The 72,089-nt window shown below is 42.4% G+C and overlaps 1 protein-coding gene across 1 annotated transcript; it reads left to right on the forward strand.

The window, feature by feature from the left end:
* Positions 1–4,935: 4,935 nt before the first annotated feature.
* Positions 4,936–50,518, forward strand: LOC308299101 (SH3 domain-binding protein 2-like; the record flags this gene model as incomplete). Its single annotated transcript, XM_080742825.1, has 15 exons — positions 4,936–5,045; positions 20,028–20,167; positions 22,415–22,517; positions 23,535–23,652; positions 24,492–24,559; positions 27,736–27,821; positions 38,551–38,643; positions 39,300–39,584; positions 40,211–40,411; positions 41,408–41,792; positions 45,234–45,342; positions 46,605–46,660; positions 47,716–47,788; positions 48,306–48,365; positions 50,369–50,518. 15 exons carry the CDS (start codon positions 4,936–4,938, stop codon positions 50,516–50,518), a joined length of 2,037 nt encoding a protein of 678 aa, XP_080598951.1.
* Positions 50,519–72,089: the final 21,571 nt, after the last annotated feature.

Here is a 72,089-nt window from a genome sequence, read left to right on the forward strand (position 1 = left end):
AATTCGCCCTCTATGTGTACGGACCTTTAGGCCTAATCATTCCATGAGAATCCTTTTGTTCAATGAGGTTTGGCCTTATATAAGTAAATGTGTCTGTTTTCTGTGTTTCCCCTTAATTTTTAGACTACCCATGTACAGTACGTTAGAAAATCAATAAATAGGAGTCATTTTTATGTTGCGGCCCTTGGACATTTTGTATTTTGCTGAGTGACCCCTGAGCCATCTTAAGTTGAGTAGCCCTGTGTTAAAGTCTCCGCTTGTGCTCTCCCAGAGTTTAAAGTACCTCAGGATTTCGCTGTATAATCATGATGGAGGCTTGCAGAGGAATGCCCGTGGGAATGTGAACGACTGTCTAGAGTCTAGACGCGGGCTGCATCATGATGTGGTTATTGTGGCATAAACTCACTCCTTCAGTGGAAAATCCCCCCCTTCCACTTCACCACCAGAGCTGGAGATGATGTGCCTCCCAGGTGGTGGATTCAGTATGTATATCGTTGTGGTCGGGTGGAAAGCTTGTATGTCCAAAACCGTTCGTTTTTTTGTATTTATCATTTTAAAGGACAGCTATGTTTTTTTACAACATGGGTTCATATTTTAGATTGTAATTAGAGAAAATAAAAGATGAGTGTTAAAATATTTTAATTTACTGTTTTCTATCGTTTTAGCGATTTTAATGATGTTGATTTCAGTAGTAGGGGCATGCGGCTAAATCAGGGATTGACACTAAGGTCTCAGAGGCACTTGCCCATCGGGCAAGTACAGGTCGTGTTCCACTTGCCCAAAGGTCATACCCACTTGCCCGAAAAGTAAATAGTCCATTATAAAACGATAGGTAAGATTATAATTACCGCTCAATTTAACACTTATTTCTTTTCTCTCTGGGGCTGTGTGATAAAATAATTCATACCTCAATGCCTCCAAATACCAAATACCTACATAGCTATGATTGAATATGTCTATGGTTTCACACTTGTTATTTTATATGTTTAAGTGTAGCAATAGTAAAAACAGCACATTATACGTAAACAGTGCTCTTATTTTACATTCCATAGACCAAAACCTTGCCACGTTCAGGTGTTTAGACAGATATCTCGTGTTTTGTTTATAGACACTTTGTGTCCCGTCTCAAATGAGCACTTGCCTGGTCGGGCAACCTGAAAGCAAACTCCACCTGCCCTAAAGTTTTATTTACCTGCCGGTGGCTGGTGGTCAAGCCTTAGTGTCAATACATGTAAATATGTATTTTTAGACACAATAAGCCCTTCTCAAGATGCACCACAATCTTTCATGGGCAGATGTGACTTATGAGGCATAGTAGTGTTACTATAATAGTATTAGATAAATTGTGTCTAAAAATACATATTTAGTCACTTGTACGCATGCCCCCCATTCTACTGAAATCAAAATCTCTAAAATGGCTAAAACGAAAGAAAGCAGTGAATGAAATCATTTTAAAACTCTTCGTTTCTTTAATTACAATCTAAAATATGAACCCTTGTTGTAAAAAAAAGTTGTCCTTTATGATTTAATCTAGTGAGCTAGCAGTGCGAGGCGTTGTGTGCTTGTAGATCGGCTATTTTCACTACTTTTGGGCCGACGGCCTTGTATGTTAAAGCAGGGCTTTACTTTGCGAAAAAACGCTGAGAGAGAGAGAGGCAGAACAAGTACCAGACATAACACTATAATACAGGAACTTTTTCAGACAGCGAAAGACTAAAATTAAATGGGCCGCCGTGCATGAAATGCAGGTACACCGTGGTGAGTGTTTATTCTGGAGGTGTAAAAATGGAACTGTGACACACTCAGCAGGTTCACGAGACCATTTTGGTTAGGTTTGGATAATGTCAGAGAGTTCAACGTTCGCGTGGCGACCGTGCGCAGACCTTTTCACATCGTTGTTGTCGGGTGGAAACCTTGTATGTCCAAAACCGTTTGTTTTTTATTTATCATTTAAAAAAAATGATTTAAAATAGTGAAAATAGCCGACCTACAAGCACACAACGCCTCGCGGTGCGATGCGTTGTGTGCTTGTAGATCGGCTATTTTCACTGGTTTTGTGCGACAGTCTTGTATGATGAAGCAGGGCTGCTTTACGAAACTTGGAGATACAAGGAATCTGCCCGACAGTGACGACATACTAGATTTATTAGTTTTCTGGTGTTTAAAAAAAAAATTGTCCATTCATTTTTATTTATATAATCTTCTCTATTTAAGTCTATAATCAAGCCAGGATCCTGGTAAATGATAACCATAGAACCTTTGATTCTGTTATGATAGACGGTAGTATATCATGGATAGTTGGATACTGAAATAGCGGAACCAGTGGGCCGCATTACAACAATGGCAAGGGGCCAGTTGATATAATGGCCATATTAATGATACTTGATAACTTCTGTCTCATACTGTCTATCTTATCAACAGACCCAGTTTTCTGGCAAATTAAACATGGTGGTATTGAATTGGCATGAGATGGTAAAGCATCCGTCCAGTTTGGGTTAAAGTTCCACAGTTTTGCCTTCCGGGATGATTATTCATGTAATAGTAATGTAATTAAAGATAAGAAATACAAATCTTTTATTTATTTAGATTGATTGGCTCAAATGCTTTGTGTTCACAATGCACAATTTAAAGTGAACCACACCTCAGACTAGTTAAGTTAAGTGAACTGAACTCAGACCAACTTGGTTCACATCAAAGGGGTTTGAGTTTGTTTGGAGTGTCCCCGAGAGTTTGACAGCAAAATCATCTGTGTATTTGGGGTCCATCTAAATTTGTATCCAGATATTTAACCACTTGAAACGTCAATACTTGATAAACTTGAACTTTCACTCTGTACTTAGTCTGCTCTTTTTCCCCTCTACACCAAAACTCTTTGCCGAAAAATAGCTTCTATTCATATTTTTCTAGCTTCTATCACCCCCTATGGAGAACACCCTATAGTAACTCTGAGGAACCCCTAGGTGTCCCGGACCCCCTGTTGAAGACCCTTGATCTAGATCTACTATCTGTTGTTTTCGACCACTGACCCCCATCTGATACGAATACGATCTGTAATGTTTTGCACGTCACCATTGTGCGACGAAGTATAAACAGGACTAAAGTGCTTGATATTATGTTGTGACCAACCCAGTCCACAGACCAGCCAGTAGGGGTCAGCAGTGACAAGATTATGCCAGTGTGTGAGGGATTGAGGGGATTATAATCAGGGAAAATACCAATATGACAAAATTGGTACTTTGTGGGTTGACCTGGAGAAACGGTTAACTTTTGGTGCAATAGGTGGAAGAGGTCGGGAGGTGCCTGGTGGTTCATACCATACAGTACTTATTAAGTTTGAGCAGGGGTGTCGCACCAAATACTGGGCCCTGCTTACAAGGATTCGCTACAGTTATATTGTGTTTTAACTATTGAAAAATAGCAGATATACAATGCGAGCTTGTAGATCTGCTATTTTTGAGAAATAGTGAAAACTTGCCAGTGCCAGTCTTTGAATATTTCAAATCCTTCCGAGGTCTTTTGAAAAAAAACTATGTTTCTATCCATTTCAGTGGTGCTCAAACCTTTCCATGTGAAGGACCCCCAAAATGATATGTATTTGGCCACGGAACCCCATCTCAAAATATTTAGCTCCAGGGACCCCCCCAGAAGCAAAATTTGAGTGACTTAAAAAATACATATATTCAAAGATTTGCACACATTTTCACGACTTTTCAAAAATAGCAGGTCCACAAGCTCGCAGGGCTTGTACCGTATATGTGCTTTTGCCACCCCCCCCCCAAACCAATCCCATGTCTCCTCTCCTCCATGGCATTGGTTTCCTGTCTCTCTTCAATAATCTCGGCTATCTGCAATAAAGAAGAATTACAAAATGAAATGTAAAAACAATGTCAAAAGTCCCAATCCTTGTCACAAATAGAGATGCAGGCTGGGTTTTGGCTGGGTGTGAGTGAGTGTTGATCAATTCTCCTCCAATGAGAGTGCAAATGGACGCCGCAAGGGTCCATTTTGGTTCCATGCGTCTCTCTTTGGAGTTCAATTAACACAAGATTTACTGTGTACGTACAATATTTGCAGGAAACATATGCAATTAAGGTGATATTTACATGAAGTCTTGCCTATGGTGCCTACGGTGTGTGTGTGTGTGTGTGTGTGTGTGTGTGTGTGTGTGTGTGTGTGTGTGTGTGTGTGTGTGTGTGTGTGTGTGTGTGTGTGTGTGTGTGTGTGTGTGTGTGTGTGTGTGTGTGTGTGTGTGTACGTGCACGCGTGTGTTTGTGCGCATGCATGTGTGCGTGCTTGTGTGTGTGTGTGTGTGTGTATCTTTGGGGCCTTTCCATTGTTCCACTATTGGGGTTGGTGGGGGTGGGGGGGCTGGGTGGAAAGTCCCCTGCCTTCCTCTGGTCAGGACTGTCTACGTGGACGTGCATGCATGGGTGGGTGGGTGAACGAATGTGTTTGCGTGCGTGCCTTGACTTGTAAGTGTTTTTGAAACGTGCTTGCGTGTGCGCGAGCGTGTGAACCTGAGCGTTGAGGACCAATCGCTGCCCTCCGAGGAAGCAGGAAGTAGCAGGGCCACAGTCTGTGTGAGCCAATCAGAAGGCCGCGTGCGTAGAGGAAAGAGGCCCCCCTTCAGGAAACGTGTCACACTTTCAGGGTTTGAGAGACCAAACTGACTCTGTGTCTCCATTCTATAGATTTGACTAAGTGACTATTGATTGATTCCTAATAGCCGTATTGTGGATCATCCTCTGAGGTGTCCACCGCAATCGTCTCTCCTCCCATCTATCCATAACCTCGGTTATCTACAGAATTCGCCGATTCGGGCGATTGGTCAAATCTTAGTCGTGGACGAGAGTCTTCCATCCAGCCATCCGTGGGTCAGTTAGGCGTGTCTCGTGGGGCTCAACAGCATGGTGTTAGGCGGCACGGCGGCGGGCCATGTCTGAAGCGTTGTGCGCTTCGTCCGTGAAGAAGAAGAAAAAGCTGTCGTTTGCGCTGAGCTCCCGGCCCAGCGTGAGGATGTGCGTGGGGGAGCAGCGGGACATGCTGTAAGTTCTGGACTTTCATTTCTTTTCTTTCTTGTTCTTTTGAGCGGGCGCTAAGCGCTCCTACACCTGGCTTTGTCTGTTTGTATGTGTGTACGTAATGTCCCACACTTGGCGCACTTGGCCGAGCTTCGCGGGGCACTTAATGAAATGAACTCCTTAGAGGCGCCGCTCATTTGTGATTGTGTGATTTATTATTACTTTTATTTTGAGCGGCGCTAACTGCTCCTACATCAACATCTGGCTTTGTCTTTACCAGTCTCAGGCTGGGCACTAACTCACAAACAGAGACATAAGGTGCAGGTTAAAAAAAAGATACAGCACTGGAACACTAACAGATATGGGCCACAGGCAACTCTGAGGACAAATGAATAGTCTTATGTTCTGATGGCATATAGTGCAAATCAGGTACCTCTGTCTGTTTGATTGATTGATTGAAGAATTTATTAGAAGTTTGCAATAGAAAATTGTCTGTCTGTCTGTGTTAACAGAGAGAGACCGAGATTACACACACACACACACGCATGTGGGACCCATCCGGAATCAATGGGGGTGCATTTACTATAATCAGATTTTTGTCTTAGGAATGCGGCAACTTCAAAAAAGTATTATTGAACTCTCCAAGCTGTGATAATCAATAGAAAAAGGTCATTTTGGGGTTGAACTACTCCTTTAATATATGATATTGAAGCTACAATCCATAGCTTTTCATATCAAACACTGGTCTGACCATGTGTGTGCGAGAGAGAGAGAGAGAGGATTTCTAAGAAACGGCCATAGTCGTAACTCTGGCCAAGAGGGAATCCCCACCGCTTGACCAGTTCCTGATTGCGGCTCCACCAGCTGTGAAGTGAGGAACAGCAACACATGCACTCAGCCAGTTACTCAATAACTACAATGTCACGTCTTCCCTATTACAGTCAGTAGACACCTAATGCATTACTTCATTAAATTGATTGGTTGGTTGATTGATTGATTGATTGATTGATTGATTGATTGATTGATTGAGTGATTGATTAATTGATTGATTGATTGCAGGGACGTGCAGATAATGTTAGAGAGGCAGGGGCTGTAATTTCTAAAAGGGCCCTTTGGTGAAAATATCGAAAATAGTAGACCTCCAAGCTCACTGCGTTGTGAGCTTGGAGGTCGGCTATTTTTGGTGCTTGACACCACACAGAACTAAGCATAATATGTCAAAGTCAATACGTACTGTATAACGGCATGGAGACGCAGAGAGGGCAATTCTTTCAACATGCATTCAAGTTCAGGAGAGTTTGGACAAAGCAATTCTCTATAACTGTGGAAATTACCAGCATCCCATACAAATATGGCCAACTGCAAACACATTGCAAGAGTGTATGGCTGCAGGCCTGGAGACACCTCCCTCAGCAGATCTTTCTTGTCAGATCTTTCGTCTCAGTACGGAAGTACTCAGAACGGAAGTACTAACGGCAAGTCTACAGGGTCAACAAAGGCGGAGCCGCTCGAGTGTCCACGACATTGCAAGCGGCGCGAAGGCCAGCGGACCTTGGGCCAGCGGCCGGCGGGCCAGGGCCCGCCGGCCGCGCGAGTTACGAAGCCGTGGTGAATGCAATCGTTATATTTATGCCCAGGCCGTAAGGCCTGGGCAAGCCCACGATAAACATCAGCATTGATGGCTGAATGGATAGCGTCGCCGACTTGCGTGCCAGAGATCACTAGATCGAATCTCACCGTTGCCCCACTGCACACGTCCCCGAAGCACTAGGGGGCAGTAGAGTCAAGTAATTAGGTACTTCCGTACTGAGACGAAAGATCTGACAAGAAAGATCTGCAGAGGGAGGTGTCTCCAGGCCTGCAGCCATACCCATCTCACACATTGCTTCATGTAGTTCTCAAACATTTTTGGCTCAGGTCAACCCTGTAAATAACGGTTTCATCCATGGCACCCTCTGCCCCAGTGTTCATTTTTTCAGCAAATTTTGATTTAGTCATAGTCTTAGTCTTAGTCTTAGTCCTGTGACAGGACTGTCTTAGTATTCTGAAATTGTTTTAGTCTAGTCTAGTCTTAGTCGACTAAATATCAAAAAATGTAGTCTTCGTCTTAGTCTTAAACATATTATTTTAGGCTACATATAACCACATAACTCTGAACAAGTCATTGTCTTCTACTGCCTGTTACTTGGTCAAAATAAACCATACATAAAAGATGTATTTGGCTTTAATTTCATTGCAGTTACATACCAGTGTTAATTTTTACAGCCATTAGTCTTAGACTTAGATTTAGTCTTATTAAATTATAGTCTTCTGAAATCGACAAAATATCAAAATCTTGTAGTCTTTAAGTCTTAGTCTTTAGTTGTACCACTTAAACAGCATCCCTAGTCTGGGGGGGGGGGGGGGGGGGGGGAATAAATAATAATAATAAATCGGTACAATACAAGATGGTCTAGATAGAAGGTCTAAGTTTTAGTTGACAAAATCAACACTGCTACAACAGATGTCAAGTGTGCATCTGGGTGATGTCAGGTCACCCATCAGAAGGTTTCCATTCCACACTATAACATCCTGGATTCACTTTCAATTCCCCCGCAAAGACGTCAAGTAAAACCAGGAACAGATTACGAACCAGGACCGGATCATATCGAGTTCTATTGGCTCTTTAATGGCTGTCAGTATATCAAGATACTCTGTGTGTGAGTGTGTGTGTGTGTGTGTGTGTGCTAGAGCATTCACGAATAGTAATTTTTAGTATTCGAATTATTCAACCTCAAAGTATTCGAATAGTCGAATATTCGGCAGGACTGGCCAAACTGGCAAATATTAAGTACAAGAGGTGAACATTGTGAAAATAACCGATCTACATGCTCACAACGCCTCGCAACGCGTGGCGTTGTGCTATTCTTTCTTCTGCTATTTTCACAATATTTATCTGCGGAACCGAGTCACATTAAATCTAATACCTACAGTTCCAAGTGCTTGTCGGGGTGGGGGTCCCCAGTTCAAATATGTTTATTTTGGGGGTCACAGCCTAAAAAGGTTTGAGAACCCCTGGTATAAAGCATTAAAAAGATTCGTCCACCAGGGGCATTGACAACTCATTCTTATGACTTCCTATCTAGTCAAGCTTTATAAACTATATATTTTTTAAAGAGAATACAATAATAAAAAAAGATCGAATATTCAACTTCGGTGAACAACGTCGAATAGTGACTTTGATATTTGAATATTCGAATATTCAAATATTTGGTGAATAGTGTGTGTGTGTGTGTGTGTGTGTGTGTGTGTGTGTGTGTGTGTGTGTGTGTGTGTGTGTGTGTGTGTGTGTGTGTGTGTGTGTGTGTGTGTGTGTGTGTGTGTGTGTGTGTGTGTGTGTGTGTGTGTGTGTGTGTGTGTGTGTGTCCAGAGAGGAAGTGTGTGTTGGAACGAGCCTGGTATGTGAACAGCCACTCCTATGAGCCTTTGCTGGTAAACAATAGCTCTGAGATGGGAATCTCAGCGTATGTGTGTGTGTGCATGCATGCGTGCGTGTGTGTGTGTGTGCATGTCTCTCTCTCTCTCTCTCTCTCTCTCTCACACACACACACACACACACACACACACACACACACACACACACACACACACACACAGTGTCACACACACACGTCTCCCTCTCAGCTGTCCTACTGTCTGTCTCTCCTACTTGTCCGGCAGTGGCTCAGGAGGTAGAGCGTCCGTCTTGGAGTCTTTAGCGTCCAGGTTCGATCCCCGTCTCCTCTTGGCTGTGTGCAAGGTACTGGCACTGAACCCCTAACTGCTCCCGACGAGCAGCTTGGTGCCTTGCAACCAGTGGTGGAAAAAGTCTACTCAAATTCTTTACTTAAAGTTGTACTATGTAACTTTTTTTATAAAACAAATCTTAAAATTCTCCTAACTATTAAATCACAAAAGTTTTAGAAGATCCGCGCCGTGAATTTCAGCCTGTAAAGCCTTCTCTATATGTAAACTGAGATCCTTGCCGTGGACCGGATCTCGCGCCAAAATTGCGTCATCACACTACCGGCCAATCACAGCGAGGGTTATACAACTGCCGGCCAATCACAGCGCATCTTGAAGTGGGGTCGCTATGGCAGCCATATTTGTTGTCGCCCGTTTGTACCATCCCTTCTCTAGGTAATTTCGCCTACCAGGCAGGGTGAAGGAGTCCGTATCTCTGGAATTACTGAACGCACAGGAACAAGGGACCCCTTAAAAGATAGATCTCAGCAAGGTGGAGGCAGACGCGGGGGTGTGAAGGTACGAAAAACGGGCGAAAGACGCGAACGCGACCGCGGTTTGCTATAGGGCTAATGACCACTAGTTGGGCATCTTACACAGTATGGCTTTAAGTAAAAGTATCAATACTGCAATGTAGAAATAGTCTGGAAATTCTAAATGTACTTGATTAAAAGTACAAAAGTATTAGTGTCAAAATGTTGTTCAAGTACCAAAATTAGTCATTATGCAGAATGCCCCAATTTCACAAGTTTTCAATTGTATAAACATGTATCCACCTGTTTCCGCGAGAATTTACTGTAGCATTATTTGCGGGACACTTCCAGTTAACAGCAGACATACAAGCTCACGTCGCGTCGCAGATGCAACCGTTGTGAGCTTGTAAATCACACTCGGCTGCGGCGCCGGAAGCTGCCTGCACATTCTGCGCAATGCACGATGGGATGTTGGAAAGTTGTGGATAAAAATCCTTTCGGCCGAAATGTACATAAAGGCTGAAGTGGTTAATGTGTGTTTTGTAAAAACAGTCCAAATCTCCAAAGTAATAACTAAAGTTTTCAAATAATATTTTGCCTCTGAGATGTAATGGAGTAGAAGTAAAAGTACTGATAATTGGAAATACTCAGTTAAAAGTTAAAAATACCCAAACAACTGTACTTAAGTACAGTACTTGAGTACTTGAGTAGTGGTTACTTTACACCACTGCTTGCACCGTGAGTGAATGTATGTGTGTGAACGAGAAGTAGGCCTACATTGTAAAGCGCTTGCTATATAAATGCGGTCCATTTGCCATTTGTGTCTTCTTCTCGGCTTCTCTGTCTCTCCTACACTCTCCCTTTCAGCTGTCCTACTGTCTGTCTCTCCTACACTGTCTCCCTCTCAGCTGTCCTACTGTCTGTCTCTCCTACACTGTCTCCCTCTCAGCTGTCCTACTGTCTCTCTCCTACACTGTCTCCCTCAGCTGTCCTACTGTCTGTCTCTCATACACTGTCTCCCTCTTAGCTGTCCTACTGTCTGTCTCTCCTACACTGTCTCCATCTCAGCTGTCCTACTATCTGTCTCTCCTACACTGTCTCCCCCTCAGCTGTCCTGCTGTCTGTCTCTCCTACACTGTCTCCCTCTCAGCTGTCCTACTGTCTGTCTCTCCTACACTGTCTCCCGCTCAGCTGTACTGCCTGTCTCTCCTTCAGTACAATACCATGTGAGTTTCCTACTCTCCGCTGACGGAAAACCCAAACAGGAGGTAAAGAAAGACAGTGTGGGGCAGATCAGTGTTAGGTGAAGTGCTGAGTGGGCAACCTCGATATGCCAGACTGTTGTTTTAGCATGGTCTGAAACAATACTGGCTTTACGGTGTGTGCGTGCGCGTGCGTGTGCGTGTGCGCGCGTGCGTGCGTGCGTGCGTGAACACGCCACTAATACAGGGGTTTTCAAACTTTTTTGTCTCAGGGCACCCCATCAGGTCACAGTTACTATCAAAACCTCCACCGGCTGTCAGTCAGTCTGTCTGTCTGTCCGTCACGCGTCACACTTCACGTCACACTTTTGCCCTACTCATATCTCCGCGACCGTTGCCTCTATCCATGCCAAACTTTAATTGCACACACACACTCCTTGGCTGCCAAACCACAACCCTCATTTCTCACATGGCCCTCTTCTAGCGCCACCGTGAGGCAGATTATTGCAAAACACATTTTTGGACACTGGTCCTACAGATTTTGCCCTAAAATCACGCAAAGCTGTACACAGTATCTCTAAAGTCATGTCATCAACATGGAACTGTCCCATTTCCCATATTCCCTCCTGATTGGCTACCATTGCCTTCTGAAGTTTGTGTATGCGACCTGACGGTCACTTATCTCCCAATTAGGGAGTCTTACTGTTTTTTAGAATCTTATATCATACAGTATTACGCGACGTAAATATGCACATCTTTCCACCTGAGATACGGTAGGCTCTGTCAGAGAAATATCAGTTTCCATCGGAAACTGCCTGAAAATAACTTTATACTTGATGTTTAACCACCAGCAATCAAGATGGATATTGATTTATCTTTTTAATTTTGTCTTGCAATTTTGTATTTACATGTTTTTATAGGCTATTTGTATGTATCTTATATGGAAGATTAACTGTCGCTCCGGCGTAAATACACAATAAATAAGGTCAATTCTCCTATGAAGGCAAACAGGCAGGTACTCAAGCACTGGTTGACTCCTACCATAATAAGTGCAACTGGTGGAGGCAATGCACACAGGGCACAGGTTAAACTGCATGCCACACAGGGACTATAGTGAGTCAGTCTTTGCCAAAGAAATTAGTGCTGAATTGTCAGATGTCAAGAAAGCTGTGAAGAAGCTGTGAAGCACACTGCTCTACTTCACCATTCTGAGGCTTGATGGATTTCACACTGTCAGTCACACATTGTTAAGTTATGTGTCTAGTTAGGAGTTTTTACTTCTCCAAATGAACGGCAAGGTTCTTTTGGTGGAAAAGGCCCATATAATAAATAAGAATTTATAGTATGGGGTCCCTGCTTCATCTCTCTATCAGCTAAGGGGTCCTTCCCCCCCCCCCCCCAGCATCCCTATTCTGGGGGTAAGGTTCACCAAAGAATAGCCTATCTACAAGCTCACAACGCGTCACACTGTGACGCGTTGTGACGCGTTGTGAGCTTGTCGATCTGCTATTTTTGGTGAGGAGAGTTGGCCGCAGATGGAAACATAACTCCTCAAGTAGAGTGCAAATCGGAAGGGATATTGATGAATTCCAAATATTATCAGATCATTCTCTGGCACCCCTGGACTGGCATCACGGCACCCTTAGGGTGCCACGCCACCCACTTTGGGAAACCCTGGTTGAGTAGCCCTGTGGGAGCTAAATCTGTGGGTTCTGCCGCAACTGTAACCACATTTAACCCTGGTGTCCCTGTCAACCTTGAGGACACCATTCAAAGTAACAGTGGCGTCAGTCCTCATGTGCACGCCTGCAGGGCCGAAAAAACAGGTTTTGTCTGTTTTTCCCCCGGGTTTCTACGGTTTCTTGGGCTGGACAATGGCAGCCTGGAACGGTTGCTCAAGTGCAGCTAAACTTTAGTTGGCATGTTAGTAAACGTGCCACAATTAACAAAAAAATTCATTACACCTGTGCAGCTGACCTGCGGAACCTGGGAATACCATGTTGTCAAGATGGGGAGAATACAATTATAATACCTTGTTAAAGTGACCATTTTCTTTACATTTTGCATTTGTAGTTATTTTACTGTCATATTATAACATAATAACCAGCACAGACAGACAAAGAGACATTCATGTATGTATATTTAAAAGTAACATTTATTTCCCCCCCCTGGACCCAGTATGGCAGCTGCATACCCCTGCCATACCCAATTGACGACCCTGCAAAGTATTAGGGCGACAGAAAAGAACAGGGCTTCCACATCCGTTGAGTTCAGTGGAAACGTGTCCTATTCGGTTCCCTCAAGCTATATTGTGGGCACATTTTTATTAAAACATTTAAAAAGAATAGTTAAAATAGCCGATCTGCAAGCGCATAACACGTCCCAATGTGTTGTGAGCTTGTAGATCGATTTGTATTTGTTTATTTACTGTAGAATTGAAATGGTCACGGTGATCTTGTTGAACTGTTTGATGTGAGGCGTTATCTGTCTGCCACTGAGTGTTTTGCCACTGTCTGTGTGTGTGTGTGTGTGTGTGTGTGTGTGCGTGTGTGTGTGTGTGTGTGTGTGTGTGTGTGTGTGTGTGTGTGTGTGCGTGTGTGCGTGTGTGTGTGTGTGTGTGTGTGTATCTTTCTGTTATCAGTCCTGCTCAAGGACAACCATCAGATGGAAAAACAGATAGAACTGGCTTCTGACAAGACTTTCATGTCCACTATCGCGTGCACAGTGCACACATACTGTACACACATGCAAACACACGCATGCACGCATGCACGCCCAAGTACACACACGCACACACACACACAGTCTTTGTTTTTGTCTCTTCCTATCTTCCTCCCTCCCCATCTCTGTACATATTGTTAGACAAAGTCATATTGCTGCCTCAGCACACACACACACACACACACACACACACACACACACACACACACACACACACACACACACACACACACACACACACACACACACACACACACACACACGTAAAGTAAAGTACATACACACACATACACATAGTACATACACACATAAGCATTAGTAAGACGCTGCCCGCCAATTCTTGGCCATCTGGCCAGTGATGTATATCGGACCAGTTACCCATATATGGAGAAAAAACATGCCCATATATGTACATTCCCAGATATGTCCTTAATATTAATGACATTGGGACAGGGATCTCCATATATGGGCATAAAACGTATGTTGATTAGTAAAGCCAAGTAGGGCCATGGCGAGTTAGGGCCTGGATTTGATGCCTGGGGATCTCCATATATGGGCATTAGGGGGTACCCTAACAGGGCATCATCTGGGAATGCCCATTTCTGTATGGACATTTTTATTTCATTTATTTTATCCTTTATTACATATATTATGCACACACATATTGGGATAGAGATGGGCGTTTGCCGTTTGGGCATTATTTTGTGAATGTGTACACAGTTTAACGTCCCAATTTCGTCAAGCATTCGGCAAAATAGCTGATCTACACGCTCACAGTGCGTTGCAGCGTGACATGTTTAGAGCTTGTAGATTGTGTTTTTCCCATGACAAAACCCGGGGACTATAGTCAATTATATAAGGTTTAAGTAGTGATGTGATATTGAAATGAAGAGCGAACAAGTTATCTCAGTATCTGAGAACCACTGGCCTACATGGTTCACCCTGAGGTGAACAGTCATCTGTCTTTTTGTACATTTTTCCACCCCGCCATCGTGTGGTTTCTTTATCAGTTATGGTTTCAGAGAAAAAGCTTCTTGTTTATTTTAGTGGGCGGCCGCCATGGCTGAATGAGGTAGAGCCGTCTGGTAATGAGAAGTTCACCAGGCAGTTCGCCTCCCGGCTCCAGTCTAGTGCCCCAGATTTGAACCACTTAAATTTTTTTTTGCTTTAACTATTGAAAAATAGCAGATATACCAGCTCACAGCGCGGCACCGAGTGCCGCACTGCAAGCTTGTAGATCTGCTATTTATTTTTAATCGTGAAAGTTTTTGCAATCCTTGAACATATAATTGTTTTAAAGCGAACATTTGTAACTCAAATTTTTCTTTCTCAGGGTCCCTGGAACAAAATATTTTGAGATGGGGGTCCACGGGCAAATACATATAATTCGAAAGGCCGAATTGTATTTAGGGGCTGAAGTGGTTAAAGGAGGGGGAGCAGGAATCTTTCTTTATAAAAATAATGACGCATATCTCTCAAAGATCCCCTAAGGATGTCCAAATAAATTTAAAATAAATAAATACACAAAAGACATAGGCACATTTGAAGTTATAATAAGTGTCTCCCTCTACACCCTCTACTTCCTTCTGCTTCCCTCGACTTCGGGACCACGCCTCTTCCGTGATGTTCCGTTCCGTCACAGCGCTGATAATGCCTCGGCTCGTTTCAGTCAGTGAGACAGGCAAACAGACAGGCAGACAGACAGACAGACAGACAGTCACCCCCTCCCCTCTGCCTGCAGGACTCTCTGCAGTCTGCACTGAGAGAGTGAACGATTAGTGAAATAATTGTTTAATGTTCTGATTGTGTGTACTTTAGCCTACTTCAGTAGTAGCAGAGATAGCCTACATTGCAAACTGTTTGATTGTGTGACTGTTTGTGCTCGCGGCTCGCTGCACGCACGGACATGTCCGCATCACCGCATCATGTGTAAAGTAACAAGTATATTTACTCAAGTACTGTACTCAAGTACAATGTTGAGGTATTTGTACTTGGATATTTGCAATTTCCAATACTTTCACTTCTACTACACATCTATCTCTGAGGCAAATACTGTACACCATTAAACAAATTTGAAAGCTTTAGTTACTACAGAAATACATATAATATTATAAAACATACATTAACTACTTTAGCCCTATTTTATACCTTGGCTGTTTGAAACTAGCCGATCTGCAAGCTCACAATTGTGAGCTTGTAGATTGGCCACTGCGTGTCGCGTCCTATAGGCTACTCACGTCCATGCGAGAATGAGATGAGTACTTTTACTTAAAGGGCCACTTCACCTCTGGGACAACTAGATCTTATTTTATTGTTGTTTGGGACACAATCAACACAATCCTGAGTTATCTTTTGTATTCAATCTGTGTTTTGAGATATTTTAGTATTTCAGCTGTGCTAGTGATGCGTTTTGCATCATATGATGCAGCATGATGATGCAAAATGCATCATATGATGCAAAACGCATCACTAGCACAGCTGAAATACTAAAATATCTCAAAACACAGATTGAATACAAAAAATAACTCAGGATTGTGTTGACAAAAAAATAAGATCTAGTTGTCCCAGAGGTGAAGTGGCCCTTTAAGTAAAAATTAACTACTTTAGCCCTATTTTATACCTTGGCTGTTTGAAACTAGCCGATCTGCAAGATCACAATTGTGAGCTTGTAGATTCGCCACTGCGCGTCGCGTCCGGCGACTGTCCATGCGAGAATGATATGAGAGTACTTTTACTTAAGTAAAATATGAGTATCTTTTCCACCATTGCCCCCACCGCACGGTCGTCGCTTGCATGGGCCGCCCCGTCACTCGTGTTTGTGAAGGACCTTATAATAACTAATTCCAGTGGAATGTTTGGTCCAGATGTAGAGAACACATGAATCGAGAGGCAGGGGGAAAAACGGAGGGAGGAGAAAAAAAAAACTTAAAAAAAAAAAAAACATCCACAGTCAAACACCGAGGCAACTCCAGCATTTGGCCGAAACGATCGCTCATGTGGGCTTGCTGTTTCTCAGTGCCTCGCTAGAGAACCGGGTCGCGAAGAGACACGCCCCCAGGCTAGTAAAATAGGTGCATGCTTCACTATTTAATGGATACGGAAAAAACGGCCGGCTGATTCTTAAAAAAAAATTGCAAGTGTATGGCAGAGGCGTTGTTGGTCATGTCAATTAAGAAAGTTATGAGTTAACTTTATTATAAATACTGTAAAATATTGTAATGTTCCCCACTCCACCACGTGATGTAGATCAGTGCTCAGTCGTCATGATTTTGCTCGGCCATTCCTGAGCTGGTGGAGGAGGAGTTTTGAGAAAGTAGGATGTTGGAATCTCCGTCTGAATACAACTCTGTAAACAGGCAAGATAACTATATGGTTGCATTGGCAAATATTTTCACAATTACCAAACAATTAAATTGGGACAAAGTAGTAGTTATTCTGCTACCCTGTCTTTAATGCACGTTTTGTAGCAATAATCAAAATGCACAAAGTAACTACCGTAGTAACTAAAGTTGTCAAATAGTTGTACTAGTGGAGTAAAAGTACAATATTATTATTAATTGAAAATGGGAAATGCTCCAGTAAAGTACACACACCTCAAAAATGTACTTAGTTATTTTCCACCACTGCTATCACTCCTCTCTCCTTATCTGTCTTTCTCCTGGCCTCTTCAGTTTGCCTCCCTCCTTTTAACATTTTAGTTCCCAACGAGCGGAAACCTTGTATGTCCAAAACTAGGGGTGTAACGATATGGTAACTGAATCGAAACATCGATTCAAATGTGCAATTATCTACTATACTGTTTGCAAAAGCAAAATATCGTACCTGCGGGAAACCAGTGGTCACATGGTCTATGGTTGATTTAGTCGACTGCAGGGGCGTCACAAGGGGGGGAAGGGGGGGGAGGGGGGGGGGAGTGGGACTGAGTTACTAGGGCCCAAGGTGGAGGAGAGAGGTATTTTATACTTCAGCTATTGAAAAATAGCAGATATACAAGCTCGCAGCGCGGCACTCGATCTTGTAGATCTGCTATCTTTGAAAAGTCGTGAAAATGTGTGGAAATCTTTGAATATATGTATTTTTTAAGTGAACATTTATAACTCAAATTTTGCTTCTGGGGGGGGGGGGGGTCCCTGGAACTAAATATTTTGAGATGGGGGTCCGTGGCCAAATACATTTGAGGGTTACATCATTTTGAGGGTCCTTCACATGAAAAAGTTTGAACACCACTGACATCGAAACAAGGGTTTGAAAAACCTTAGGATTTGAAATATCCAAAGACTTACACAAATGTTCACGATTTTCCAAAAATAGCAGTTCTACAAGCTCACAGCGTGCGCTGTGAGCTTGTATATCTGCTTTTTTTCTATAGTTAAAGCACAAAATGTGAGTGAATGCTTGTACCCAGGGCCCAGAATTTGGTGCGAACTGCGAAGCCCGTGGTCGACTGGATGTTGAGAATAAACTTTAGAAGATGAAGGACTTTGGAAATGTTTTGACAAGATATTATCTTTCCCTCTCCCCCTCTCCCCCCCCCTCTCTCTCTCTCTCTCTCTCTCTCTCTCTCTCTCTCTCTCTCTCTCTCTCTCTCTCTCTCTCTGGTGAATCCACAGAGAATGTTCTAAAGGGTCAATTAGTTCAGACACGCCTCATTTTCTTTCCCAATGGCTACTACACCCTCTCCTTAATCTCTCTCTCCCACACACACACGCACACACACACACGCGCACGCACGCACGCACGCACACACAGTTCACACACCTCTTACATGATGCCTGAAGCTGATCAGCCTGCCAGGAAGTACGAGGTTTCCGGTAGACCATGAGCATTATGTATTTCCTGTGTGTGTGTGTGTGTGAGTGTGAGTGTGAGTGAGTCATATTGAGAGACATGTACATGATATCGTCGTTGTCGGGTGAAAACCCTGTATGTCCAAAACCGTTCGTTTTGTCTTTATCATTTTAAAAATGATCTCAAATAGTGAAAATAGCTGATCTGCAAGCACACAACGCCTCGCACCGCGAGGCGTTGTGTGCTTGTAGATCTGCTGTTTTCACTACCTTTGTGCAACGGCCTTGTCTGATGAAGCAGGGCTTTACTTTGCGAAAGAACGTACACATTTGAAACTTGGAGATACGAGGTTTCTGCCTGACCGTGATGATATGATAGTGTAACTGTGTGTCTGAGAGAGAGAAGTGTGAGTGTGAGTGTGAGTGTGTGTGCGCGTGCGTGCGCACGTGCAATTACAGTACAAGAAAAGCCAAATGAAAGGAGGAGGGGGTAGAGCGAGATAGACATCACATCACAGAGGAGAAAATGAGCGAGGGAGGAGAGAACAAGAGAAAGATAAATAAGAAGGACAGACAGACGGCGGAACAAAAGTTCATCTGACGCCCGGGAAGGCCGAGGGAATCGCGCTCGGTCAAGACAAAAACACATAGCGCCTTCTGGAGTAAACTCGACGCGGAGTACATGCTATTTTTCTATTTTTGTTTTGCGAGGCAGGTCTGCTTTAAAAAGCAGAACTCTTTCTTTTTTTAAACCCACGCATTTTGTAAAAGTTTTTTTAAACCGGTTATCTAATGTAATCCTGGCCGCTACACTCCCTCTGCCAACCTGGGGAGAGCAACGGACTGACCTCACGCTTTCTTCTATGCGTGAGGAGTCCAAGCTGCTTCTTTTCACCTGACAGGGAGGGGAGATTTCCCCGGTTGGACGTAGCGCGTGGAAGGAACACGTTATTCCAAACCAGTTCCTTTCCCCTCCATCAGGCGCCCCGGCTCGCCAGGGGGAGGCATTATAGAGACCAGGACTCCTTCTTGAGTGCAAGCTCATCTGAAGACGATTGTTCGAATGCATGGCAGTTTGAGTAAAATCGAGGCCGAGTGGACAGGAAAACATGAACGTATACGGTAGGGCCTCATCGTCATGGCCTGCTTTAAAACCAGTGTCCAGCTTCTGTCATTAAAGCCCAGCCTATATACACGGTGCTTGGCTGCTGTCGAGTGGAGCTGTTTGAGCACCACCAGCTGGTTGTAAAGCGCGCCGCAGGAAGCACATGGATCTGATAGCGTCCACAGCTAACATGCTGATGGAGAGCTCTGCCATGCAGAGAATCAGCAGGAGCTTCGCTAGAAGGAGGTACAGTAGGTGCGCTGGCTGTCAAATCCTCAGTGTTGGTGTTAGAATTACAGACCTGTAAGGGTCCTTTTTTGCCCCCCGCATAAATGACAATGACGCGAAACAGTGGGTTTGGGTTGGGTTGAGGCTTTGACCTTGAAACTCCTCCTCTCCTCTCCTCTCCTCTCCTCTCCATCTCTTAAGCCAGGGGTCGCAGGCTGAAAAGGTTGAGAACCACTGTCTTAAGGTGGTTGCACACTGCTGCGTTTTTCGGGCCGAATATCGGAGTGAATTTCGGAGCACGCAAATAAAAAAATCAACCTCACGTTATGTCAATCACGTTTGCACACTGCCGCCCGTTTCGCGCACCACTCGGTCCCTTGCTCTCTCTATCTCTCTCTCTCTCCTTGCCCTGAAAAACGCATTTCGCAACGAAAAACGCAGCAGTGTGCAACCACCTTTAAGCCCCCAGAACCTTTTTGTGTTGTCCATTTTAAGGCCCATTCCCACTGGGCCAGATAACAGATAAAAAAATCTCTTTCTCCAGATATTTTTCCATTCAAAGTGGATGGTAGATACAGATAAAAAAAAATAGCTGCCACAGATAAAAGTATCTGTGGCCTCAATGTCTGTACCACGTGCTGTTTGCATTTCTGACTAGCAAAGTATTAAGTCAATCAATCAAAAATGCTCTCCCCTCCTCTTTTTCCCCCTCCTCTTGATCCCCACAGAAGCATGTCGTCCGCGGAGGTGAGCTGGCCCGTGCCGATGCGAGCCATCGGCGCCCAGAACCTTCTCACCATGCCTGGAGGGGTGTCCACCGCAGGCTACCTCCACAAGAAGGGAGGCAGCCAGTTCAGCCTCTTGAAATGTGAGTACTAAAGGCTTTATCATAGTCCGAGGTGAAGAGCTATCACCTCAACTTTTATGTGATAAGCTATCTATAAAAATGTGATAACAAGTGGAGGCCATCATAGTCACAGACTCACGGTGATGCGCTATCACCGCGCCTCTGTGCCTCTGAAACCAGGGGGCACACTGATTGGTCAAGATCGACCAATCGGTGAACAGGGTGATGGGGAGATGTCTGAAAGTAAAAACGTAGGAGAGATGTCATGGTACGCGGTGATAGCCCTTCACTGTGGCGAATGACGTAATGTTGTAGTTTTCTGACTTTAAAAGACTACACCGCGGTGATTGCTTACCACCCCAGACTCTACTACAATAAGGCCATTAGACCCTTGAGACCTCGTAAACTGGACCGGAGTTGGCTCTGTACTTGGCAGTGATGGAAAAAGTACTCACAAATCTGGAATTCTACATTTACTTGAATAAAAGTGCAAAGGGTTTTGGTGTCAAAATGACATATACACTGTAGTACCAAAAGTAGAATGCAGAATGTCCCATTTCAAGTATTCAAATGTATAAAAACCCTTTTGAAAATAGCAGATCTGCAGATTGGCTATGCTCAAATGGCCGAAATGTATATACGGCTGAAGTGGTTAATGTATATTTTGTAATGATAACCAAAATCTTCAAAGTAACTAATATTTTAAAATAACTGTAGTGGAGTAAAAGTACAATGATTGGATCTGAGATGTATTGGAAATTGGAAATACTCAAGTAAAGTACAAATACCTCAAGTATAAATACCTCAAAATAGTACAGTACTTTAGTAAATGTACTTACTGTAGTTAATTCCATCAGTGGTACTGGGACCGTTTTTTTTCCATCTACACCAGATATCTGCCAAAAATTCCCGATCTACAAGCTCACAACACGTTGTGAGCTTGTCGATCGGCTATTTTTTGGGGTTCAAGTGGTTTAATGATGGGCCCATCAGATTGGTACATGTATTTCTGTGCGGCCTGTTGTTTCCCACTGACTCGCCTAACGGTGAGGAGCCCCCACCGGGAGGACGTAGAACCCCTACTCTACCTGCTTCCTACTGACAGGGCCTGTAGGACTACATGCGATAACAATGATCAGCCTCCCCGACCGGCTTCCCTACCGCGACCACAGGGAAGAGTGTTCGCATAGCCGGATGCACCACGATTTGGACCACCTGAGTCCGTGGCGGTGGGCAGCTACATTACCACTGTTTTGGTTTCTATTGTATTTTATGTTTTAGTCCCCTGCTTGTTGCTTCCTCGGGCAGGCCTACCCTCCCGTGATAACCATCTCCGAGGGACTCAACCTTGTCAAATAAACGAGAAAGGAAAAAGACCCACAGAACACAGCCATATGAAGAGGCACAGAGGGTTGTGCCAACAATAGCTTGTTGGACACAAGTGGCACTTCCTCTGTGATTTTAATCAGCTTTCAATCATCAATGTCCTTCCTCTGTTGCAACAGCATGAGAAAGTTAGGGTTAGGCTTAACAGCAACTCCACCAGTATAACTCTTTACTCTTTAAATGGCTCGGACACTTTGGTAAAGGTTTAGGTTGTGTAGTTACCATGCTGGTGGGCAATATTGTCTTTTATTTTTTTAATACATTATATTTTTACTAGCTCACGGCGAGGGCGAGGCGTTGTAAGCTTGTAGACCAGCTATTTTCGTGTAGAGGGGGAAAAAGAGCAGATTAAGTACTGAATGAGCAGTTAGGTTGACCAAGTATTGATGGTTTACGTGGTTAAATATCTGAAAATACAAATGAACACAACACTGATCATGGTGCTGTCAGACAAGTCTTTGAAGCTATCTCCAGTATGAGATCTATGAAAAGGTTACATCATGTCAGGTGTCTTCAACGTTTTCAGGCCAAGGACCCCTTAGTTGAGAGAGAGATGAAGCAGGGACCCCCACAACCTGTTCATAGATTCCATATAGTTTCATAGTTTGACATTACAATCATCAGTGTATTTTGGATTCATGTCAATTTGTGTTTTTTCAGATATGTAACCACTTGAACTGACAATACTTAATAAACTTGACCTTTCACTTTCACTAGTCTGCTCTCTTCCCCCTCTACACCAAACCTCTTTGCCAAAAATAGCCGATCTACAAGCTCACAACGCCTCGCAGAGCGAGGCGTTGTGAGCTTGTAGATCTGCTATTTTTCTGAAAAACATTGAAGACCCCTGGCCTAAAAGACGTTTTTTTGTCTGTGTTGCAGGGCCCTTGCGGTACACCATCATCCACAAAGGCTGTGTCTACTACTTCAAGACCAGTACCTCACCTTCACCACAGGGGGCGTTCTCGCTCAACGGCTACAACAGGTAAGGCTCATATATTCCAAGTCAATTCAAATGTTTTGACAATATTGATGATGATAATGCGCATGTAAAGAGTAGTAATGTTTTGTGTCAATGTTCATGTAGTTTTATATTGTAAAGGATTTTAAGCAAAATGGGGAAACGTTCTGATTTGAGGAGATCATAATCTAGACACATTTCCAGACAACGTCACACTGATAAGATACACAAACTCTGGAAGGCAATGGTAGCTAATCAGGAGGGAATATGGGAAATGGGACAAGTCCATGTTGATGACATGACTGTAGAGATACTGTGTACCGGTTTGTGTGATTTTAGGGCAAAATCTGTAGGAGCAGTGTCCAAAAATGTGTCTTGCAAGAATCGGCCTCATGGTGGCGCTAGAAGATGGCCATGTGAGAAATGAGGGGTGGGGTTGTGGTTTGGCAGCCAAGGAGTTTGTGTGCAAAGTTTGGCAAGGATCGGGGCAACGGTGGCGGAGATATGAGTAGGGCAAAAGTGTGACATGTGACATGTGACGTGACGTGACGTGACGTGACGTACTGACAGATGGACGGGCGGACTGACTGACAGCCGGTGGAGGTTTTGATAGTAACTGCTACCAGTATGCCCGCGCAGGTCAGGGTAAAAGAAACCGACCGCTCATAAGATGTAAAAGTTGTCACAGCCTCATGTGTAAAAATGCATCCAATTGGTTAGTTTTAGGCATAGTTTTACTAAGGTTAGGTTTAGGTTTAGGCATAGTATTTTTCACCAGGTTAACATCACCAGATTCTGACTAATGGGATGTAGGAACAATGAGGTTTGGGACCAATGCCACGGCACCATGCGACCTGGCGGTCGCTTATCTCCCGATTAGGGAGTCTTACTGGTTAAATATTTAGTTTTCACCAGGATCTTGGATGGCTTGCTTAAAATAATTGATACAAACATTTTTGGAAATCTCTATGGGGAAAAATGAAAGGAGTGAATGTGATGTGTTGTCTCACAGCATGCATGATGTGTGTTGTTGTGTGACAGGGTGATGAGAGCAGCGGAGGAGACCACCTCCAGCAACGTGTTCCCCTTTAAGATCATTCACTTCAGCAAGAAACACAGAACCTGGTTCTTCTCTGCAGCCAGCGAGGACGAGAGGAGGGTGAGCAGCACTAAATTATATATATATTTTCAGGCCGCGACCCCCAAAATAATCTTATTTTAACTGGGGACCCCCCACCCTGACGAGCACTAAGAGTTGAGGCATTACATTTTGTACAACAAGGTTCTATTGTGAAAATAGCAGATCTACATGCTCACAGTCACAACGCCTCAATTTACAATTTACAATTTAAGCATTTAGCAGGCGTTGCGAGGCGTTGTGAGCATGTAGATTGGCATGTAGATCACAATTTCTGCCTCTAATATTTGACAATTTGGCCAATTTTTGATTTGTCATTTTAGAGGTAATAAAAAGTCCTTAAATTGTAACTTTAGAAATGTGCAGATATACCCTCCATACACTTAAAGTTTATACTGGTTTGTTTACTGTTGAGTGAGAAAACAATGTTGCACATTAAGTTACCGTAATCATCTGGGGAGTCGGGGACCCCCCAGGCCCCCAAAATCCCCCCCTGGGGGTCCCGACACATAAGTTGAGAACCACAATACACAGTATATCGTTATGTCTGTATGTGCTGCCAAAGTGCTCTTTAGCAAGGCACAGACCTTTGATTGATTGATTGAAGACTTTATTAGAAGTTTGCATAGAAAAAGGTCCAGTTTCATGACGGTACAGTTCACTGGTACAAGGTCAACAGGAGATCCTAGAAAAGCACTTGGCTTATTTACACAGGAAACCATTGAAGTAACTCATATAAGACCCTTCTGCTGCTGCTTAAAAAAACTTGTAATGTCTCATTGAACAAGGAGTATCCAAATAAACTATTCGTATATCGAGTCAGTGTTCTGTGGTCGACTAATTGTCTGCAATTCTTCCAGAAATGGATGCGATACTTAAGGAGGGAGATCGATCACTACAACGACAGGAGAGATTCACACATCCCAAGGTGAGAGACACACAACATTACACAGTATTCAACACAATGCACGGCAATGTAGACCAGTGGTTCTCAACCTTTTCAGGCCGCGACCCCCAAAACAATCATATTTTAACTGGGGACCCCCCACAACCTGACGAGCACTAAGAGTTGAGGCATTACATTTTGTATAACACGGTTCTATTGTGAAAATAGCAGATCTACTTGTGAGGCGTTGTGAGCATGTAGATCTGCTATTTTCACAATTTCTGCCTCTAATATTTGACAATTTGGCCAATTTGGAGATATAAAAAAGTCCTTAAATTGTCGCTTTAGAAATGTGCAGATACCCTCTATACACTTAAACTTTATGTTGTTTTTTTTACTGTTGAGTGAGAAAACAATGTTAAGTTAATCATCTGGGGACCCCCCAAAATAATTTGGGGACCCCCCCCCTGGGGGTCCTGACCCACAGGTTGAGAACCACTGATGTAGACCTGTATCATAGAGATACAAGCGCGGGCATGCAAATGTGCTAAAGTCTGCACTACTTTACTAACATCAACATACAACAGCAACAACAATGATAACGATAAAGATGTAATATTTGATTTGATTCATTAGGCATTAGAGACATTAGACAAAATGTTACTTGCTTCTCACAGAAAGAAAAAGGATAAAACACATTAAAGTCTGTGACTTATTAACAAGAAATGACAACATAAAGCAGGCTAAGATAAAAGATAATACAGATATTTCAACCCCACTGAGGAAGTTCTATAGTAGCTTTAGTGTCTGTATTTATAGAATGTGCAATAAGCACAGAAATAACTAGCAATAACCAAATTTATACAGTACATCGTTGCTGCTGGTTCTATTACGTATGTTGCGTGTGACGTGTGCTTCAGCCTACATACAGTATTAGAGCAGTGGTTCTCAACCTGTGGGTCGGAACCCTCATGGGGGGGTCCCCACATTATTTTGGGGGGTCCCCAGATGATTAACTTAACACATTGACCGCCATTTTAACATACCTCCGTACTCCCACCTGCCATTCGTCTCCATAGACTTCCATGTAATTGGGTGTGCACGGATCATGCACACCCATGCCTAGATAATGCACCACGTGTGTCCACATTGCTCACAGCTTTCAAACAAAAAAATCCGAATGGAAATCCGTTCAGGCATTCATGAGATAACAGCCACTATGTTTAACAAAGATGGCTGCCAAAATGGCTGCCATGCTTGAAAGATGGGGTTGCTATGGGGGTTAAACATGCAATTTCGCGATTGCTATCATGCCTACTCCATTTTTGGGGGTCAAAACATTTTTTTGAAAAAAAAGTTTTTTGATTTTTTTTTTTTAATTCTCGGGACTATCGGGCCTGGCGGGGAAAGACATTGGAATAATCTCGGGACTATCGGGCCTGGCAGGGAATGAGTTAATGTGCACTGTTGTTTTTTTCATTCAAGTCAACAGTAAACAAATCAACATTAAGTTTAAGTGTATAGACTAGAGGGTATCTATTACCTACACATTTCTAATGTGACAATTTAAGGACTTTTTAATACCTCTAAAATGACACATTAAACATAGGCCAAAGTGTCAAATATTAGAGGCAGAAATTGTGAAAATAGCTGATCTACATGCTCTCAACGCCTCCGCGAGGCGTTGTGAGCATGTAGATCTGCTATTTTCACAATAGAACCGTGTTATACAAAATGTAATTCCTCAACTCTTAGTGCTCGTCAGGGTGGGGGGTCCCCAGTTAAAATATGATTATTTTGGGGGTCGCGGCCTGAAAAGGTTGAGATCCACTGTGTTAGAGGGACATGGCACTTTGGCTGCAAAACACAAAACATGGCTCTCTTTTAGTGATAAATTCTTGGCGCATGATTCATGCATCTCCTTTTGTCTTTCTTTATTTGAATCTTCCTGAAATAAGTCTGAATTCACTGGCTTACAGTGATGCGTATGTACACAGTAAAATCCTCAGTGTTCATTCATCCATTTATATACAAGATAATGTGTACAAATGGAACCCGTATGAGTCCATTTGGTTACATGTGTACACTCCAGTATTAAAGGACAACTTTGTTTTTTCATTAGAGAAAAGAAAAGATGAGTGTTAAAATGTTTTCATTTACTTCTTTCTATCGTTTTAGTGATTTTAACGATTTTGATTTGCATGCATGCCCCCAGATTGCACCGCAATCTTTCATGGGCAGATGTGACTTATGGGGCTGGTGTAAATAGTAACAAAGAATTTGCTGGCTTATTATGTGTAAAAATACATATTTAGCCACTTGTACGCATGCCCCCAACCACTGAAATCAAAATACTAAAATTGCTAAAACAACAGAAAGCAGTAAATGAAAACATTCTTTAACACTCATCTTTTCTTTTCTCTAATTACAAGCAGACATGCTTGGATTAGCGACCAGGCATCGTATGAATATTTTCAACCACGTAACCCATTTAGGCCTGAGCCCGATTCTAAGACCTGACCTGATTTTTTTGTAAAACTTGAAATATTATTAAAAAATTACAAAAACAAATATGTTGCTAATGCTATAGTGTACATATACTGTACTACACAAAAATGTGTTCCCAGCCTGAGGAGTAAAAGCACAAAAATGCGTTCCCGTCCGGCTTTGCGCAAGTTTTTGCGCTTATTGATCGGCTGTTTTCAGTGAAAGCCTTCCACACAACAACAGAAAACTGAAAAGACACTAGTATAGAGCCCAGGTGCACCCTGGTCAAACACATGGGTTTAACTTAAGTGTTTAAGTAAGAGGGACCCTAGTAGCATAGAAAAGTTTACTTGACTGTGAGGGAGCATGACAGGCCAGATGCATTCATGTAAGGTAGTCAGAGTTTATTGGCAAACGCTGCCCCCTGGTGTTAGAACCCAGGCATGGATGCATAATGCATACAAACACACAATTCAAGGATTCCCAGTATTTAGGCCTATTTGTTTTCCTCCCTCAACGGTGTAGCTTCCATTGGTGATGTTGTGTGGATACCGGCTAGCATTAAAAACAGAGAATCTGAATCCAAGAAGAAAACCTACACTACATGAAACAGTATAAAATAAATATCATTCCCAGTGTGTGTGTGTGTGTGTGTGTGTGTGTGTGTGTGTGTGCGCGTGCGTGCGTGAGTGCATGTGGTTTCCTAATGATGTCTCCTCCTGTTGTTACAGTGATTCAGACTCCGACCCGGAAAGTTTCTATGGCTCCATCGAGAGGCCGATGGATATTAAACACTCTGCCAATAACGCATCAGATGGTAAGATCTGCTAACACACGCACACACGCGCACTCATGCACGCACACGCGCGCGCACACACACACACACACACACACACACACACACACACACACACACACACACACACACACACACACACACACATACACATACACACACACACACACACACACACACACACACACACACACACACCTATACTGGTAGATGTGGTTTAGCAGGACCCTTTAGCTCAAACCTGCGGTTTACAACATTAGCAGGACACCACTTTCCACTTGCTTTACTAATATGTGGAGCATGTCAAAAAATCTATTTTGAGCCATAGAACACATATTTCACTTCAAAAGTTGAATAAACTCAACACAACTCAAGTTTTAACAATCTGACAAAATCCTACATTAGGAGGACATTAGATAATTAGGTTCTAAGCTCCGCCCATGTGAATTAACAGGACTAACTACATTAACAGGACAGCTGCAATTAAACACATGAAAATATGTCACTGCAGGGTATTTAAGGGTCAAATGTGATTAAATGTGACATAGCTAAACACAAACAAGGCATTCTATTGATGTTTTTAAATCTCTTCCTAAGACACATTTGTTTTTTCGCTGGCTTTTAATGTTCCTTAATTTTCCTGCGCAAATCGCTACACAGTATGTCTACACTCATGTCATCAACATGGATCTGTCCCATATAGCGCCCCCATCAGGCCGATTTTTTCAAACACATTTTTGGACACTGCTCCTACAAATTTTGCCCTAAAATCACGAAAATCGGTACACCCCACATTCTCTGAGCCAACCAAAACTATGCATTGTCCACACAACTAGGAACCAATGCCAGTTACATCCGTCTTTGTGTATACATGTGACCTGACGGTCGCTTATCTCCCGATTAGGGAGTCTTACTGGTAGGCCTGTTTGTCATTTATGCACCATGTACAGCACTTCGGTCAATGTCTCTTGCCTACAGTGGTGTGTTACTGTTTCAACACCTGACTTGCCCTCAGGATCAACCATACAAGTGGAATATAAGCCAGTAAACATGCAGGACTGGAATGACATCGATACAAAGCTCACTAACTAAGTGTTGTTGGTGCCACTGAGATGGTAAACTACAATTCAATGCAATATGACTACTGTGTGTGACTTAGCAGGCCTGAGAACAGGCTGAGAGATGTGATTTCAACATCTTCAATGTTGAGCTACTGTTAATAAAGTTCTGCAGTGAACAAACTAGCATTTTCATCCATCTTGGTCGAAGGGCGACATTGAAAATGTCATGACTGAGGGGTCAATAGACTTAAGCTTTGTGAAGTTAACTTTACAGCTCGTCTGTTATTCTTGACTTCTTTAGAGATTTTCATAAGAGATTTACTGGAAGGGTTATAAGACCAAAAACTATAGCTGAAAAACACACCAATCATGAACAAGGTTCAACATTTATTTTTTGTAGGACACAGGAATGTAGCCCTGCCCCGCTGTAATCAGACAAAATTCGGGGAAGACCGCCAAAGCACCTCAGACCGTAGGGATGGGACAATATACGATATTATCGTTTATCGTGATAAAAAACACTCACAATAATCATATTGTGGAGATTTAATTTATCGTGATATCATCCTCTGTCATACACTGGGATCAATTCACCTTTTATTTGCCGAGCTGCATATCCAGTACTATTTAAACCCTCTATAATTGGTAAAAGGTACATAATATATGTACTTGATACAGTAGTTTTTCACTCTCTACCAAATCTCTTTGCCAAAAAATAGACGATCTACAAGCTCACAATGCTTCGTGCTGCGAGCTTGTAGATCTGCATGATTACTGCATGATTGATCTGTCGCAAAGCCCTCTCCCTAACTGTGAGGATTGGACGACAGCGTAGCAAAACACTTCCACCCAAAGTTGGCTCCCATAACCCGCTAAAAAGCCCGTACCTTGGCCCCCCATCGACCGGGAGAGACGGGGCCAGCACCCAGGGGGTACCCAGGGGCCCAGCCACCGCCAGGGCTCCCCACGGACCCCCTGGGAAAAAAATATGGGAAAATAGTCAAAAGTAGCCGATCATAAATGTGACCCGATTAGGGAGTCTTACTGGTATATAGGCAAATTAATATCAAAAACATTTATATTACATTATTACGGCCATGGTGAAACGTTGCTGCTGGGGGACCTGCTACAGTGATTATAGCTACCCAGAACATTTGAAGGGAGCATTTTTCAAATCATTTTCCGAAACCAAAATCTGCCTTAGACTGCAGCCTGTCGATTGTAGGTATAAATTATCGATACATTTGTTGTTTTTGGGTCAGTTTTAAGTGCACTGCAATTAAGCAATGACATTGTTTTTTCCAGCGGGTAAATGCACAGGAAGAAAAATTAAGTGAATCTTTAAAATATAGCAGATCCACAAGTCTAGGTATGCAGGTCGCCGGTTCGATTCCCGATCCGGACGACCTTTGCCACATGTCATTCCCCATCTCTCTCCCCATTTCCTGTCTGTCTACTATCCTAACAAATAAAGGCATAAAAAGCCCAAAAAACTAATCTTAAAAAAAAAGAAAGTCAGGTCTGAGATTTATCACCCAGCCCTACTTTAATGTTGAGTTACATGTTGTATGACATAATTTTTGTAGCTGCAAGGGATAATTATGGCAATTATAATTTGATAATTGATTTGCAGTATCTCATAAGCTACAGTGCGTTACTGCATCCCCATTATTCAGTTGCCTGCAAATGTATAAATAGGCTACTTTTTCCAGAATTATGTTTAATACCAGCGTTAGTCCAGAAACCCCCACATTTACATAAATCAAAACATCTATTTTCAATAAAGTAGTAAATGAGGATCTCCCTCAATTGATCTTTTCGAGAAATTAAATAAAGGTTGAATGAATGCAAATCTTTTGTATTGCTAAATGCTCATGATGTCCCCGAACATGCCATGACAAGGCAAATGTTTTCTTTGGATATTAATGTTATCACCACCGGCACCACCAAGATGGTTACTTTGTCAACTATCATTATTCTGATATTGCTACCATGCTGTTATGTAAAAATGTTCATATTCTGTTCACACAGTGGTTCTCAAAGTGAATTCCAGGTTGGAATCCACTTTGAGAACCACTGTTCAGGCCCAGGGACTCTGACACTGTTGTTTTTGACAACAAATTTTGATTTAGTTTTGAATAAAATGTCATTTAATTTTAGTAATAATTTAGTGACCTGAAGAGTTTTAGTTTTAGTCTAATTTTAGTCGACTAAATATCATACATTTTTAGGCGACTAAATCTACAGTTCATTTAGTCAACTAAAATGTATTTTGGCAGGCCTTGATGGCATCGTAATGAGTGATTTTACACTTGGTTGTGTGCTGAAAATAGCAGATCTACAAGCTCACAACGCGTTGCGCGACACGTTGTGAGCTTGTAGATCTGCTATTTTCAGCACGCAACACTTGAGAACAACCAAACATAAAATTACTCTCTACTCCACTAGTCCCTCCCTAACGTTTTAGTCTAGTTTTGATTTTGTTGACGAAATTGTCAATATAATTAGTCTTAGTTTTAGTCATCACAGCTTAGTTTTTATTTAGTTTTTGTCAGTGAAAGAAATGCAATCGACAAATACTTTTCGTCATAGTTTTAGTCAACAACATCTACACTGCTCTGACAGTACAAATGGAACCAAATGAACACTAAGTCTCATGATGCAAGGTTAAATTAACATTATCTGTCTGTCTGTCTGTCTGTCTGTCTGTCTGTCTGTCTGTCTGTCTGTCTGTCTGTCTGTCTGTCTGTCTGTCTGTCTGCCTGCCTGTTTGTCTGCCGATTGTTAACCAATTTGAGTTAAGCTCTCCTCCACTCTTTTCAAAGATTTCACCTTGTGCAGGGAAACCCTTTCACTCATTCTTTCCACTGTAGCCCACTTGCTGATTACTAGCTTGCAATGCAATCAGCCACTGATCAAATTCACCTGTGCTGCCTGCCCATCCCCCATCCCCCATCTCCCTCACTGCACTCACTCAAAACTGTGTGAGTGAGAAGCTGCCCCTCCCCCCACAGTCAGTTGGTTTGTTTGTATGCAGTCTGTACAAGGCAAGGCTTTAAATACTGTGAATATGTGTGAAAGTAAATCCTACGTGTTACTTTATGCTTAGGGTAGTCTTACTAGTGACTATATACAAATGGAACCAAATGGAACTCATAATCTGTGTAATCTATGCACATGGCTTATTTTTTTGTCAGGGAATTATTTTGGGGAGGGGGTCCCCAGATGATTATCTAAATGACTGTGCACCATTGCTTTCTCTCTGAACAGTAAACATACAGCATAAGGTTTAAGTGTAAGGGTATCTTCAGATTTCTAAAGTACCCTTCCGTAATCAATGGGGGCAATTTACCCCTTTTTGTGCAGATATATGACCGATTTGTTGCATGTCTGAGTCATCATGACATCACTGAGATGCCATAGACTCCTACCTACCCACTGTCTGACGTGACCTACCACTGCCGGATGCACCCACGCACACGCGCACACACGCACCTCATCCCGGATTGTATAACAGATTTCTTAAGCCCGGTTCACAATGCAACATGCTAGCCCAGATGATCCTTTTGCCGTCCTATAACCTAAAAGCCTAACATGGGTTGTGACAGCACTGAGAGTAGAGACGTGCTACAGCCAATCAGAGAACAGGACAGGTGGCTTGTTTGATTTAATTCACACATTATTTTCTTTTATATAATTAAAAGACTGTTTGTCTGTCTGGATCAATCCAGTGATATAACTTTAATAATTCTCGTGGGCGAATCCAGGTGTGACAGAACACTCTCAATGGAGCTATTGTAGTCCAGCCTGAGGATGCAGTAGCCTAGACTCCGAACCTCTTCAGGCGATAAAAGCAATATAGTTGCAAATTCTTTATCCTCACGTGCGTTGTGTCCCACTTGAGCTCCTCTTTATTGTGTACTTCAAGGAACTTGTGTACTTCAAGGAACTTTAAATCCCTGCTCCCTCAAGCAAGGAGATGAGGATTAGATTTGAGTCTGGAGGAATCAAGCAGGTTAGACTGATTGTAGTCCGAGCATTTCAGGCAAAAAAGTGCGCGATTCCATCAAAATACTGCACAAACTGGCCGGACTATAGTAACATTGTGTCACATATGAGGAAATGGCATATTCGGGACAACCTTGGTAGTAGGCTAATAAGGCTATGCTTTATTCAAGCCAAACGAGACACTCTATTTGGTGCTTTATGATCCCACAGGGAATGCTACAATTTGTCAATCAGTGTCATCACCGATAAACAAACTTTTACTGCACTGTTTTTACAGTACAGTAAAAGTACAGACAGTACAGTACAGACAGTACAGTTCAGTGATAAAAGGTCAAGGTCACAAGCTTATTTAGAATAATTTGACCGTAGAATTGTAGTAAGCTAATTTGGTGTCATATACTGTATCTGAAGGCTAGTGAAGTCACTGATCTACAAGATGTACACACAATTCGTAACACAAGAATTTTGCCTATACTGTGTAATACTGTGTAGAGGAATAATTCTAGAATCAGTATCGGGATTTAAAGGGATATTCCATTTAAAAAAACTCTGCCTTGCATGGGTCTGCCTCCCCAGGCTCAGGGCCTCTCCCCACACACACCCATTGTAACTTCAAACTCCATTATATTTTTTTCTGGTGACTCATACTACCCTCCTAATACATGAGCAGGCCATGTTTTTTTTCGATACAATTTTTCATTTATTTGTAATAATTTTAATTTTTCAAATTTTCCCAAAGAATTATTACAAATAAATGAAAAGGGTTATTGAGAAAACACGGCCTGCTCACGTATTAGGAGGGTAGTATGAGTCACCAGAAAAAAATAGTGTGTGTTTTTAATGAAGTTTGAAGTTACAATGGGTGTGTATGTGGAGAGGCCCTGAGCCTGGGGGGAAAGATAACATTTACATCAAATATATAAATATTAAAAACTGTTCAGGGTGTTCATAAAAGCCTGATTAGATGATAAAGTGACCAAAATGATCTGTAGGCTTGAACTTAATTAGCATTTTTACCCAAGGGTAAAAATGGTGCCTGGGTGCCTGCCTACTCCTGTATGTCGGAGTTAACTTAAACTCATATGTACTGTACATGATGTCATGGTCATGATGTGGTCATGTGATACTGTATATAGGAGCTACGCTGATCAGCATACATGACTGTGCAGAGCTGCTACCAGTGGTTGCTTTGGGGTTTTCTTTTCAGGGCTGACGGTCATTTATTGACGTCACATGCACGAGCGCCTTTAGATGTGTGCGTGCTAACTAAAAGTTTGCTTTGAACAAATCTCATCTATCACAGTAATGGAGCCAGGTAGCCTGAGACACGCACAATGCACATACAGTCACCGCTGGAAACCTACAGTAGGTGTTAAAGTAGCCTATCCATATGAATAGGGGAGTATGTGCAAGCCCACCACTCACTGCCTGCCTGGTAAACCTGTTATGCGAATAGCCATTTGATTACCATGGTCATCACTTGTATAGCTACACATTTTTAAAGTGACAGTTTAAGTACTTTCTAATACCTCTAGAGTGACAGTTTAAATTAAACATTGGCCAAATTGACAAATATTATGCAGAAATTGTGAAAATAGCCAATCTACATCCTCGTGAGCATGTAGATCTGCTATTATTATTAATGTAGGGGGTTGTGTCCTGAAAAGGTTGAGAACCACTGCATTAATCCATTTAGGCCTGGGGCCGATTCTAAAAATGCCTTTTAAATCCGGCCAAGATTTTCATTAAGAAAACAAATGCAATTCATTAATAAAAAATAGAAACATGTAAGAACCACAAAATGTACAGTCAATTGGATGAGTGGTTTGTAAAATATGCATAGCCTCCTTGGAGTGAGCTAAAATGTTGGCAAACTTGGAAAATGGACATTAATATAAACGTGATTTTTTGGGACGTTTTGATTAATTATTACACAAAATAACAATACAACAATTGCAATATCTGGTTAAATTTGTATAATTAAGAAACATTGTCTGTATGTTATGCAAATCATGTTGCAGGCCCATGGTGTGGCAAACCACCAACATGGTAGACCCCTGAACAGTGTTTATGCCAAGTTTAGTGTGGATTGGAGCAACGGTGTGCCTGTGGCAGCCAGGGGCCCCTGGGAGCCACATTGGGCCCCTTGTGTTGCTATTATAATGGCCGACCCCTGAACGGTGTTTGTTCAATCAAGTTTAGTGTGGATCGGAGCAATGGTATGCCTGTGGCAGCCAGGGGCCCCTGGGGGCCACATTGGGCCCCTTGTGTTGCTATTATAATGGCCGACCCCTGAACGGTGTTTGTGCAATCAAGTTTAGTGCGGATCGGAGCAACGGTGTGCCTGTGTCAGCCAGGGGCACCCGGGGGCCACATTGGGCCCCTTGTGTTGCTATTATAATGGTAGACCCCTGAACGGTGTTTGTGCCAAGTTTAGTGTGGATCGGAGCAACGGTATGCCTGTGGCAGCCAGGGGCCCCTGGGGGCCACGTGGGGCCTGTGGTGTTGCTATTATAATGGCAGACCCCCAGAACGGTGTTTGTACAATCAAGTTTAGTGTGGATCAGAGCAACGGTGTGCCTGTGGCAGCCAGGGGCCCCTGGGGGCCACATGGGGCCCTTGGTGTTGCTATTATAATGGCAGACCCCTGAACGGTGTGTGTGCCAAGTTTAGTGTGGATCGGAGCAACGGTGTGCTTATGGCAGCCAGGGGCCCCTGGGGGCCACATGGGGCCTGTGGTGTTGCTATTATAATGGCAGACCCCTGAAGAGTGTTTATGACTAACGTTATTCACCCAAAATGCTATGTCATTGAAATGTTCATAAAAACATGTATGTGCATTAACAGGACTCTGACACCCAGCCAATCAGGTGCTTCAAAACATACACTGTGTGTGAATATTCATGAGCTTGTGTATGAACATGCAGTAGCATTACACAACCTATGGGGGCGCTGTTCAGACACAAAAAAGTCGGGTGTATGTGTATTAACAGGACATCAAAAAAAAAAGGTGGATTTGGGCTCTCTAGACCAAAGTAGCCTATCCATATGAATAGGGGAGTATGTGCAAGCCCACCACTCACTGCCTGCCTGGTAAACCTGTTATGCGAATAGCCATTTGATTACCATGGTCATCACTTGTATAGCTACACATTTTTAAAGTGACAGTTTAAGTACTTTCTAATACCTCTAGAGTGACAGTTTAAATTAAACATTGGCCAAATTGACAAATATTATGCAGAAATTGTGAAAATAGCCAATCTACATCCTCGTGAGCATGTAGATCTGCTATTATTATTAATGTAGGGGGTTGTGTCCTGAAAAGGTTGAGAACCACTGCATTAATCCATTTAGGCCTGGGGCCGATTCTAAAAATGCCTTTTAAATCCGGCCAAGATTTTCATTAAGAAAACAAATGCAATTCATTAATAAAAAATAGAAACATGTAAGAACCACAAAATGTACAGTCAATTGGATGAGTGGTTTGTAAAATATGCATAGCCTCCTTGGAGTGAGCTAAAATGTTGGCAAACTTGGAAAATGGACATTAATATAAACGTGATTTTTTGGGACGTTTTGATTAATTATTACACAAAATAACAATACAACAATTGCAATATCTGGTTAAATTTGTATAATTAAGAAACATTGTCTGTATGTTATGCAAATCATGTTGCAGGCCCATGGTGTGGCAAACCACCAACATGGTAGACCCCTGAACAGTGTTTATGCCAAGTTTAGTGTGGATTGGAGCAACGGTGTGCCTGTGGCAGCCAGGGGCCCCTGGGAGCCACATTGGGCCCCTTGTGTTGCTATTATAATGGCCGACCCCTGAACGGTGTTTGTTCAATCAAGTTTAGTGTGGATCGGAGCAATGGTATGCCTGTGGCAGCCAGGGGCCCCTGGGGGCCACATTGGGCCCCTTGTGTTGCTATTATAATGGCCGACCCCTGAACGGTGTTTGTGCAATCAAGTTTAGTGCGGATCGGAGCAACGGTGTGCCTGTGTCAGCCAGGGGCACCCGGGGGCCACATTGGGCCCCTTGTGTTGCTATTATAATGGTAGACCCCTGAACGGTGTTTGTGCCAAGTTTAGTGTGGATCGGAGCAACGGTATGCCTGTGGCAGCCAGGGGCCCCTGGGGGCCACGTGGGGCCTGTGGTGTTGCTATTATAATGGCAGACCCCCAGAACGGTGTTTGTACAATCAAGTTTAGTGTGGATCAGAGCAACGGTGTGCCTGTGGCAGCCAGGGGCCCCTGGGGGCCACATGGGGCCCTTGGTGTTGCTATTATAATGGCAGACCCCTGAACGGTGTGTGTGCCAAGTTTAGTGTGGATCGGAGCAACGGTGTGCTTATGGCAGCCAGGGGCCCCTGGGGGCCACATGGGGCCTGTGGTGTTGCTATTATAATGGCAGACCCCTGAAGAGTGTTTATGACTAACGTTATTCACCCAAAATGCTATGTCATTGAAATGTTCATAAAAACATGTATGTGCATTAACAGGACTCTGACACCCAGCCAATCAGGTGCTTCAAAACATACACTGTGTGTGAATATTCATGAGCTTGTGTATGAACATGCAGTAGCATTACACAACCTATGGGGGCGCTGTTCAGACACAAAAAAGTCGGGTGTATGTGTATTAACAGGACATCAAAAAAAAAAGGTGGATTTGGGCTCTCTAGACCAATAGAAACACTTCTGCTATTTCAGAATTGTCCATGAATTAGCAGGACACCAGTCCTGTCCTGCTAATCCAAAATGTCCTGTTAGTGTGGTGTGTATTCAGGCCAATTGTCCCGTTAAACCACATTTACCAACACACACACACACAGACCATGAATGTAGTTTTTACTATGGTGAAAGAAATGCAAATTACAGTATCTGTACTTTACTTGAGTATTGTGCATCTCTGTCTATGTCCAAAAATGTTACTTTCCAGGATTTAAATTCAAAGTGGCAGATCTACAAGCTCAAAGATACTTTTGTGTGACGCAACAGTATGATCAAGTAGGGCAGTGGTTCTCAACCTGTGGGTCGGGACCCCCTAAATTATTTTGGTGGGTCCCAGACGATTAACTTAATGTGCAACATTGTTTTCTCACTCAACAGTAAACAAACCAACATAAAGTTTAAGTGTCTAAGAGGGTATATGCACATTTATAAAGTGACAATTTAAGGACTTGTTAATACAGTACCATCTGGGTTCCAGTGGTGGGAAAAGTTCTGCATGTCTTTACAAAAGTAAAATCAATACAGCAATATAGAAATATTCTGTTGGACAAGTACACGTCCAGTAATCAAAATTTACTTGAGGAAAAGTAGAAAAGTATTGGCATCAAAATATACATAAATATACATAAATATACCAAAAGTAGAACGTCATTATGCAGAATGTCCCATTTCACAAGCTACAAGCTCACAATGCATCACATGGCGAGCTTGAGGATTGTCTATTTCATACAACTGGCATGCAACTGGCGGCCCGGGGGCCACATGTGGCGGCCCGGGGGCCACATGTGGCCCCCACTTTCACTTAATGCGGCCCGCAGGTTAATACCGGAATACTGATATATTACTGATTTCAGCTGTTACATTTCCAAACATGACCTGCTTTAATTCTGTCAGTCAATATTAGTAGCTTGTATAGTATATTATGCATGGTCTCTTTGCTTACAGATTACGTTGATGATGAGGATGATGAAGAGGAAGACTACCTAAAACCTGACGCAGACTATTCACCTGACACAGACTATTCACCCTCATCCACAGGTACAACGCACACACACACACACACACACACACACACACACACACACACTCTCTCATTAACCCATTAAATGTTAGCTATTGAAAAATAGCAGATATACAAGCTCACTGTGCAGCACCGTGTGCCGTGCTGCAAGCTTGTAGATCTGCTATTTTTTGAAAAGTCATGAAGATTTGTGCAAATCTTTGAATATATGTATTTTTAAAGCGAACATTTGTAACTCAAATTTTGCTCCTGGGGGTGCCTGGAACTAAATATTTTGAGATGGGGGTCCGTGGCCAAAGACATATCATGTTGGGGGTCTTTCACATGAAAAAGTTTGAGCACCACTGACATAGAAACATAGGTTTTTCAGAAACCTGCTACACAGTTTGGGGGCTAGGAGGGCAAATTGTCTAGGACGAGTGGATTTTTGTCCTCGGGCTTTTAGCGAGGGTTCTGTCAGCATCCCTGTGTTGGCTGATCTGAGTGAACGGGTGGGGTTGTAGGGGTTGATCAGGTTTTGGAGGTATGGAGGAGCCGTACCTTTGGCTGCTTTGAAGGTCAGCATCAGTGTTTTGTATTCAGTGCGGTCACTCAATCTCTGTAAAGCGCCTTGGATAAGGCACTATATAAATGCACCATTTACAGTTTACATGTATCCTCCCCTCGCCACCAGGTAAACCCGTGGCCCCTCCTCCGTCGTACCACCCTCCCCCGGTGCCCTCCCTCCCGCAGCACCGGACGCCGGACTCCTCCTCCTCCAGCCTGTCCCTCCACAAGCCGCCGCCTCCCCCCCTGCCTAACAACAACCACCGGACCCCCGCCCTCTCCCCCGGCCCCCTGGGGCCCACCAAGAAACCCCCTCACCCCGCCTTCCCCCCTCCCCCCTGCCTCCCGAAGGGCCTGCCCCCGCCTCTCCCTCCCCTGCAGCTGAAGCCGCCGCCGCCGGCGTCGCTCAACGGTACGCCTGTCATAATTACTACATAATAATCGCCTGATCGCAATTGTTTGACATGATCGCAATTATTTTGTCATAATCATCATGATCGTTTCCATAGTTGAAACATGTTCATATGTTTTCAAACATTTTCGAAAATAGTGGAAATAGCCGATCTACAAGCTCACAACGCGTCGCATCGCGACGCGTTGTGAGCTTGGAGATCGGCTATTTCCTCGATTTTAGTATTTTACGATTTTAGTATTTTGATTTCAGTGGTTGGGGGCATGCGTACAAGTGGCTAAATATGTCTCTTTGGACACAATAAGCTGACAATTTCTTTGTTACTATTTACACCAGCCCCATAAGTCACATCTGCCCATGAAAGACTGCGGTGCATCTTGGGAATGGGCTTATTAGGTCTAAAAAGACATATTTAGCCACTTGCATGCCACCTGGGGGCATGCATTCAAATCAAAATCCTTAAAATCCTTAAAACGATAGAAAGAAGTAAATGAAAACATTTTAACACTCATCTTTTCTTTTCTCTAATGACTATCTAACATATGAACAAAGTTGTTCTTTAAATCGTTAATTGCAATTATTTGAGTGACAACTAATCGTCATGTAAAATGTCCTCATCGTCACAGCCCTGCCCGGCGGCCCGACGCCTCCCCCCCCGCCGCCCCCCAACAACAGCAAGCGCATTGGCAGGATGGGGGTGTCTCTGCAGGACAGGGGGGGCCGGGGCCCCCCTCCGTCGGCCGCGGTGCCCGTGCCCGCCACGCTGCCCTTCTGCAAGCAGGTGGAGAGCCGGCTGACTATCAGCGCACAGTCCACCCACAACCAAGGTTATTATTGTTTTGGATTTTTTTTAATGCCTTTCAGGCCTAGGATTATTTTAAGCTTTTACTATTGAAAAATAGCAGATATACAAGCTCACAGCACGGCCGCGCTGCTTAATAATACGTTCGAAAGCACAAGGACTAGTGGTGGTTTAAAGCCCCTATCAGAGTCGGTACCGCAGATAAGAGCTATCCACCGCGGTGTAGTCTTTTTGAGTCATAAAACTACAACGTTACGTCATTCCTCGCGGTGAAGAGCTTTCCACCGCGAGTCCCGACACATCTCTCTGTTTTTGAGCGGTGGTTACACCGTCTCCTATACGTGGCCGTGTGTGTATGCATGTGTGCGTGTCTGTATGTAGCCTGAAGTACCTTTTTTCACCACACATGTTAAGGGAGGGGCGCTGTTGTTCAGGCCAGGCCAGACACACACACACACACACACACACACACACACACACACACACCCACAGGCACCCCCCCCCCCCCCCCCCCCCCCCCACGACCACCGCTCAGTTCACACGGGTGTGATTTTTACTATCAGACAGATAGGCTCTTCACCCCGTTCACTGATTGGTCGACCTGGACCAGTCAGTCATGGTGAATAGGACTTCACCATGACTGACTATGATGGCCTCCACTTATTTTCTGACTTGAGGTGGAAAGCATTCCACCTAAAGTTTGCGGTGGATAGCTCTACACCCTGGACTCTGATAGAGGCTTAACAAGCCGATTCACGCTTTGGCCTATTACTCTTACTCGTCAACGCAAAATAGCAAAACATTTTGAGCATGTAGATCTGCCATTTTATCATATAATTTTAGCTGTTTTTGAAGATTTGTGACAAAGGCTAAAACTAAACTATGATTTTAATTCGTTTTATAGTTCTTTTGTAAACCCAATGCAGTTTCAGTTAGTTACTGTGTTGTGTGGTAAAGTTATTTTGTTGTTGTTAGTTTGTGTGTTAACTATACTAACCCTGAACCCATTCAACCGTTGCAGGAGTAGTGGGGAGTCACCTTTCGGCCAACGTTCGTCCCGGAGCGGTGGGCGGTCCGGGCGCCAAGCCGGGCCCGCGGCTCCCGCCGCCGCCTCACTTCGCGGGGTTCAACCCGGGATTTGGTGCCCCCAGGTTGTCCAGTGGGGGGATGGAGCCCCCGCCACGCTTCCAGCCGCCCGTCTCTCCTCACCCGCCTCCCCCGTCCCACCCCCCTGTGTCTCCTCACCTGCCGCCGCCGTTTCACCTTCCCATGACGCCGCCCTTCGTCCCGCATCACAAACCGGGCGGGGTCGGTAAACCGCTGGGCCCCAAGCCTCCCCCGCCAACGTCCAAACCTCCAGTGCCAGCGGCCAAGCCCAGCTATGGAGGCAGCACCACCAGCCTACAGTAAGTTGGTGTCACTTACAAGTAGTCAACATACACATACATACAAACAAACAGAGAGAGAGAGAGAGAGAGAGAGAGAGAGAGAGCTGGGAGTTCAAAATGTTTAAGCTAGATAAGATTTGGATTTGGGCTGATTAAAAACAAAAATATTCAATCTATGATTATAGAATTACTGTATGTCAACAAACATTACTGCAAAATAAATCCAAATCTGATCCACACAAATCATTTTTGCTTGTTGTGTGTGATAGGCACTGAGAGAAGATCTGGCCGCGATTATAGAACTCGGCGATGCCTTCCCGAGCGTTTCTAGATATCTAGCACGTGCGTGCGTGCGTGCGTGCGTGCGAGGGAAACAGAATGAAAATCATTTGCGTCCTGCCTCGTTGCACGCACGTATCATGGCCATGGGAAGCTTTCACGTTTTTGTTGGACATTGGAATAAAAACAAAGGTTGGCTAACTGTTACCCCCGCGACCCGATTCCGGATAAGCGGTTGAAGATGAAGATGTCTCTGGTCTAGGTCACATCCTGGTGATGTATCTTGCAGTGTGTGATCCCTCGTCGCCGATCAATCTTATAGTGTGAAAACCACAACGATATTATGACAGCCGATTTCAAGAAAGACACTCTTGGAGTGTGAAATACTCTAACGATCTGATGACTCCCCGACACTCCAATATCGTACAGCGTGTTCGAGCCCTAAAGCAGTGGTTCCCAAACTTTTTAGCTTGAGACCCAAAAGAGAAATTATAGATGTTTGCCCGGGACCCAAACTAGTGAAAACAGCAGATCTACAAGTTCATGACGCTTCACTTCGCGGTGAAAGCTTGTAGATCGGCTATTTTCACCACATCTTAAACATTTATGGAAATTCTGTGATTTCTTCATGAATTTTGTTTTTAACTAAAAAATAGCTTTTTTGGGAATGTTTTTTGAAATATTTTTGAATGATAATTAAAAAAACTAAATGTAGGATACAACTGTTTGGGAAACAGTGAGCTAAAGTGTGAGTTGCACCCCTCCCCCTCTTGCAGTGTCTTGAGACAGGAGGGGGAGGGGTGTCAATCCTGACTCACACAATGGCTTCTTCCACCATGCCTCTGCCCATGCTGATACCACAATGCATCATGGGTACAGGATTCTAATTCCAAAAAACTAAGTATTCTAGTCAAACTGTAGCTTATTTCTTCCAAACTAGCATCAACTGTGTTACAATAATACATTTATATAGTAGTGTGTTGTGTGGGTGAGTATAACACGTTGTAGTGACTATAAACGTCAGTGTGACTGCTATGAGTGTCAGTCATTTCCTCCATGTTTTCATGTACAACTCATACTTACCTGGCAGGGGAGACACCATGATCATGAAGGTGGTTCACCCAGGTTGAGGCTCAGCCATTGCACTCCGGCTGAGCTGATATACTTGCGAATTCCCCAAATGTGGGAATCTCGACTGCATAATTTGTGGTAGTGGGGGACTGCGTTCGCGCTCTCCCCTGATTTAACTGTGAAAAAGAAATAATACTGAAAGTTCATTGAAATGTGTTCATTGTTAGGTAACAAGACATGTATAATAGCTTCTCACATGGCCCTCTTCTAGCGCCACCATGAGGCCGATTCTTGCAAAACATTTTTGGACACTACTCCTACAGATTTTGCCCTAAAATCACGCAAATCGCTACACTGTATGTCTACTACACTCATTTCATCAACATGGATCTGTCCCATAGAGCGCCACCATCAGGCCGATTTTTTCAAACACATTTTTGGACACTGCTCCTACACATTTTGGCCTAAATCACACAACTCGGTACACAGTATGTCTACACTTATCTCATCAACATGGATCTGTCCCATATAGAGCCACCATCTGGACGATTTTTGAAAAACAAATTTTTGGACCCTGCTCCTACAGATTTTGCCCTAAAATCACGCAAACCGGTACACAGTATCTCTACAGTCATGTAATCAAAACACATCTGGCCCATCTAGTGCCACCATCAGGACGATTTTGGAAAAACACATTTTTGGCCTATTTGTGGAGATAAGCGACCAACGGTCGCTCATCTCCCGATTAGGGAGTCTTACTGGTAAATTTAACAGGTTATAATCTGGGCTCCACATCCTCCTGGTGGGGGCTCCTCACTGGAAGGTGAGTCAGTAGGATACAACAGCAGTGACACAGAAATGTGTGTGGGAAGTAATTGATTAGCATAAGATCTAAATTGGAGAGAAAAAGAGGGTAAAAATATTATTGGCTACTCTTAAATTATAGTTTTTTTTTAAGAAAAAGAAAAAAACAGCTATTAGGCTACTAACTAACTTAGCTATTATCATTGTTCAACCCTTGCCAAGTGTTTTGTTGTGTTTTGTTGCTCAACTTTAATGCTGCATTCAAGTTCAGGAGAGAAAAGAAAAGGCAATTCTCTTGAATGCTGCCTTCGGGTATAGCATGGAAAGAGGGGCATTTGCATTTCTTTCACCATAGTAAAAACTGCATGCATGGTCTGGAGAGGGCACTTTTTACAGACGGATAAAAGGGAAGGAGCTCAAGCCCCCTTTGATGTCTATGTGTGCATGTTTTTTTTTTTTACGAAAATGTATATCTCTTCAAAATGTGTCAAAATACGTTGAAAATAGCAAAACTTGTAGATCTGCTATTTCCGAATAGCAGCTCACATACGTCAATACAAAAGTGATGATCGCGTACCACGTCAGTTATGTGGTATGCACCACATACAATACACACCATAATATACAAGTAAACATTACATTTGTCAACTCTGTGCTTTAACCCATTTAGGCCTGAACACAATATGACGCAATATTTTATGCTTTAAATATAAAAAATAGCAGATATACAAGCTCACAGCGCGGCACCGAGTGCCGCGCTGCGAGCTTGTAGATCTGCTATTTTTTTTAAATCGTGAAAATTTGAATTTTGACCCGATTCTATAAGTGTCTTTTGAAACCTTCTAAGATTTTTTGAAAAACCTATGTTTCTATATGTCAGCAATCTTGCCAGCCATCGTCAAAGAAAAGGTCCTTTTCACTTAACTGGAGCTCAGTTAGTCTGTTCTTGAGAAACTACTATGTCAGTGGTTCTCAAACATTTTCATGTGAAGGACCCCCAAAATGATATTTATTTGGCCACGGACCCCCATTTCAAAATATCTAGTTCCAGGGACCACCCAGAAGCAAAATTTTAGTTACAAAGTTCCGTTTGAAAATACATATATTAAAAGATTTGCACACATTTTCACGATTTAAAAAAAATAGCAGATCTACAAGCTCGCAGCGCGGCACTCGGTGCCGCGCTGTGAGCTTGTATATCTGCTATTTTTCACTGGTTAAAGCATTCGATAATTCTAGGTCTAAATGGGTTAATGAATTATTACCGTACACAGATAACTATATCAAAGCACGTGTTTTCTTCAGACGAGCATCCCCTGAGGGACAGAGCTTCCGAACGCTGGGGGACGAGGACAAGAAGAAACCCAAATCCAAACTCAGCGGGGAGGAAGACTCCGATGATGACTATGAAAATGTAGGTAACACTCAAGGGCGTCACGGGGGGGGGGGGGGGGAGGGGGGGGAGGGTGGGCAGTGGGACTGGGTTACTAGGGCCCAAGGTGGAGGGGCCTTAATTATTTTATATACCGGTACTTTAGCTATTGAAAAATAGCAGATATACAAGCTGCACTGCAAGCTTGTTGATCTGCTATTATAAGTCGTGAAAATGTGTACAAATCTTTGAATATCAGCGAACATTTGTAACTCAAATTTTTCTTCTGGGGGGTCCCTGGAACTACATTTTTTGAGATGGGGGTCCGTGGCCAAATACATATCATTTTGGGGGTCCTTCATATGAAGAAGTTTGAGCACCATTGACATAGAAACCTTTTTTTTTTTTTTTAAACCTTAGAAGGATTTGAAATATTCAAATTTTCATGACTTTTTCAAAAATAGCAGATCTACAAGCTCACAGCGCGGCACTCGTGCCGCGCTGTGAGCTTGTATATCTGCTATTTTTCAATAGTTAAAGTACCCAGGGCCCAGAATGTGATGCGACACCCATGGTAACACTACTCTAATATTGAGGTGACTGATACTGGTGTTTGTGTGCAGTAAACTCCTCAGTGTTCACGTATGCATGTGTAACTCTGAGAGTTTAGATATGTGACATGTTTCACGTTTGGTTAGATCTGTTTTCACATTCATAAACTCTCAGCATTAAATGAACATTGAGGATTTGACAGGGTGGGTTCCTGTCAGATATCGGATTTGAGCGAGACCATGGCTGTGTCCAATAGTGTTCACTGTATAGTGAGTATGCCATTTGTAGTGGTATCTGATTGTATAGTGATAATTATTATACACTATACAGTGGACTTATCACACAATACATCACAAAACATTGAGTACAGACCTTATGTAACTGTACCATCATGCATTGTACTATACAAAATGCAAACGTGTGTGTGTGTGCGTGCGTGTGCGCGCACGTGTGCGTGTGTGTGTGTGTGTGTGTGTGTGTGTGTGTGTGCATGCGTGTTATTCATATTTTTGTGAAAAATGTTTAGACCAAGGCACTCTTGGGGGAAAGTTAAAAAGCCTTTATTTCAGGGCTAATGCATTGCAAGAATATTAAAAAATGCATTGCGGCACATTATGCCTTCTTCAGGGTGACTAAGCAAAAATGCAGAACAAACGTGGCTTTTATAGGAAACAGGACATGACATCACAAGCTCAAGCTTGTCAATTCATATTTTTGTATTTTATTTACTACTATTATTATTTTATCGGCAGGTCCACCTACCAGAATCTGTGTTCATCGACACAACTGACACTGGCGATGTTGAAAGGTAACACTTTATTTCATTTATTGACAATAGTCCCTTGACAACGACCTAGACCCAGGATATACAACAGTGGTGTAAAGTAACTAAATGTTGTACTTTTACTCCAGTACATGTATTTGAGCACATTAGTTACTAGTTACTTTGCAGATTTTTTCAACATATATTAACTACTTTAGCTCTATATATATTTTGGCCATTTGAAAATAGCCGATCAACCCATTGTGAGCTTGTAGATCTGCTCTTTTCTAAAGATTTTTATACATTTGAAATTTCTGAAATGGAATCTTCTGCACAATGAATACTTTCTACTTTTGGTACTTTAGGTACATTTTGGTACCAATACTTTTGTAGTTTTACTTAATTAGATTTTGAATACTGGACTTCTACTTTTAACTGAGTATCTGCATTGCAGTATTGATACTTTTACTTAAAGTTTTACTATGTAACTTTTTTTATAAAACAAATCTTAAAATTGTCCTAACTGTTAAATCGCTAAAGTTTTAGAACACCCACTCCGTTATTTTCAGCTTCTGAAGCCTTCTCTTTATATGTTTTCTATGAGCCGTGAGGGGGGGAGAATTTCGCGCCATGATTACGTAATCTGCATCATCTGTATACGTTGTGTATACGTTGCCCAATCACATCGCCGATCATGCACACATGGTACACTACCGGCCAATGCAGCGCATCTTGAAGTGGGGTCGCCATATTTGTAGTCGCCCGTGTGTCTCTTTACTCAAAAGGTAATTCTCGCCTACCAGGCAGGGTGAAATAGTCCGTTTCTCCGGAATGCCTGAACGCACAGGAACCAGGGACCCCTCTAAAGATAGCTCTCGGCGTTGTGGAGGCAGACGCGGGGGTGTGAAGGTACGAAAAACGGGCGAAAGACGCGAACGCGACCGCGGTTTGCTATATGGCTACTGACCACTAGTTGAGAATCTTACACAGTATAGCTTTAAGTAAAGAATGTGAGTACTTTTCCCACCACTGTACAATAGCTGAGTATGTAACTGTATGATGATGATGATGATGATGATGATGATGATGATGTCCTCCAGGTTGTTCCTAAAGTGTCCCAACTCTCCGCGGGACGGCTTGTATGGCATCAGGAAAGGCACTAGAACACCCAAGGTAATATTCTACTCTACTCTATTACAGAAGGGGTCCTCATTGTTTTCCAGGCCAAAGACCCCTTAGGTTAGAGATATATGAAGCAGGGACCCCCCCACCTACATTTATTGTAATGATATTGTGTTGCTATTGTGCTAAACAATATCATAGATTTCATAGATGGCGTTTCTATATCAGTTAGATTCATGATAAATATTCATTCACTCAATACATTGTAAACTTGACCGTTGGCTCTGTTCTTGGTCTGCTCATTTTTCACACTTTACTTAACCTCTTCACCAAAAATTGCTGATCTGAGCTTGTAGATCTGCCATTTTCGGCTGCTGTTCCACCAGAATAGGGATGCTAGGGTTCATGTGAAAATAAAAAAAAAGACCTTAAGTTGCTCCCCTCCTGTAGCAACTCTGAGGACCCCTAGGGGTCCCGGACCCCCTTTTGAAGATCCATGGTATAGTTATGAAGTTTGAGCGGTAATGCAACATCAATAAAACCTATTTTTTCACTCTGTGTTTACCAGGTGTTAGTTGTCTGGGATGAGAGTCTGGGAAAATCTAGAAACTACAGAATGTTTCAGGAGGTAAGAAACAGAATTACATACAGTATATCTACACACACACACACACACACACACACACACACACACACACACACACACACACACACACACACAGCACCTTCAGTGTACTACAACACATTGGAGTCCCCTACACCGTGTCCCTCTCTGCTTTCCTAACACTTCATTAGACACAAATCTAAACAGCATGAGGTACCAGACATATGGGCTTAAAGGAAAATCTCATCACATCAATATGGGCTGGATTCACTTCATTGGGGGGAAATTGTTCAAGAGGTGATGAATAACTGTAAATGCATAATGTGCACCAGCAGGGACATGCAGAGAATGTTAAGAGAGGCAGGGGCTGAGATTTCTAAAACAGCCTTTTGGTGAAAATATCGAAAATAGCAGACCTCCAAGCTCACAACACGTCGCAGAGCTTGGTGGTCGGCTATTTTCGGTACTTGATACCAAACTAAACTAAGCATTCACGTTCAGGAGAGGCAATTCTCTTGAATGCTGCCTTCAGGTATGGCATGGAAAGAGGGGCATTTGCATTTCTTTCACCATAGTAAAAACTGCATTGGTGGTGTGGAGGGGGCACTTTTTACAGACGAGTAAAGGGGCAGGGTCTATGTGTGCACGGGCCTGTGCACCAGTGACAAGGTCATAGTTGAATGACGACCGTGCAGGGTTCCCACTAGTGATGCGCGGATAGGCTTCTGAAGTCATCCGAATCCATCCGCGCAAATTCATTATCCGCCCATTATCCAACCGCATTAATTATATCATCCAATTTATAAATCCGCACCATCCTCATCCGCAACTTCAAAAGTATTATTATTATTATTACCCTTATTATTAGGCTAATATTATTTTCTGGTGTTCTGCTGTTAGTTTTCTTAGTTGTGCGATCACAGAAATGCATTGATCTAGCCTACGGAATGTCTCCGTTCGTCTTTTTTTCTTTCTTTTTTTTTTTTTTGGAGTCGGTGCTGTGCGTCGATGCAGACCAACCAGACATGCAGGCAGACAGAGTCAGACACACAAGAGAAAGAGAGAGCGAGGGAGAGAGCGAAAGCGAGAGGAACAAACACAACTTAGTGGGAAGTTTAACTTACCTACTGTACAGTAGACTACTTTACAATATGGACTATGGAGAGATTCACTTTTAAGCGCAGCGCAACAAGAGGTAATGATGAGTGCGACGATGCATGCCGTGATGCCGTTTAAGTGGACACAGCTGTTTAGTTTTATCATGGACTGCACATTGCCTCATGAAAAATGATGGTTACTTTACAAAGTATACAAAATAACACACACTAACACAGACACAAGCATACCTAGATATTAGGCCATAATTTATTTCCTGCATTATTTCATCCGCGGATATCCGAAATTAATTAATAATTATATTTGATTGATCCAAATCCGACTGCACCGCGGATCACCGCGGTCCACCGCGGCTAAAACCGCTATCCGCGCATCTCTAGTTCCCACACATTTTTACCAATTAATTTCCAAAACTTTATATAGCATATATAACAATAATTCAGCTCAATAACAAGTCGCTTACTCCTATGCGCAATGCCCAAAGACAGGTAGTGTATGGCTGTGGTTCTCAACCTTTTCAGGCTGTGACCCCCGAAATAATCATATTTTAACTGATGAGCACTAAGAGTTGAGGAATTTTGTATAACACGTTTCTATTGTGAAAATAGCAGATCTACATGCTCACAACGCCTCGCAGCGCGAGGCGTTGTGAGCATGTAGATCGGCTATTTTCACAATTTCTGCCTCTAATATTTGACAATTTGGCCAATGTTTAATTTGTCATTTCAGAGGTATTAACAAAATCAATAACCAAAGACAATGCATAGCTATTTTTTCCAGGACCTTCCAGGACCCTTGATCAATTCCAAAACTTTTCCAGTACTGGAAAAACATTTTTCTAATTTCAAAATATTTCCAGGAATTTCATGACCGTGGGAACCCTGACCGTGTCTTTTGTGGTGTCGTTACAGGAGGAGGAGGTGTTTCTGGACGGTGACTTCAGGTTCCCATCTCTGGACGCGCTGGTTGAACACTACCACAGCCACCCTCTGCCCAACCACGGATCCCTCTGTTTACAGCAGCCTTATGGATACACACAGCCTTATCTAAAGCCTAGGTGACCCCCCCGAACCCTGCACCGCACAATCCTGGGAGTCCTTCTAACTCTGAGAGTGTATACATGTAATCAAATGGTCCATTTGGTTACACGGTCTCAGAGTTACAAAGGGATTCAATAAATGGATAAATTAAAGATTTTGCTGTGCGGCTATGAACATTCTCCATCCTGTCACGGATCACTCGGCCAGTAACCGGAAGATTGTTTTTGTGAAGGAAAAAAACTGAACAAACTAAGCTACTCGCTTTTTTGTATTTTTGTACATTTGCACTTCGAAGACAGAGAAGAAGGAACCAGCATTGAATCTATGATGAACACATTCCTCGTGTGAACAAGGCAAGCCATAAAACGTTGTAAACACTTTAATTTTAGCTTTAGGGGCGGCAGTGGCTCAGGGGTAGAGAAACCGTCATTATAACATGGAGGGTTCCAGAAGGGTTCCCAGTTCGATCCCGGGCTCCTCAAGAGTTAGTGTCGAAGAGTCCTTGAGCAAGACTCTGAACCCCTAGTTGCTCCCGGTGAGCAGGTTGGTGCCTTGCATGGTTTCCTCTGCCATCGGTGTATGTGTGTGTGTGTGTGTGTGTGTGTGTGTGTGTGTGTGTGTGTGTGTGCGTGTGTGTGTGTGTGTGTGTGTGTGTGTGTGTGTGTGTGTGTGTGTGTGTGTGTGTGTGTGTGTGTGTGTGTGTGTGTGTGTGTGTGTGTGTGTGTGTGTGTGTGGGTGAATGTAATGCACAATCTATGTAAAGTGCCTTGGATAAAGGTGCTATATAAATGCACAATTTACCATTTAGTTCATACTGACCTTTTGACAAGTGTCGCTCAGTAAGAAAACGGAAAGAAGTGGAAACCATCTCTCAGTAGGACATATTGTGCATGTGCGGTAGTTGGCCACACATACAGTAGATGCTGTAACATCAAACTCATGACTATGACATTACTGCCATGCATGCTGTGCGGTGTCTGACCACAGGGGGGTGCTGTGATGCCAAATGACGGCAAAATGAATGGAGTGTTAGTGGGATGGACCAAACTGAAGACTGAAGCACTTTGAAAGCACCTGATTAAATAAGGACATGCTATATGTGACTGACAGAGCTCAAAGAAACAATTACTGATAGAGGAATGTCATTTACCAATACACAGGATACTGTATCATGCAACTATCCCAAGTTGTGCTGTTGAGAATCAGAATTCTTCATTTTACTTGGTGTATAATGAGTTTCTATGCAGGAATGATGATGCCCGGTTTGATATGCATTAGGCCACTGATTCTCAAAGTGGGGTCTGGGGACCCCCATGGGTCCTTGAGGGAGTTCCAGGTTCCAGCTAAGTGATAGTTAGGAACAACACATGGACCCTTATGGGTATGTAACTCAGGGACCCTACAGGTCCATTTGGTTACATTTGTACACTCTCGAGTTGAGTTACATTGACATTGATTTAACATAAATAATTGGGGTCTCATTATAGATATAAACGCCACTAAATGGTGGTCCGTAGCCTAATGCATGTCAATCTGGGGGTCCTTGAAATTAAAATGGTTTAAAATCACTGCTACTAGAGAATGTTCTCTTATGGGGGTCCCTGGCATATCGCTTCATATGGGGGTCCGCGGGCTAGCAAGTGTCAATTTGGGGCTCCTTGACATGAAAAGGTTTGAGAACCACTGCATTAGGCCATGGACTCTCGTCCCATATGATAAATAAATAGAATAACATCTTAATTTAACTCTGAGAGTGTACACATGGAACTAAGTTGGTGCCATTTGAACACGCTCAGAGTTGAAGCCTGTGAGGGTCTATCGGGTTCCTAACTATCAATCATTCAGCTCTCAAAGACCCCTTGGGGGGCTTCGGACCCTACGGTGCGAGGCGTTGTGTGCTTGTAGATCTGCTGTTTTCACTACTGTTGTGCGACAGCCTTGTATGATGAAGCAGGGCTTTACTTTGAGAAGAAACGTACAAATTTGAAACTTGGAAATACAAGGTTTCTTCCCGACAGTGACGATATTATGTTGGTGTGCCCATGGATTCTTGGGACATGAAAAGTGTGCCCATGCAGAAAAAAGGTTGAGAAACACTGGCTTAGATGTTGGTTAAAGGTGTTTTGTGGAGTTAAATGGCCATTTACACTGAACACTAAAATCAAGAATTCAAGTGGATGGCAGTGTTCACTTTATGGTGTTGAATTAGACCAGTGGTTCGTAACTTCGGGCCATGAGCCCCCAAAATAATCATATTTGAACTGGGGGGAACCACTGAATTGGACCACTGACACTGACAGAAAGTTCAGCGATGAACTTTCATGAGTTCCAAAACCAAACATCTCTGAATCTTTTCTCAACATCTCAAGCGCTGCCTTCATAGAACTCCGTCATGACGACTTCAGTCATTTGTTTTTTTAAACCATTTTTCACCCAGTGCCAATTGCCTAAGCTGTAATTCCGGGCAATTCTGCTTGCCCTCTGCCAACCTGGAGAGGGCCTCTAACTTAGCTCATGTTTCCTTCAATGCATGAGGAGTGGGCAGGCCTCTTCTTATCACCTGACAGGGAGTTTCCCCGGAAGGACACAGCGCGTGGAAGGAACACGTTCCAACAAGTCGCCTGCTGGTCAGGGGGAGGCAGTATAGAGACCAGGATTACTGCATGTTTTTGTGAGGGTACCTACCCTAGGGGACACGGGGAGAACATGTAAGCTCCAGCACATGCAAACTTCAAGCAATACATTTCTTTAAAAGTACATGTTGACAAATCTCCTATAATGGACTCATTCAACATGAAGAGAGCATGTCGGACTGTGCCAAACTAGTAATTTACTTCAGAGTTTGTAATGTAAGTTTGTAATGTTAACTTAATTTGTTTTTTTTAAGTGACTTTTAAAAACTGTTTGTGATGTTGCTACATAAATAATAATTGATTCCTTATTTTGTTCCTTATGTTGTTTGACATGGAGATTTGGAGATTTAAGGTTGAATGATGAATAAACAGTTTAAAGGATTGGTGCACTGACAAAGTAGTTTTTTATCAACAACGACATTTCAGTCTGGTAACTCACGATATATTGAACAATGTTTCTTATTAATGCGTATACCGTATACAATATAAGTGGAAAATACTTGAGTAAAAGTACTTGAGTATTTACTCAAGAGTATTTTTTTTTTACTTTTAAAGCAGGGGTCTTCAACAGGGGGTCCGGGACTCCTAGGGGGTCCTCAGAGTTACTACAAGGGGGTCCTACAAATCTTTGTGTAATAGAAACTTTTTTTTCTCCTTTTTTATATAGACTGTGTTGACTTGAACCCTAGTGTCCATATTATGAGAACTTTAGCTTGTAGATCAGTTATTTTTGACAAAAAGGTATGGTGTAGAGGGGAAAAAGAGCAGACTATAAGTACAGAGTGAAAGGTCAAGTTTATTAAGTATCAACGGTTCAAGTGGTTAAATATCTGAAAACACAAACTGACATGAATCCAAAATACACTGATGATTGTGCTGTCAAGCAATGAAACTGGAATCTATGAAAAGGTTGTGGGGGTCCCTGCTTCATCTCTCTCTCAACTTAGGAGTCCTTGGCCTGAAAACGTTGACCCCTGTATTAAAGTCATTTTTAAATGCTCTACTTTTGAGTCATTTAAAAAGTAAATACTTGTACTTGTTACTTTTCATTTGGACAATGAGTAAGAGTAGTTCATATTTTTTGTCTCTTTTTGTATTTGTATCGTTGCTCCTGCCTCCCTTCCTTCCCCCAAACCTCCACAATGGAAACATTTGGTGTTTTTATGCTTTTGGAATCATTTTCGATGAAGTGATCAATCAATCAACCAATCAATCAAACAGACCCTCAGGTTGTCTCTAGCAGGGGTTTTCAAAGTGGGTGACGCGACGGCAGTCCAGGGGGCCGCGAGATAATTTGATAATATTTTGAATTTATTTGGACGCTTGAAAAAATATTTAGTATCTCAACGTTTTCCTCGCAACATAATCACTAAAATATCGTCACTGTTGGGCAGAAACCTTGTATCTCCAAGTTTCAAATGTGTACGTCTTTTGGTCAAATATAGCCCTACTTCATCATACAAGACTGTCGCACAAAACTAGTGAAAACAGCCGATCTACAAGCATTGTGTGCTTGTAGATCTGCTGTTTGCACTAGTTTAGTACATTTTATAGATGATAAATACAAAACAAACGGTTTTGGACATACAAGGTTTCCACGGATATGCTATAAATATAAGGTGCTGGGAGTGAAAAGTATAATGTAGGGGTGCCTCGGATTAAAAAAATATTTATGGGGTGCCCTGAGACAAAAACAGGTTTGGGAACCCCTGGTCTATAGGGATTGTAGATGTGGAGGGCATGAGGTCTGTCCTGGTTGCTGGTGACTGTGGTCTTGTTGGTTCCATGAGTCTTGTTAGCTCTGTAGATGGAACTGTTCTCCCGGTCTGTCCAGTAGATGTGATCCTCAAACAGAGTGATATATCCGATGTTGTCCTGACTGTCCTGACATCAACATAAATCAAACATAAATATTATAGTTCAAATGACTAAGTTATGTATTCAATAGTAAATAAGTCATTACTGTGCGTGCGTGCGTGTGTTTGTGTCTGCTAAATGCCTAAATTCTACATTTATAAATGATGCATCTCTAGAGATCTAGAAATCAAAAATCAAAATCATCTTTTTGTCTTGTGTTTAGGAGTGAATGTCAGAAGTAACACATCAACTATTATGAAAAGAAATGGGAATGTCTTATCTATAGGCAATAATGAATATTTAATAAAGAGAGGAGTAGATGGCTTATATCTATTTGACTGTGAAATCATTCTCAGAAACCTCTTATGAATGACCAATAATTTAGTTTGATATGTTGGATATGTCGCAACCCAAACAATATTACAGTAATTAATATGAGGGAAAGTTAAGCTAGGCTATAATAAAGTGTTAAATGAGATAGATGAAGGAAGAACAAGTGGACAGACTTTTCTCAATATACCAAGCATCTTCATAGACCTCATACATATAATATCAATATGTTGTTTCCAGTTTAACTGTCAACTTTGGCATGCAGAAAACAGAGAGAAGTCTCCAAGCTCAACTCTCCTGCTCATTGAGAAAGCACCGCCTCATGGTTGAATGGCCACACTACACATCGAAATAAGATACTAGACATCTAGGGGGCGCGGCTGAGAAATCTGGGGGAGTGCCAAAGGTACCCTAACCCAAAAAGGGAATCTAGAAACAGAGCCTAAAGGTGGATGCTGGGAGGGTGTTGAGTTGCAAAACTTTAAGGCCAGCTGCAGACAGCAAGGCAAAGGAGAGCATAGAGACATGCAGCCAGGGGCGCTGGAAGTGGGGTGCTGAGGGAGCTGCAGCTCCCCTGGTGGTGGGAAAAAAAAATAAGCCTATATATATATACACACAAGAGCTATATTAAAACAATAATGTATTTTACTTTGGGGAATAAAATATGTTGAAAAAAGGTATTTGATTATCACATGGTGACCTAATCACATGGTCACCTTGCCACTTCCGGTCAGAAGGGAAGTCAAATTTAAATCCCGCTTTGATGGCACCCCAAAGTCTATTTATTTGAGAACTAGAAACTGTCTATAGGCTCATTGTTGCAAACTAACACCGTTGTATACAGGGAATAAAAAACAGTAGAAAACTGTTACAAAAATAATACCCGATTTTGTAGTGTGTGCGTGAGTGACTGTGTGTGTGTGTGCATGCGTGCTGTGTGTTGCACTGTGTGCTAAAATAACTAGTAACTATATAGCTCCTTGTTACACCGTTGTGCGGGGAATTAGCACCCGAAACCATAATAAAAATAACCAAAAACCGGATAAAAAACGTGAATTTTTGGCGTGCGGCCAAAGGCCGCACGCATGAACTCCTCCAGGCTCAGCTCCCCTTGGGATTTGGGAGTTCCAGCGCCCCTGCATGCAGCGGAGCAGCAAAGCAAGGAGAGAAGCCAGGAATTAACAGGTAGACATAGAACTTTAAATAGCCTGCCCTGATCATGCGAAGAGTGCATGTGACTGATCAGGGTTGGCGCTCTGCCCTGAGTTGTCTGTCTGAACTAGCTACGCATCAATAATAATTAGCTATATATTATTCAACAAAATAGTAATTCTCTAGATCAAAATGCACACCTTTGAGAACTGTCCCAAGTACCGACTACAGACATGTGTCGCAGTGTGACATGTTTTGAGCTTGTATATCTCTTATTTTTGCTATTTGGGAATTGGTGTCCTGAATACTTTTTTGCCATGTTTGAATTAGAAATCTTAAAAATAACAAACATTTACTGATAGAGGAATGTAATTTACCAATACACAGGACATCATGCAACTATCCCAAGTTGTGCTGTTGAGAATCAGAATTCTTCATTTTACTTAATGAGCTTCTATGCAGAAACATCATATTGATCAGTTATTCTCAAACTTAATTCCAGAATCCCCAGTTTGATATGCATTAGGCCATGGACTCCCATATAAAAATAAAATCTCTGACTCTAATCTTCTTAATTTAACTTTGAGTGTAAAAATGGAACTAAGTTGGTTCCATTTGAATACAATCAAAGTTGAAGCCTGTGAGGGTCCATCGATCGGGTTCCTATCTATCAATCATTCAGCTCTCAAAGACCCCTTGGGGGGCTTGGGACCCTACGTTGAGAACCAGTGGTTTATGTTAAAGTTGTTTTGTGGAGTTAAAGGGACATTCACACTGAACACTATTAAAGTATAGTTTTAAAAATCAAGTTGATGACGATAGTGTTCACACTGACTATTAAAAGAAAAGTTGAATGATAGTTATCGTGCCCGATGGGAATGTACTTTATGGTGTTGGATTATACCAGTGGTTTGTAAGCTTTTCAGGCCATGACCCCCCCAAAATAATCATATTTGAACTGGGGGGAACCACTGAATTAGACCACTGACACAGACAGAAACCAAACATCTCTGAATGTTTTCTCAACATCTCAAGCGCTGCCTTCATAGAACTTAGTCATGATGACTTCAATGATTTTTATAACCATTTTTCACCCTTGCCTAAGCTGTAATCCTGGGCTCTGCTCTCCCTCTGTCAACCTGGGGAGGGCCCCGAACCAAGCTCAAGCTTCCTTCAATGCATGAGGAGTGAGCAGGTCGCTTCTTATCTCACGACGGGGACTGTGCGCTGTGTCCGACACAGCGCGTGGAAGGAACTCGTATAAATAAATGATTCCTTATTTTGTTCCTTAGGTTGTTTTGACAAGTATTGATTGGAGTTTTAAGGTTGAACGTGACTGATGAAGTTTTAAAGGATTAGTGCACTAGTGTCATTAAATCGAGTTTTTATCAAGGACATTTATATAAAGCCTACTTTTCTGGACCTACAAACTATATTTCATAGATTAATTGGGGATATTCTCATAAAGAATGGAACAAATCTCAAAGCCACACATAATACAGTATCAATAACAAATAAACAAAGATATATTCAGTTTCTATGGATTAGTGTGCTTATATTTGTAGGCTTGCTGATCTGCTATTTTTGATACTTTTGTGTGAGGCTGTAGTGTGATCAAGCTGGGCATTCATTTACGAAACTCTCAAGGTTTCTGCCCGACAGCTACAATGCAAAAAATATGGGACATTAAGGGGTCATGGAGTTTCTGTCAACGCTAGAGGCCGTCATCACATGATAGATAGATAGATAGATAGATAGATAGATAGATAGATAGATAGATAGATAGATAGATAGATAGATAGATAGATAGATAGAATATTCAACAGTGGGTCAGGAGTCGGGACCCATTTGTATGGGTCAAGAGTATATAGATATCCTTTAATTAGTTTGGGTTTCCCATTCATTTTGTTATTCAAAAGATTAAAAAAAAAAGAAAAAAAAAGAAAATCCCAAAGGAGAATAATCATGAATTAAAAAACAAATTCTATGTATTTTCAAATGAATGATATAAAATATTTAAATCAAAGAAATTCCATGAATTATAAAGTAGTGACTAGTGAAAATAGCCAATTTACAAGCTTCAAATGCCTTGTATTGCTGTTGTGCTAGGAGCATGTAGATCTGCGATACAGAGTATTCTTTAAGCGATGTTAATGTAGTGACACCACTAAAATGATAATGATGAACCTGTAAGTAACCAGATGAAACTGTAACCACCAGGGTCCATTAGGTTACAATTGTAGCCTACATGCTCAGAGTCACAAATGGATAAAATAAATACGAAAACAAGATGGATAAATGAACACGGATTCTACTCTGTAGCTATGTATGAACAGCCTCCATGCAATCACATCTCAGCCAGCAGCATCCAATACTGGAAGAGGAAGAGTTGTTAGGTGAAACAAACCAACATCGTTTCTATGGTGATGAACATATTCCTAGTTGTCAACAAGGCCACTCCAAAAGCCCATGTAAACACTTCACTCTTTGGTTTAGCTTTAGACTAATTCATACATTGTCACACGCTGAACAAGAAAAAACGGCCTTTTTCCTCAACTGAAAGAAGAGGCTGGCAGCCTCATTTCAGTAGAACATATTGGGTAGGCCTATGTATGGCATGGCATTTGGCCACATGGGGGTGCTGCGACATCAAACAACGCAAGGTTCAGAGGCATACATAAATGGCATTTATAGTGGGATGAGCCAAATAATGATGTAGCCTAAATAAGGATATACCTGACTGACTGTCCCATGAGATCAAAATGTGACTGCACAAAATCCCACCCAGTGCATGTCACATTTTTCTTGTCGATCTCAAAATTTGAACTGTTCTGAGATGTGAATGTGTAGGGCAGATGAAGAGACGTGTTGTAATGTAAGCAAGGCACATCTGACAACGACAAATATGGAGACCCTTCTATTTAAAAGTGTTTTCAAAACTTTCTGTAAATATTAGTATATAGAATCTGATAATTATGTGACCATTTCTCATATTGTTCTTTATTTTATATGAGGGATATATAAAGAAAAAGCTATTTCTGGTTTTGGTGTGATTTTTACATAATTATTACAGACAAAAGGTTGCATGATTTATTTATAGGATGATATTAATTCCTGGACTTGTAAACATAAATCTTAGAGTCTGTGAGAAGCTTTCAAAGTTCACAAAAACAAAAAACAAAACAAAAAAGTGCTTATTTTCACCTCGTTTTTGCATAGTTTATGCTAATTAGGAAAGGTTGTATGACTTCACAAGGGTAACAGATGAATTTCTGGACCTCACAACCATGGACTTAAGCCCGTATCAGAGTGTACAGTGGAGAGCTATCCACCGGTGGAGAGCTTTCCACCTCAAGTCAGAAAATAAGTGCAGGACATCATAGTCACTCACGGTGGAGTCCTGTACACCGTGACTGACTGGTCTAGATCGACCAATCAGTGAACAGGGTGTAGAGCCTGTCTGTCTGATAGTAAAAACAGAGAGATGTGTTGGGACTCACGGTGTAAAGCTCTCCACCGCGAGGAATGATGTAACGTTGTAGTTTCCTGACTCAAAAAGACTCGAAAAGACTACACGGCGGTGTAAAGTCTTCCACCGCCCAGGCGACTATGATGTCGGCTTTAGACTCTTAGATCACCTTAAACTCAGCCGCCCGTCTACTCACCAGCACCCGCTCCAGAGACCACATCACACCAGTCCTCCATGACCTCCACTGGCTCCCTGTCAAACAACGTATCCACTTCAAAACACTCCTCACCACCTACAAAGCACTGCACAATCTGGCCCCCCCTTACCTCTCCGACCTCCTTGAGCCATACGTCCCGACCCGTTCGCTCAGGTCCAGTGAGGCTGGCCTCCTCGTGGTCCCCAAGCCCAAGCGCCGAACCTGGGGTGACAGGGCCTTCTCTGTAGCTGCCCCCACCCTCTGGAACGAACTCCCTAAACGTATCAGAGACGCTCCCTCCACCCCCACCTTTAAAACTGCCCTTAAAACATACCTATTTACAATCGCCTTTCCCAGCTGACCTTGTACCTACTCTTGTTTTTATTCTTTTATTGTTCCTAGCTCTCATTTGTATCTTTTATCCTAGTTTTTTTTTCCTAATAAAGTTGTTGTTTTTACCTGCCACTTACACGCACACACACACATACACACATACACTTAGTGTTGTAAAGCGACTTTGAGTACTCAGAAAAGCGCTATATAAATTCCAGCTATTATTACCTTTATAGGCCTAAGTTACCTAGCAAAGTTATTGCCATTTCCTGTTTTTGGCAATTAATTGGCTAATTATGCGAATTACACATGCTTAACCCAAAAAGAAAAAATGGAGACGTGTTTTGTTGGCATTCTGAGAACCCCAAGAATGAAGATATACAGAGATGTCTCCAAAAATTATCATTCCAAAATCACGGCCAACAGAATCTGACTTGATTGGCTCCCCCACTATCAGGCTATTATTGAATCCGTAGGAGACGCGTGTGGAAGGAGCGCTTGTTTTCTGTGATGACGACAGAGGCGCGCGTCCAACAGGAATTCAAATATTGCATTGTCCAATGCAGTCTTGACTCTCAGCCAGTCAAACTGGGACTTGTAGGAGGGCCAGACAGTAGGGCACACTTTATTGGGTATTGGTTCAGGAAATGTGACCAAATATGAAACGCCCCGATTGTCAATGTGGGGTCTGGGCCTGTGGACCCCCAGTGGCCCTTGAGGGGGTCCCCAGCAAAATGTGTTAATGTAGTATCAAACCACTTATTAACATATATTATATAAATCAGATAATAGCTAATCTACAAGCTTACAACCCATCGTGATGCAACAAGTTGTGAGCTTGTAGATCTGTTATTTTCAAACAATCTTGACATCTTTGAAACATTTTTAACAACACAAATCTTGTATGGGATTCCCTGCCACAAAATATTTTCAGATGGAGGCACGCAGCCAAATATATTAATATATAAGGGTCCTTATTCCTTAACATGAACATTTTTAAGAGACACTTATCTGATCCTTACACAGTCCCAAACCAAACATCACCTACTCTGCCTAAACGTATCTAATACAATTAAAAACACATGCCTAAAATTAATATATATTTTTTTTATTTACACATACACATGGCGTTAAGATTCATTCACTTGCATAGGCTATGCATCTCAGTCCCCAACACAATATACACAATGAAATAAATAAAAAAGATCAAGTATTAATATAATGTGTTGGCTGCTGTCTCATTACATTCCTACCCTTATTTGGATCTGGTCTTTTTGTCACAAGATTTGGTCACAGTATTTATCATCACTGCACAAAAACCAATCATAAAAAAAGCCTGTTGTCTATTTCTGCCTTATACATTATTTGTAGTTAATAGTTGTAAATAATTTGAACAATGCACCAATCTCACAAACTCCTCATGTGGAAAACATTCAAGGCAATAACACATTAGCTGCCAAAGAAATACAGTATTTGCACAGAAGACAAAGAATGACAAACCTTTTAGACACTGCATTATCAAGGCAACAGAAAAAAAAAAGAAAAAAAAACTTTTAAACACACAATACTGATATATCTCGCTCGTCAAAATGTCAAACATTTTATCTTAAATAAGAAAGCCATGTTGTTACAACCAATGTGGTGTACAGATATTTGTTTCTTCTTGATTTCATACTCAACATACTCAATGCCACCTTGCAATCATCTACTCCCCAAACATGATATGATTTACACATGATATAATTTACAAGTTTGTGGACCTGACAAAGGATGAAAGGTTACATTATTTTACAGCTTAAATAAATATTTTAGGAACATTAAGACGGTGGGCAGACCTTCTCCTTCTCTACAGTGTTGTACCTATTTGATTCTGCACCCGTCAAAATAGCCTTTAAGACTACATAATCCAAACCATCACATGGCTGCTTAAATAATTAACATTGATCTATTGGTACTGCATAGTTTTTAGATTTCCTGAAACATGGGTTGGCTCATCTCACAGATATAGGGCAAGGCACAGAACATGGTCTAACAAAGAACAGATTTCATTGTATTCAGTGATCTTACTGTAAGTGCAGTGAATCTTGGATCACAGTGGTTCCCTATCCCAACCTTTTCTGGACCAGGGCCCACTTGAGCGTTCATGGCCCACCCAGTAAAATGATGGGTAGACAACGGCCCAGTTTGGAAATCGCTGAATGAAGACAAAACTGTACAACTTGCACAATCTTTTACTACGACGAGTAGGCCTATACTCGTCAATTCGTCCGAGGTCCACAGTGTTTGTGTAAGCATCTAGTGGCAAATAATGACAGACACAGTATTGGCGTTCAGCGTGTATTGTAGCCTCTGTGCTAGACATACAGTAGTCATGACAACCAGCGTATACATCCGGTTATATGCATTGTCTAGTCTTAGCTAGTCGATAGCCGATCTCCTCGATCTAGCCCTATAACATCTTCCTTCTCAAATGAAGCATTTTCAATATTCTGTATCACGTACCCAGTGCAATCTCATATCACATATTTACTTTTCTTTTTTCTTGTTTTTTCTTTTCTTTTTCACAATACCACCAGTGCAACCTGACTATTAGTAACCCAGTCTTTCGGGTGGTTTGGACAGCCGTCCAGCCCTTGTATTGTCCGTCTGGCAACGAGCGAGAAACTTCAGCCGGAGCCTGTAGTATAGGCCTTGGTGGAGAGGACTCCGCAACTGTCTCTGTGGTGCTATCCTCGCCAGTGTCTGCTGTATTCTCCGCAACAGTCTCTGTTGTACTCTTGACAAACTCCTCTCCTGTGAATCGAGCCGTGTTCGGTTCTGTCACTCGAAGATCCACTCGGTTGCGTCTGTAGAGTGAGCCGCCGATGTCCACCAGATATGACCGTGGTGCCACTTTGCGAAGGCAGGTGCCCACCTTCCAGCGCCCGGAGCGATCTCCTGGCAGAGGTTTCATTCGGATTGTCTCTCCTTGTTCCAGCTCTGGTAGGTCACGAGCTGACCTGTCATAAGCAGCCTTGGCAAGCTGCCTTCGATAACGTAGTTTCTCCGTGACTCCCTGCACAACACTTGGTTCTAGTAGTTTGTTTGTCACTGGTATGGATGTTTTCAGCCTCCGAGACATGAGGCGCTGCGCTGGGCTGCTGCCCATCTCCGCTGTGGGGGTGTTCCTCCAGTGCAGAATCGCCCTCCAGGGATCCTTTCCTTCATGCATAGCCTTGCGCAGGATGTCTTTTGCTATCTTAACTGCTGACTCGGCCTTGCCGTTTGCTTTCGGGTACCTAGGTACCCGAAAGCACCCAAAGACGAGTCACACGTCAAAGCCTCATTTCAGCGCTTTGTGCTTCTTTTTGGCAAAAACAAGACACTCTCAATTGGATATAACTCTGCAGCGGGCGGACCGTTGCAATGTATAATATTCTATGATTTTTCAAAGGTACAGTATGTGAAAACGCTGGGATTTGCTGGCAAGGTCAGCTATAAATGATAGATATAACTAGTGCAAACGAGGGAGAGTAATGGCGTTGCCCAGACGGCTGTTTTTTTTTTTTTTGCCACCCAGAGACACGCTTATCTTTTACAGAAGATCGCGGCTGGATATAATGGATGGATATTTTTCTATAAAATCGCAAAGATTTGAGGCAGTATAAGACTATAAAACATCCTAGGCAGTAAAATAGTTAAGAACAGAAACTAGTCTACGAACGTAAAACATTTTCAGAACCACTGCTTTAGAGTTTTCAAAGGGCATTAAAATTACAATCCAACCCGAACAGACCAGGTGAGTTGAAGTCCAAGCTCCCCCTAAACTCAAAACGAATGAATGAAAATTCATAACAAATCTAGATTTTAAAATCCATCTTTCAAAGAAGTTGCATCACTGTTCTGCAATGCTGGTGCAAGCTGCTCTCGGGCCTATTAGCAACATCTGAGAAAAGAAGAAACAACAACAATTATTGTCATAGAACAGTTACAAAGGCAATTAAAAGAAGCCACAATGTGTGCAACAACAAATTTAATATGCTGACTTTTCACAATTCCCTGTGACAGTTGTGAAATCTTTGCTAACCTAAAATATTATTTTGTTTTGGATCTTAGAGCTAAATCTATGATCAAATATATGGCTCAAATGACGACTGCAAAATGGCTGTTGATATGAAATGGGTTGAAAACCACAGAGATACAGTAGATGGATAAGATACTCACAGGCTCAATAATAGCAGGCTCTCACTTCTGGCCCTTTTCACCACGAGTTTCATCAACCTACACACACACAAAACACACAACACACACACACACACACACACACACACACACACACACACACACACACACACACACACACACACACACGCCAAATACAACACTATCAGCATCCTACTCTTTATCACCCTCATCACCACGTCCCTCTCATCTCCCTCTGCTATTCAATATCTGGAAGATATGGGATGACATCCCATATCTTCCAGATATTGAATCGCAATCACCCAGCTGGAACTGCATCAAGCCATCCCTAAGATCATGTCTGTGGCATCATCATGATTCATAATAATAATTCTCATAATCATTTCCATGTTAAATATATGTTAATATATTTTCAACATGTCAGGTTTTATGTTATTTGTCATAATCTTTCCTGTGCCCCTTTTTGTTTACGAAGCCTGGAAGCGAAACAGGAATGTAATTTTTATTCACAATGTTCGCGGTCACAGAAACATGCAATTATTTGAGCAAGGATTACCGTAATCGCCGAGTGCAACTTCATAACCATGACAGCCTTGCTCACCTGTCCATAGTACTCGTCAGTCTGGGCTGGCAGGACCTTGCCGGTCGCCTTGTCCCCGTAGTCGGTGATGTGCTCCTCCTTGACGCCGTCCGGGTTGGTGTAGTTCGCCTCGACGTCCAACCCGCCTCCTCCGCCCATGGAGGAAGATCCTCTGGCCGTGGTTGAGCTGCTTCCTGTTCCTCCACCACCATCCCAAAATAAATCAATTAATAATCAAAACACATACAGTATAGCTTGCTGCTTAGCAGAAATGGAAATGGAATACAAAATTGTGTAAAAGAAGAAGCGTTCTCAGTGGAAATCTACGGTATCATTATAAGCTTATATGGAGTCACATGCCTAAAAAATAAGCTAACAATGCCTTGCGATGCAAACTGTGTTGTTAGCTTGTAGATTCATTTTTTGGAACACAACACTTAAAGAGAAAGTACTACATTGTTAGTGTTTACAGAAGAGGGGCTGCAAATGTCAGTCTTTTACCTGCTGGCTTGTTGTTGTTGTTGTTGTCTTTTTTACCTGAAGAGGGAATAATAGAAGACAATTAACATTCACACCCAACACTAGGAACATAGTACACTGTAATGTGATTGAGAGCAGGATCCATTCATCCAATCTCTATCCTCTCACTTAATAACGCTAGTCACAGTTAAAAAAAAAAAAAATCTTGTTCAATGGCAATTGCGGTCATGTGACATAGTATAAATTATTATAATAATTAGATCAAACTCTGGCATTCTTATAGGATACATTTCACACTTTTACTTTGTACACCATGGAGTTGTACAGTTGACATTCAAGCTAGTGTGAATCACTCTGTTCTCACTCACAAACACACACATTTACATTGGCACAGGTTTGCAGACATGAGTGAATACAGACAAACACAATCAATCAAAGAGAAGCAAGAACTCCATGATAATTGTTGTCCCTTTAGTAAAGGTATGTGTAAATCTTGATGGTCAAATTCAATCAATTAATGTGGCTGTCATAAATAAACAAACAACCCATGAATGAACACATTTTAGCTGTGGGCTACAGCTCCTCCTAAGGCTAGCTTATCAAAATGTTTTGCTCAGGTACACGACACAAAGCCAGAGGAGCTGGGGATCAAACCGGGGACTTTCCGGTACTCAGGCGGCCACTTTACCTCTTGAGTCACTGCCTCACTAGCTGAGATGTTCAGATGTGAGACAGTGATTAACAGTTTGGATCTATACATTGTAATCAGTATAGATACAGTACAGAGATGAAAGGATACTGTATATCAAATACAGCTTGATAAATGTCAGTTCAAGACTTACCAGTTTGCATCCTCATCAGGATCAGCATCAGGACACCTACTGACACCAAGAAGAGAACCACTCCTCCAATCAGGCCAGGCCGTCCACGGTCTGAGGAAGCCTTAGTCTCTGAAAGACAGTGATGCAACATTTGTCAACATTATAGAATTAAATCAAGCTAATCAACGTGGTGTTAAAATGGTCGAGACACTGTCATGTGGTCCACATGCTCACAGGTTTGATTCCTGCCTGGTCTCCATTACCAGCCATGAGTAATGCATGGTACACTAAGTCACTCTAGATAAATCTACATTTCCTTTGCTTATCAAGTTGCTCTGAGAAAGACATTGTTCTCTGTTGTTCTGGGTCCAGAGTAGAAGCACATGGAGGAAGACTAGACTTTGTACTAGTTGACATAAGTTGTATTTTGTTGCTGTTGGGCAGAAACCTTTGTACCGCCATATTTATAATTTGCATGTTTCTAGAAGAAGGCCGATGCAGACCTCAAAGGTTAGTGACAGGTGCGTAGGACAACCAAAAATGTCCAAATGTTCAGGAGGGGATCTCTGATAACAAATCAAAGAAAAAGGTCCCGCACATTGTCTGGAACTTGCTTCATTAATTAGACGTTTACGGTCGTTAGACCTTCATCAGGACAAACATCATCATTGTTTCTTGAATAAATGAATGCTGTATTTTATACTCCATCATATCATATGCCACCAAAGCACAACAGTAACACATGAGACCTACAAGTTCACAATGGGTCACATCCATTAATGAGCTTGTAGATCTGACATTTTTGAAGATTTGTGAAACATTTTGCCTATAACCCAAATTAGGGACAGCAGGTTGAAAGTGGTTCCGTCTGTCTGTGGCATTTTTGTAACTAAATAATATAGATCTACATTCATTGGAACATACATAAGTTCTTTAGTAACATACACGGTTTCAACCCAACAACGACGGTATTACTTGCACGTGTGCTAGCTACGATACAATTACATGCTTCTTATCCAATTGTGCAAAAGATATAATTGTGGATGATATTGTTGAGCTTATTGTTGTATCAAATCCCTAGTAACACACATTTAGAGATTCGTTTTTGGATGGAGTATTCAATGTTGTTAATCCATTCTCCATCCTCAGACTCTTGCTCTCTCTATAGCTCGCTTAGGGCCAAGATCCAATGTACATGGTTTTAGTAAATCACTTATTAGTTGAAGATTGTGGGAATAATGAGCAAACAAAGTTTCAATGTTTTGTGCATGACAAAATAATGCAGAACCAACTAATATAAGGTTCATAGCTGAACAACAAGTGTGCCATACATAAATTGTCCATCAGAGTTACACTCTCTCTCTGCCAAGGGGTCCTTGGCCTGAAAAACATTGAAGTACCCTGTACTAGCCGATTGTTCAATATCAATGACGAGTCAATGATGAGTTATTGTGACCTACCATTCACTCCGTCTCAAGACGTTGCTTATTTTGGCATAACCACATACTGGTTGTCGAGTTGTTTTTGCAGATGTGTAGTGCAGTGGTTCTCAACATTTAATGCAGTAGTGCAGTGGTTCTCAATCTCAACTTTTTCAGGCTGTGACCCCCAAAATAATCATATTTTAACTGGGGACCACCCACCCTGACGAGCACTAAGAGTTGAGGAATTACATTTTGTATAACACGGTTCTTGCATCGACTATTTTCCCAATTTCTGCCTCTAATATTTGACAATTTGGCCAATGTAACATTTTTCATTTCAGAGGTTTAAAGGTTTGTTTACTGTTGAGTGAAAAAAAGAAAAAAAGAAAAAAAGAAAAAAAAAAAGAAAAAAAAAACAATGTTACACATCTATACTATAATTTTGCGAATGTCTGAGTGAGTGAGTGAGTGAGTGTCTGTCTGAAACAGCCTTTCTCCTCAGTGGCTGGAGCAATTGATCTGAAATCGCATCACCATTAGCATATGAACACACCTGACATAACTGTGAAGCCCGTTTGTCACTTTCACAAATCATATGCTGTATATTAGCATTTTTATGGTGTATCTACTATCTATTCTGCATCTAGCATGAGGCACATCTATTCTGCATCTAGCATGAGGCAAAATGTTTAACCAGCTCTGTGTGTGTGTGTGTGTGTGTGTGTGTGTGTGTGTGTGTGTGTGTGTGTGTGTGCAGGCAGGCGGGTGTGTGTGCAGGCGGGTGGGCGGGCGGGCTGGGGGGGGGGGGGGGGGGGGGGGACAGTATCTCTGTAGCCATTAAACGAAACGGGTTTCTTACATTGATGCTCCTACATCATGCAAGCACCAGTTAAAGTTACTTTCCATCCCTCATATACTGTGTGCACAGTGCACATCCCATAACCCACACACTGCACATCATTTTGGAGCTCATATCTTTGAACGGGTAAGGGCTAGTTAAGTTAATCTTAGGACACCCCAAAATAATGTGGGGACCCCCTGGGAGTCCAGACCCACAGATTGAGAACCAATGCACTATTGTTCAACTGCAATGCAACTCTTTGAGATTATAGATATGCTAAATAAAAATGAGGGTACAGGGGAATAGTAACAATAAGATAGCCTATCTGTACAAATGCACTTATGACTATCTAGATGAAATTATTATACATACAGTATAGCATTATGTTACACTGACTTAATAACAGTCTTACAGTACAACAAATGTGTTTATAGAGGTTGGTCAAGGTGTTAAAATAGAATAGAATGGAAATATTCATTACCTGGGATGACAATCTCTGTAGGCAAGTCTAGAGAGATTGGAGTCGGAGACACAGTCACAGCTCCTGCTAAAACAAACAAACATGATTATGATCATGATCATGATCTGTATATCTGTCACGGTTAGATAGAGAAACTGTTAGATCGAGAAACGGAGCGCTCGTCGTGCGGCGCGGGGCGGAACAATCGGTCGCTTTGAGCCACAACAACGTAGCGTCGGCAGGAATGAGCGCCTCACCCCACGGAGGTTAGGGTTAGGGTTAGGGTGGGTTATTTGATGAGGGTATACACTTACAGTATATATTTTCTAGTGACTATATGCAAAATATATATCCCCTCCATCTATATGCTTCCCGAGATAAAAAACAGTTTAATGGAATCTGTTTTGTGATGGTCTTTTCGTCCTTGTTGTTTTCACATCCTAAATCTTACCAACACGGAGCTGGATCAAACTGCTGCTGCCCAGGCTGGGAACAAAACATCTGAAAGTCCCCTCGTCTGAGAGTTGGACCCTGGACAGCTTCAGTGAGATGTTTCCACCACGCAGCTCCTCCTCACCAAATAGCGATGCTCTCTGGTCAAACACAATCGTATGGCCATTTTGGCGGATGTGGACATATTCTGGCTCCAGACCAGGTCTTAGCTTTGTCCACTCCACCAACCTCTTGCTCACGTCGACAGGAGGCCAGATGTAGCAGGGAAAGGTCACCTCATCGCCCACTTTAGCTACTACCTGAGAGTCTCCTTAAAACAAAACAAAACAAAACAAAACAAAAGGGCTTTAGCATAGTGATATTAATCTTAATTTAGACAAAATGCATGCTGTTTGTTTGCTCACAGTTTAATAACACACATTCAACAAATGTTCATTACCCTTTTGGTAGTTATTTGTGACATCACAAAAGCATCTGATGACAGATTTCAACTGTAAATCCATTTCACCAATAATAAAGTAGTAAAGTAAAGTATTAAACAATGCAATCAGCATATTAAGTTATCTACAGATGATAACTTAATAAGTAAGTAAGCCTTGCCGAGCCATGAGTCCCATATGACCCGGCCGAGCCATGAGGCTCATATAGGGCAGGAGCCTATCTCCTGTTTCTATAGCATGAGGCAGCTTTGATGTACAAGTACACCCCCTGGACATGACGCTAGTATGTCGCAGGGACTTACCCCCAATCCAACCCATAACTTAATAAATGGTTATTTTATGTTGTTATAATGTAGGCCTATATAGCTCTATATTTTATATACTGTAGCTTTATTTATGACAATTAGTAACACAAATCTGACACCACAAACAAACCACAATACCACAATCAGACTCATCCTGATGTGCCAATGCCACAAATGTCCACTCAAAATGGTGGGCCAAGAGGCACGCGCGCACGCACGCACGCACCACACACACACACACACACACACACACACACACACACACACACACACACACACACACACACACACACACACACACACACACACACACACACACACACACACACACACACACACACCTACCCTTCATCTACCATCCTCTCCTCTCCTTCTCATCCCCTTTATGTCATGTTCTATTCAAAATGTTGGGTAGCCACTTGGATTCAGCAATCAGGAAAAGGGGACCGACCGAAGCCAAAAACGTTTGAGAACCACATAGGACAGGTTAACTGTCAGCCAATACTTTATCTGGGTGTTTTATGAAAAAAAGAAGAAAAAAATATATAAGGGTAATAATAATAATAATAATATATAATAATAATAAGATCTACAAGCTGAAAAAAAGAATAGATATACGTTGTGGCTGCCTTAACTGTTATTTTTTACATTTTATTTTGCATTTATTTTCTAAATAAATGTTGCGTTCATGGCTTCATGTCATTTCCGGTCTATGACCATATATGGCAACTGTCAGTCAGCGTGGTGCAGTTGACAAGGTTTGTTCTGTGAACCGCGTCAACGTTTACACTTTTGAAGTAATTATATAAGTTGTATGTTTTATTTGTTTATGAGTTTAATTGATGGATTTGTAGGCCTATTTATATTTTGTTTCAGTTTGTCCTTTTGTTTGGGACTTGGACTTCCACTGCATTCACAGTGAAGTCATGACGTGACTCGCTCATCCCCTGGTTCCACGGAAGTAATTCTCTATGGAGAATAACATTGGGTCATCTTAAATCGTATCATAAGCATTGTGGTCCAAAAATAAACAAACGGTCTTTGCGATATTGTCGGCGAGGAGGCTCTGTATGGTTTATGATAGTCAGTCGTGATAAAGCCTGTTTCTAGCGAAAATTTAAAATTCGTTGACAGTAAGATTAGCGTTTTTTCACCATCAGTTTATTCTTCATATCCATATGAGTCAAACCGCTGCAAACCCGACAGCGGTCCCTCACAATATTGTGAGGGAGCTATGTGTCGCTGCGCTGTTACGGTGGCTGTCAAACACTCCCCATTCTGCTGCTATCCTGCTGCAATCCTGTCACACATGAGCAAACAACACTGTGGCAGTGGTTTTCAACCTTTTTCATGTCACGGTCCATTATTTTTTTAGTGGTATTTGAGCCACGGACCACCATTAATGAGATGAGATGTATCCTCTCCAACCCAAAAACCTCTAATAATTTGTTGTCGTTGGATATACGATTTGTCCGCATGCTGTATTGTGTATTGATGTGTTAGTTAGGGCTGCCAAGTTTCAGTAAAAGTTTAGGAGTGAGACTTTTGGGGAGCGGGGGGACCCAGCCTCCACCCCTCCGGCTCCTACTGTCCCTGATCATACGGTGCGACAAGATTACCTTTCTGTTTTTAATCT

This window comes from Nannobrachium achirus (assembly GCF_963921795.1).
Source record: "Nannobrachium achirus genome assembly, chromosome: 15".
NCBI lineage: Eukaryota > Metazoa > Chordata > Actinopteri > Myctophiformes > Myctophidae > Nannobrachium > Nannobrachium achirus.